Here is a 72,089-nt window from a genome sequence, read left to right as displayed (position 1 = left end):
CCCATTTCAATGAGATTCGCTGCTTGTAGATTCTGTTCATTCTGTGAATGTGCAAAATTCTCCATTTCAATCAGTTTCCCTATATCTACTAATTTCTACTGTTCAACTGCATTAATGTCTCTATCTCTCACAATATACACCTTTACAATGAATCCTCGTTCATCTGAAACTGAAAAATCTCTGTTTCTCTATTTTTCAGTATACATTGTTCTCTGTTTGGGCCAAATGCTCGATTTTCAGCAGTTCGTCAATTCAGCACATTTCCAGCTTCTCGGCATTCAACGCTACATCAGTTTCTCCATATCCTTCAATTTAAGAAAACTTGCTTCTCAGTATCTAGCAAAATATCAATTTCTAGCAATTGATCAAATTCTGGCATTTTCTCTATATCCTCATGTTTCCCATTTCCCATATTTGTAAAATCTCCCATTACAATGAGATTCGCTGCTTTTAGATTCTGTTCATTCTATGAATGTGCAAAATTTTCCATTTCCATCAGTTTCCCTATATCTACTAATTTCTGCTGTTCAACTGCATTAATGTCTCTATCTCTCACAATGTCCACATTTACAATGACTCCTCCTTCATCTGAAACTGAAAAATCTCAGTTTCTCTATTTTTCCGTATACCTTGTTCTCTGCATCTGCCAAATGCTCGATTTTCAGCAGTTTGTCAATTCAGCACATTTCCAGCTTCTCGGCGTTAAACGCAAATCAGTGTCTCCATTTTGCTCATTTTAAGAAAACTTGTTTCTCAGTATCTAGCAAAATATCAATTTCTAGCAATTGACCAAATTCGGGCATTTTCTCTATCTCCTCATGTTTCCCATTTCCCATATTTGCAAAATCTCCCATTTCAATGACATTCGCTGCTTGTAGCTTCTTTTCATTCTGTGAATGTACAAAATTGTCCATTTCCATCAGTTTCCCTATATCTACTAATTTCTACTGTTCAACTGCATTAATGTCTCTATCTCTCACAATATACACATTTACAATGACTCCTCGTTCATCTGAAACTGAAAAGTCTCTGTTTCTCTATTTATCAGTATACCTTGTTCTCTGTTTCTTCCAAATGCTCGATTTTCAGCAGTTTGTCAATTCAGCACATTTCCAGCTTTTCGGCATTGAACGCAACATCAGTTTCTCCATATCCGTCAATTTAAGAAAACTTGTTTCTCATTATCTAGCAAAATATCAATTTCTAGCAATTGATCAAATTCGGGCATTTTCTCTATCTCCTCATGTTTCCCATTTCCCATATTTGTAAAATCTCCCACATCAATCAGATTCGCTGCTTTTAGCTTCTGTCCATTCTGTGAATGTACAAAATTCTCCATTTCCATCAGTTTCCCTATATCTACTAATTTCTACTGTTCAACTGCATTAATGACTCTATCTCTCACAATATCCACATATACAACGACTCCTCGTTCATCTGAAACTGAGAAATCTCTGTTTCTCTGTTTTTCAGTATAGCTTGTTCTCAGCATCTGCCAAATGCTCGATTTTCCTCAGTTTGTCAATTCAGCACATTTCCAGATCCTCGGCATTCAACGCAACATCAGTTTCTCCATATCCTTCAATTTAAGAAAACTTCTTTCTCAGTATAGAGCAAAATATAAATATCTAGCAATTGATCAAATTCTGGCATTTTCTCTATCTCCTCATGTTTCCCTTTTCCCATATTTGTAAAATCTCCCATTTCAATGAAATTCGCTGCTGGTAGATTCTGTTCATTCTGTGAATGTGCAAAATTCTCTATTTCCATCAGTTTCACTATATCTACTAATTTCTACTTTCAACTGCATTAATGCCCCTATCTCTCACAATATCCACATTTACAATGAGTCCTCGTTCATTTGAAACTGAAAAATCTCTGTTTCTATATTTTTCAGTATACATTGTTCTCTGTATCTTCCAAATGCTCGATTTTCAGCAGTTTGGCAATTCAGCACATTTCCAGCTTCTCGGCGTTCAGCGCAACATCAGTTTCTCCATATCCTTCAAGTAAGGAAAACTTGTTTCTCCGTATCTAGCAAACTACCAAGTTCTAGCTATTGACCAAATTCTGCAATTTCTCCATCTCCTCATGTTTCCCATTTCTCATATTTATAAAATCTCCCATTTCAATCAGATTCGCTGCTTGTAGCTTCTGTTCATTCCGTGAATGTACAAAATTCTCCATTTCCATTGTATCCCCATATCTACTAATTTCTACAGTTCAACTGCATTAATGTCTCTATCTCTCACAATATCCACATTTACAATGAATCCTCGTTCATCTGAAACTAAAAAATCTCAGTTTCTCTATTTTTCAGTATACCTTGTTCTCTGTATCTTCCAAATGCTCGATTTACAGCAGTTTGTCAATTCAGCACATTTCCAGCTTCTCGGCATTCAGCGCAACATCAGATTCTCCATATCCGTCAATTTAGGAAAACTTGATTGTCAGAATATAGCAAAATATCAATTTCTAGCAATTGATCAAATTCTGGCATTATCTCCACCTCCTCAAGTTCCCCATTTCCCATATTTGTAAAATCTCCCATTTCAATGAGATTCGCTGCTTGTAGCTTCTGTTCATTCTGTGAATGTGCAAAATTCTCCATTTCCATCAGTTTCACTACATCTACTAATTTCTACTGTTCACCTGCATTAAAGGCTCTATCTCTCACAATATCCACATTTACAACGAATCCTCCTTCATCTGAAACTGAAAAATCTATCTTTCTCTATTCATCAGTATACCTTGTTCTCTGCCTCTTCCAAATGCTCGATTTTCAGAAGTTTGTCAATTCAGCATATTTCCAGCATCTCGGCATTTCTCAGTATCTAGCAAAATATCAATTTCTAGCAATTGATCAAATTCTGGCATTTTCCCTATTTCCTCATGTTTCCCATTTCCCATAATTGTAATATCTCCCATTTCAATGAGATTCGCTGCTTGTAGCTTCTGTTCATTCTCTGAATATACAAAATTCTCCATTTCCATTAGTTGCCCTATATCTACTAATTTCAACTGTTCAACTGCATTAATGGCTCTATTTCTCACAATATCCACATTTACAACGACTCCTCGTTCATCTGCAACTGAAAAATCTCTGTTCCTCTATATTTCAGTATTCCTTGTTGTCTGTATCTTCCAAATGCTCAATTTTCAGCAGTTTGTCAATTCAGCACATTTCCAGATTCTCGGCATTCAACGCAACATCGGTTTCTCCATATCCTTCAGTTTAAGAAAACTTGTTTCTCAGTATCGAGCAAAATACCAATTTCTAGCAATTGACCAAATTCTGGCATTTTCTCTATCTCCTCATGTTTCCAATTTCTCATTTTTATAAAAACTCCCATTTCAATCAGATTCGCTGCATGTAGCTTCTGTTCATTCTGTGAATGTACAAAATTCTCCTTTTCCATCAGTTTCCCTAGATCTACTAATTTCTACTGTACAAATGCGTTAATGTCTCTATCTCTCACAATATCCACATTTACAATGAATTCTCATTCATCTGAAACTGAAAAATCTCTGTTTCTCTATTTATCAGTGTACCTTCTTCTCTGTATCTTCCAAATGCTCGATTTTCAGCAGTATGGCAATTCAGCACATTTCCAGATTCTCGGCATTCAATGCAACATCAGTTTCTCCATATCCTTCAATTTAGGAAAACTTGTTTCTCAGCTTCTAGCAATATATCAATTTCTAGCAATTGATCAAATTCTGGCATTTTCTCTATCTCCTCATGTTTCCCATTTCCCATATTTGAAAAATCTCCCATTTCAATGATATTCACTGCTTGTAGCTTCTGTTCATTCTGTGAATGTGCAAAATTCTCCATTTCCATCAGTTTCACTATATCTACTAATTTCAACTGTTCAACTGCATTAATGGCTCTATCTCTGACAATATCCACATTTACAATGACTCCTCGTTCATCTGAAACTGAAAAATCTCTGTTTCTCTGTTTTTCAGCATACCTTGTTCTCAGCATCTGTCAAATGCTTGATTTTCCGCGGTTTGTCAATTCAGCACATTTCCAGATTCTCGGCATTCAACACACCATCAGTTTCTCCACATCCTACAATTTCAGAAAACTTGTTTCTCAGTATCTAGCAAAATATCAATTTCTAGCAATTGACCAAATTCTGGCATTTTCTCTTTCTCCTCATGTTGCCCATTTCCCATATTTGTAATATCTCCCATTTCAATGAGATTCGCTGTTTGTAGATTCTGTTTTTTCTGTGAATGTGCAAAATTCTCCATTTCCATCAGTTTCACTATATCTACTAATTTCTACTGTTCAACTGCATTAATGGCTCTATCTCTGACAATATCCACATTTACAATGACTCCTCGTTCATCTGAAACTGAAAAATCTCTGTTTCTCTGTTTTTCAGCATACCTTGTTCTCAGCATCTGTCAAATGCTTGATTTTCCGCGGTTTGTCAATTCAGCACATTTCCAGATTCTCGGCATTCAATGCAACATCAGTTTCTCCATATCCTTCAATTTAGGAAAACTTGTTTCTCAGCTTCTAGCAATATATCAATTTCTAGCAATTGATCAAATTCTGGCATTTTCTCTATCTCCTCATGTTTCCCATTTCCCATATTTGTAAAATCTCCCATTTCAATGAGATTCGCTGCTTGTAGCTTCTGTTCATTCTCTGAATGTACAAAATTCTCCATTTCCATCAGCTTCCCTAGATCTACTAATTTCTACAGTTCAACTGCATTAATGGCACTATCTCTCACCATACCCACATTTACAACGACTCCTCGTTCATCTGAAACTGAAAAATCTCAGTTTCTCTACTTTTCAGTATACCTTGTTCTCTGTATCTTACAAATGCTCGATTTTCAGCAGTATGGCAATTCAGCACATTTCCTGCTTCTCGGCATTCAACGCAACATCATTTTCTCCATATCCTTCAATTTAGGAAAATTTGTTTCTCAGCTTCTAGCAATATATCAATTTCTAGCAATTGACCAAATTCTGGCATTTTCTCTTTCTCCTCATGTTGCCCATTTCCCATATTTGTAATATCTCCCATTTCAATGAGATTCGCTGTTTGTAGATTCTGTTTTTTCTGTGAATGTGCAAAATTCTCCATTTCCATCAGTTTCACTATATCTACTAATTTCTACTGTTCAACTGCATTAATGGCTCTATATCTCCCAATTTCCACGTTTACAATGAGTCCTCATTCATCTGAAACTGAAAAATCTCTGTATCTCTATTTTTCAGTATACATTGTTCTCTGTATCTTCCAAATGCTCGGTTTTCAGCAGTTTGGCAATTCAGCACATTTCCAGCTTCTCGGCATTCAACGCAAGATCAGTTTCTCCATATCGTTCAAATTAGGAAAACTTGTTTCTCATTATCTAGCAAAAGATCAATTTCTGGCAATTGATCAAATTCTGGCATTTTCTTTATCTCCTCATGTTTCCCATTTCCCATATTTGTAAAATCTCCCGTTTCAAAGAGATTCGGTGCTTGTAGACTCTTTTCATTCTGTGAATGTGCAAAATCCTCCATTTCCATCAGTTTCCCTATATCTACTAATTTCGACTGTTCAACTGCATTAATGTCTCTATCTCTCACAATATCCACATTTACAATGAATCCTCGTTCATCTGAAACTGAAAAATCTCAGTTTCTCCATTTTTCAGTATGCCTTGTTCTCTGTATCTGCCAAATGCTCGATTTTCAGCAGTTTGTCATTTCAGCACATTTCCTGCTTCTCGGCATTCAACGCAACATCTGTTTCTCCATGTCCTTCAAATTAAGAACACTTGTTTCTCAATATCGAGCAAAATACCAATTTCTAGCAATTGACCAACTTCTGCAATTTCTCTATCTCCTCATGTTTCCCATTTCTCATATTTATAAAATCTCCCATTTCAGTCAGATTCGCTGCTTGTAGCTTCTGTTCATTCCGTGAATGTACAAAATTCTCCACTTCCATCGTTTCTCTATATCTAATAATTTCTACAGTTCAACGGCATTAATGTCTCTACCTCTCACAATATCCACATTTACAATGAATCCTCGTTCATCTGAAACTAAAAAATCTCAGCTTCTCTATTTTTCAGTATACCTTGTTCTCTGTATCTTCCAAATGCTCGATTTTCAGCAGTTTGTCAATTCAGCACATTTCCTGCTTCTCATCATTCAGCGCAACATCAGTTTCTCCATATCTTTCAATTTAGGAAGACTTTTTTCTCAGTATCAAGCAAACTATCAATTTCTAGCTATTGATCAAATTCTGGCATTTTCTCCATCTCCTCATGTTTCCCATTTCCCATATTTGTAAAATCTCCCATTTCAAAGACATTCGCTTCTTGTAGATTCAGTTCATTCTGTGAATGTGCAAACTTCTCCATTTCCATCAGTTTCCCTATATCTACTAATTTCTACTGATCAACTGCATTAATGTCTCTATCTCTCACAATATCCACATTTACAACGATTTGTCGTTCATCTGAAACTGAAAAATCTCCGTTTCACTATTTATCAGTATACCTTGTTCTCTGTATCTTCCAAATGCTCGATTTTCAGCAGCTTGTCATTTCAGCACATTTCCAGCTTCTCGGCATTCAACGCAACATCAGTTTCTCCATATCCTTCAATTTAAGAAAACCTGTTTCTCATTACCTAGCAAAATATCAATTTCAAGCAATTGATCAAATTCTGGCATTTTCTTTATCTACTCATGTTTCCCATTTCCCATATTTGTAAAATGTCCCATTTCAAAGAGATTCGCTGCTTGAAGACTATTTTCATTCTGTGAATGTGCAAAATCCTCCATTTCCATCAGCTACCCTATATCTACTAATTTCGACTCTTCAACTACATTAATGTCTCTATCCCTCACAACATCCACAGTTACACTGAATCCTCGTTCATCTGAAACTGAAAAATCTCAGTTTCTCTATTTTACAGTATCCCTTGTTCGCTGTATCTGCCAAATGCTCGATTTTTATCAGTTTGTTATTTCAGCACATTTTCTGCTTCTCGGCATTCAACGCAACATCAGTTTCTCCATATCCGTCAATTTAAGAAAACTTGCTTGTCAGAATCTAGCAAAATATCAATTTCTAGCAATTGATCAAATTCTGGCATTATCTCCACCTCCTCAAGTTCCCCATTTCCCATATTTGTAAAATCTCCCATTTCAATGAGATTCGCTGCTTGTAGCTTCTGTTCATTCTGTGAATGTGCAAAATTCTCCATTTCCATCAGTTTCACTACATCTACTAATTTCTACTGTTCACCTGCATTAAAGGCTCTATCTCTCACAATATCCACATTTACAACGAATCCTCCTTCATCTGAAACTGAAAAATCTATCTTTCTCTATTCATCAGTATACCTTGTTCTCTGCCTCTTCCAAATGCTCGATTTTCAGAAGTTTGTCAATTCAGCATATTTCCAGCATCTCGGCATTTCTCAGTATCTAGCAAAATATCAATTTCTAGCAATTGATCAAATTCTGGCATTTTCTCTATCTCCTCATGTTTCCCATTTCCCATTTTTGTAAAATCTCCCATTTCAATTAGATTCACTGCTTCTAGCTTCTGTTAATTCTGTGAATGTACGAAATTCTCCATTTCCATCAGTTTCACTATATCTACTAATTTCTACTGTTCAACTGCATTAATGTCTCTATCTCTCACAATATCCACATTTACAATGAATTCTCATTCATCTGAAACTGAAAAATCTCTGTTTCTCTATTTATCAGTGTACCTTCTTCTCTGTATCTTCCAAATGCTCGATTTTCAGCAGTATGGCAATTCAGCACATTTCCAGATTCTCGGCATTCAATGCAACATCAGTTTCTCCATATCCTTCAATTTAGGAAAACTTGTTTCTCAGCTTCTAGCAATATATCAATTTCTAGCAATTGATCAAATTCTGGCATTTTCTCTATCTCCTCATGTTTCCCATTTCCCATATTTGAAAAATCTCCCATTTCAATGATATTCACTGCTTGTAGCTTCTGTTCATTCTGTGAATGTGCAAAATTCTCCATTTCCATCAGTTTCACTATATCTACTAATTTCAACTGTTCAACTGCATTAATGGCTCTATCTCTGACAATATCCACATTTACAATGACTCCTCGTTCATCTGAAACTGAAAAATCTCTGTTTCTCTGTTTTTCAGCATACCTTGTTCTCAGCATCTGTCAAATGCTTGATTTTCCGCGGTTTGTCAATTCAGCACATTTCCAGATTCTCGGCATTCAACACACCATCAGTTTCTCCACATCCTACAATTTCAGAAAACTTGTTTCTCAGTATCTAGCAAAATATCAATTTCTAGCAATTGACCAAATTCTGGCATTTTCTCTTTCTCCTCATGTTGCCCATTTCCCATATTTGTAATATCTCCCATTTCAATGAGATTCGCTGTTTGTAGATTCTGTTTTTTCTGTGAATGTGCAAAATTCTCCATTTCCATCAGTTTCACTATATCTACTAATTTCTACTGTTCAACTGCATTAATGGCTCTATCTCTCACCATACCCACATTTACAACGACTCCTCGTTCATCTGAAACTGAAAAATCTCAGTTTCTCTACTTTTCAGTATACCTTGTTCTCTGTATCTTACAAATACTCGATTTTCAGCAGTATGGCAATTCAGCACATTTCCTGCTTCTCGGCATTCAACGCAACATCATTTTCTCCATATCCTTCAATTTAGGAAAATTTGTTTCTCAGCTTCTAGCAATATATCAATTTCTAGCAATTGACCAAATTCTGGCATTTTCTCTTTCTCCTCATGTTGCCCATTTCCCATATTTGTAATATCTCCCATTTCAATGAGATTCGCTGTTTGTAGATTCTGTTTTTTCTGTGAATGTGCAAAATTCTCCATTTCCATCAGTTTCACTATATCTACTAATTTCTACTGTTCAACTGCATTAATGGCTCTATCTCTCCCAATTTCCACGTTTACAATGAGTCCTCATTCATCTGAAACTGAAAAATCTCTGTATCTCTATTTTTCAGTATACATTGTTCTCTGTATCTTCCAAATGCTCGGTTTTCAGCAGTTTGGCAATTCAGCACATTTCCAGCTTCACGGCATTCAACGCAAGATCAGTTTCTCCATATCGTTCAAATTAGGAAAACTTGTTTCTCATTATCTAGCAAAAGATCAATTTCTGGCAATTGATCAAATTCTGGCATTTTCTTTATCTCCTCATGTTTCCCATTTCCCATATTTGTAAAATCTCCCGTTTCAAAGAGATTCGGTGCTTGTAGACTCTTTTCATTCTGTGAATGTGCAAAATCCTCCATTTCCATCAGTTTCCCTATATCTACTAATTTCGACTGTTCAACTGCATTAATGTCTCTATCTCTCACAATATCCACATTTACAATGAATCCTCGTTCATCTGAAACTGAAAAATCTCAGTTTCTCCATTTTTCAGTATGCCTTGTTCTCTGTATCTGCCAAATGCTCGATTTTCAGCAGTTTGTCATTTCAGCACATTTCCTGCTTCTCGGCATTCAACGCAACATCTGTTTCTCCATGTCCTTCAAATTAAGAACACTTGTTTCTCAATATCGAGCAAAATACCAATTTCTAGCAATTGACCAACTTCTGCAATTTCTCTATCTCCTCATGTTTCCCATTTCTCATATTTATAAAATCTCCCATTTCAGTCAGATTCGCTGCTTGTAGCTTCTGTTCATTCCGTGAATGTACAAAATTCTCCACTTCCATCGTTTCTCTATATCTAATAATTTCTACAGTTCAACGGCATTAATGTCTCTACCTCTCACAATATCCACATTTACAATGAATCCTCGTTCATCTGAAACTAAAAAATCTCAGCTTCTCTATTTTTCAGTATACCTTGTTCTCTGTATCTTCCAAATGCTCGATTTTCAGCAGTTTGTCAATTCAGCACATTTCCTGCTTCTCATCATTCAGCGCAACATCAGTTTCTCCATATCTTTCAATTTAGGAAGACTTTTTTCTCAGTATCAAGCAAACTATCAATTTCTAGCTATTGATCAAATTCTGGCATTTTCTCCATCTCCTCATGTTTCCCATTTCCCATATTTGTAAAATCTCCCATTTCAAAGACATTCGCTTCTTGTAGATTCAGTTCATTCTGTGAATGTGCAAACTTCTCCATTTCCATCAGTTTCCCTATATCTACTAATTTCTACTGATCAACTGCATTAATGTCTCTATCTCTCACAATATCCACATTTACAACGATTTGTCGTTCATCTGAAACTGAAAAATCTCCGTTTCACTATTTATCAGTATACCTTGTTCTCTGTATCTTCCAAATGCTCGATTTTCAGCAGCTTGTCATTTCAGCACATTTCCAGCTTCTCGGCATTCAACGCAACATCAGTTTCTCCATATCCTTCAATTTAAGAAAACCTGTTTCTCATTACCTAGCAAAATATCAATTTCAAGCAATTGATCAAATTCTGGCATTTTCTTTATCTACTCATGTTTCCCATTTCCCATATTTGTAAAATGTCCCATTTCAAAGAGATTCGCTGCTTGAAGACTATTTTCATTCTGTGAATGTGCAAAATCCTCCATTTCCATCAGCTACCCTATATCTACTAATTTCGACTCTTCAACTACATTAATGTCTCTATCCCTCACAACATCCACAGTTACACTGAATCCTCGTTCATCTGAAACTGAAAAATCTCAGTTTCTCTATTTTACAGTATCCCTTGTTCGCTGTATCTGCCAAATGCTCGATTTTTATCAGTTTGTTATTTCAGCACATTTTCTGCTTCTCGGCATTCAACGCAACATCAGTTTCTCCATATCCGTCAATTTAAGAAAACTTGCTTGTCAGAATCTAGCAAAATATCAATTTCTAGCAATTGATCAAATTCTGGCATTATCTCCACCTCCTCAAGTTCCCCATTTCCCATATTTGTAAAATCTCCCATTTCAATGAGATTCGCTGCTTGTAGCTTCTGTTCATTCTGTGAATGTGCAAAATTCTCCATTTCCATCAGTTTCACTACATCTACTAATTTCTACTGTTCACCTGCATTAAAGGCTCTATCTCTCACAATATCCACATTTACAACGAATCCTCCTTCATCTGAAACTGAAAAATCTATCTTTCTCTATTCATCAGTATACCTTGTTCTCTGCCTCTTCCAAATGCTCGATTTTCAGAAGTTTGTCAATTCAGCATATTTCCAGCATCTCGGCATTTCTCAGTATCTAGCAAAATATCAATTTCTAGCAATTGATCAAATTCTGGCATTTTCTCTATCTCCTCATGTTTCCCATTTCCCATTTTTGTAAAATCTCCCATTTCAATTAGATTCACTGCTTCTAGCTTCTGTTAATTCTGTGAATGTACGAAATTCTCCATTTCCATCAGTTTCACTATATCTACTAATTTCTACTGTTCAACTGCATTAATGTCTCTATCTCTCACAATATCCACATTTACAATGACTCCTCCTTCATCTGAAAGTGAGAAATCTCAGTTTCTCTATTTTTCAGTATACCTTGTTCTCTGTATCTTCAAAATGCTCGATTTTCAGCAGTTTGTCAATTCAGCACATTTCCAGATTATCGGCATTCAACGCAACATCAGTTTCTCCACATCCTTCAATTTAAGAAAACTTGTTTCTCAGTATCTAGCAAAATATCAATTTCTAGCAATTGACCAAATTCTGGCATTTTCTCTTTCTCCTCATGTTGCCCATTTCCCATATTTGTAATATCTCCCATTTCAATGAGATTTGCTGCTTGTAGCTCCTGTTCATTCTGTGAATGTACAAAATTCTCCAATTCCATCAGTTTCCCAATATCTACTAATTTCTACTGTTCAACTGCATTAATGTCTCTATCTCTCACAATATCCACATTTACAATGAATCCTCGTTCATCTGAAACTGAAAAATCTCAGTTTCACTATTTTTCAGTAGACCTTGTTCTGAGCATCTCCCAAATGCTCGATTTTCCGCAGTTTGTCAATTCAGCACATTTCCAGATTCTCGGCATTCAACGCAACATCAGTTTCTCCACATCCTACAATTTAAGAATACTTGTTTCTCAGTATCTAGCAAAATATCAATTTCTAGCAATTGACCAAATTCTGGCATTTTCTCTATCTCCTCATGTTTCCCATTTCCCATATTTGTAAAATCTCCCAGTTCAATGAGATTCGCTTCTTGTAGCTTCTGTTCATTCTCTGAATGTGCAAAATTCTCCATTTCCATCAGTTATCTTTATATCTAATAATTTCTACTGTTCAACTGCATTAATGGCTCTATCTCTCACAATATACACATTTACAATGACTCCTCGTTTATCTGAAACTGAAAAATCTCTGTTTCTCTATCTATCAGTATCCCTTGTTCTCTGTTTCTTCCAAATGCTCGCATTTCAGCAGTTTGTTAATTCAGCACATTTCCAGCTTCTCGACATTGAACGCAACATCGGTTTCTCCATATCCTTCAATTTAAGAAAACTTGTTTCTCAGTCACTAGCAAAATATCAATTTCTAGCAATTGACCAAATTCTGCATTTTCCCTATCTGCTCATGTTTCCCATTTCCCTTATTTGTAATATCTGCCAGTTCAATGAGATTTACTGGTTGTAGCTTCTGTTCACTCAGTGAATGTACAAAATTTTCCATTTACATCAGTCTCCCTGTATCTACTAATTTCTACTGTTCAACTGCATTAATGCCTCTATCTCTCACAATATCCACATTTACAACGATTCCTCGTTCATCTGAAACTGAAAAAACTCTGTTTCTCTATTTTTCAGCATACATTGTTGTCTGTATCTTCCAAATGCCCAATTTTCAGCAGTTTGTCAACTCAGCACATTTCCTGCTTCTCGGCATTCAACGCAACATCCGTTTCTCCATATCCATCAATTTAAGAAAACTTGCTTCTCAGAATCTAGCAAAATATCAATTTCTAGCAATTGATCAAAATCTGGCATTATCTCCATCTCCTCATGATTCCCATTTGCCATATTTGTAAAATCTCCCATTTCAATGATATTCGCTGCTTGTAGCTCCTGTTCATTCTGTGAATGTGCAAAATTCTCCATTTCCATCAGTTTCACTATATCTACTAATTTCTACTGTTCAACTGCATTAATGGCTCTATCTCTGACAATATCCACATTTACAACGACTCCTCGTTCATCTGAAACTGAAAAATCTCTGTATCTCTATTTTTCAGTATACATTGTCCTCTGTATTTTCCAAATGCTCGATTTTCAGCAGTTTGTCAATTCAGCACATTTCCAGATTCTCGGCATTCAACGCAACATCAGTTTCTCCATATCCTTCAATTTAAGAAAACTTGTTTCTCAGCATCTAGTATAATATCAATTTCTAGCAATTGACCAAATTCTGGTATTTTCTCTATCGCCTCATGTTTCCCATTTCCCGTATTTGTAAGATCTCCCATTTCAATGAGATTTGCTGCTTGTAGCTCCTGTTCATTCTGTGAATGTGCAAAATTCTCCATTTCCATCAGATTCACTATATCTACTAATTTCTACTGTTGAACTGCATTAATGTCTCTATCTCTCACAATATCCACATTTACAATGACTCCTCCTTCATCTGAAAGTGAAAAATCTCAGTTTCTCTATTTTTCAGTATACCTTGTTCTCTGTATCTTCAAAATGTCGATTTTCAGCAGTTTGTCAATTCAGCACATTTCCAGATCCTCGGCATTCAACGCAACATCAGTTTCTCCACATCCTTCAATTTAAGAAAACTTGTTTCTCAGTATCTAGCAAAATATCAATTTCTAGCAATTAACCAAATTCTGGCATTTTCTCTTTCTCCTCATGTTGCCCATTTCCCATATTTGTAATATCTCCCATTTCAATGAGATTCGCTGTTTGTAGATTCTCTTTTTTCTGTGAATGTGCAAAATTCTCCATTTCCAACAGTATCCCTATATCTACTAATTTCTACTGTTCAACTGCATTAATGTCTCTATCTCTCACAATATCCACATTTACAATGAGTCCTCGTTCATCTGAAACTGAAAAATCTCTGTACCTCTATTTTTCAGTAGACCTTGTTCTCTGTTTCTTCCAAATGCTCGATTTCCAGCAGTTTGTCAATTCAGCACATTTCCAGCTTCTCGGCATTCAACGCAACGTCAGTTTCTCCATATCCTTCAATTTAAGAAAACTTGTTTCTCAGTATCGAGCAAAATACCAATTTCTAGCAATTGATCAAATTCTGGCATTTTCTCTATCGCCTCATGTTTACCATTTCCCATATTAGCAACATCGCCCATTTCACTCATATTCACTGCATGTAGATTCTGTTCATTCTGTGAATGTGCAAAATTCTCCATTTCCATCAGTTTCCCTATGTCTACTAATTCCTACTGTTCAACTGCGTTAATGTCTCTATCTCTCACAATATACACATTTACAAAGGCTCCTTGTTCATCTGAATCTGAAAAATCTCTGTTCCTCTATATTTCAGTATTCCTTGTTGTCTGTATCTTCCAAATGCTCAATTTTCAGCAGTTTGTCAATTCAGCACATTTCCAGATTCTCGGCATTCAACGCAACATCGGTTTCTCCATATCCTTCAGTTTAAGAAAACTTGTTTCTCAGTATCGAGCAAAATACCAATTTCTAGCAATTGACCAAATTCTGGCATTTTCTCTATCTCCTCATGTTTCCAATTTCTCATTTTTATAAAAACTCCCATTTCAATCAGATTCGCTGCATACAGCTTCTGTTCATTCTGTGAATGTACAAAATTCTCCTTTTCCATCAGTTTCCCTAGATCTACTAATTTCTACTGTACAAATGCGTTAATGTCTCTATCTCTCACAATATCCACATTTACAATGAATTCTCATTCATCTGAAACTGAAAAATCTCTGTTTCTCTATTTATCAGTGTACATTCTTCTCTGTATCTTCCAAATGCTCGATTTTCAGCAGTATGGCAATTCAGCACATTTCCAGATTCTCGGCATTCAACGCAACATCAGTTTCTCCATATCCTTCAATTTAGGAAAACTTGTTTCTCAGCTTCTAGCAATATATCAATTTCTAGAAATTGATCAAATTCTGGCATTTTCTCTATCTCCTCATGTTTCCCTTTTCCCATATTTGAAAAATCTCCCATTTCAATGATATTCACTGCTTGTAGCTTCTGTTCATTCTGTGAATGTGCAAAATTCTCCATTTCCATCAGTTTCACTATATCTACTAATTTCAACTGTTCAACTGCATTAATGGCTCTATCTCTGACAATATCCACATTTACAATGACTCCTCGTTCATCTGAAATGGAAAAATCTCTGTTTCTCTGTTTTTCAGTATACCTTGTTCTCAGCATCTGCCCAATGCTTGATTTTCCGCAGTTTGTCAATTCAGCACATTTCCAGATTCTCGGCATTCAACGCACCATCAGTTTCTCCACATCCTACAATTTCAGAAAACTTGTTTCTCAGTATCTAGCAAAATATCAATTTCTAGCAATTGACCAAATTCTGGCATTTTCTCTATCTCCTCATGTTTCCCATTTCCCATATTTGTAAAATCTCCCATTTCAATGAGATTCGCTGCTTGTAGCTTCTGTTCATTCTCTGAATGTACAAAATTCTCCATTTCCATCAGTTTCCCTATATCTACTAATTTCTACTGTTCAACTGCATTAATGTCTCTATCTCTCACAATATCCCCATTTACAATGAATCCTCGTTCATCTGAAACTGAAAAATCTCAGTTTCTCTATTTATCAGTATACCTTGTTCTCTGTTTCTTCCAAATGCTCGCATTTCAGCAGTTTGTCAATTCAGCACATTTCCAGCTTCTCGGCATTGAACGCAACATCGGCTTCTCCATATCCTTCAATTTAAGAAAACTTGTTTCTCAGTCACTAGCAAAATATCAATTTCTAGCAATTGACCAAATTCTGCATTTTCCCTATCTGCTCATGTTTCCCATTTCCCTTATTTGTAATATCTGCCAGTTCAATGTGATTTACTGGTTGTCGCTTCTGTTCACTCAGTGAATGTACAAAATTCTCCATTTACATCAGTTTCCCTGTATCTACTAATTTCTACTGTTCAACTACATTAATGTCTCTATCTCTCACAATATCCACATTTACACGACTCCTCGTTCATCTGAAACTGAAAAAACTCTGTTTCTCTATCTTTCAGCATACCTTGTTGTCTGTATCTTCCAAATGCCCAATTTGCAGCAGTTTGTCAATTCAGCACATTTCCAGCTTCTCGGCATTCAACGCAACATCCGTTTCTCCATATCCTTCAATTTAAGAAAACCTGTTTCTCGGAATCTAGCAAACTATCAATTTCTAGCAATTCATCAAATTCTGGCCTTTTCTCTATCTCCCCATGTTTCCCATTTGCCATATTTGTAAAATCGGCCTTTTCAATGTGATTCGCTGCTTGTCGATTCTGTTCATACTGTGAATGTACAAAATTCTCCATTTCCATCAGTTTCCCTATATCAACTAATTTCTACTGTTCAACTGCAATAATGTATCTATCTCTCACAGTATCCACATTTACAATGAATCCTCGGTCATCTGAAAATGAAGAATCTCAGTTTCTCTATTTTTCAGTAGACCTTGTTCTCTGTATCTGCCAAATACTCGCTTTTCAGCAGTGTGTCAATTCAGCACATTTCCAGCTTCTCGGCATTCAATGCAACATCAGTTTCTCAATATCTTTCAATTTAACAAAACTTGTTTCTCATTATCTAGCAAAATATCAATTGCTAGCAATTGATCAAATTCTGGCATTTTCTCTATATCCTCATGTTTCCCATTTCCCACATTTGTAAAATCTCCCATTTCAATGAGATTCGCTGCTTGTCGATTCTGTTCGTTCTGTGAATGTACATAATTCTCCATTTCCAACAGTATCCCTATATCTACTAATTTCTACTGTTCAACTGCATTAATGTCTCTATCTCTCACAATATCCACATTTACAATGAGTCCTCGTTCATCTGAAACTGAAAAATCTCTGTACCTCTATTTTTCAGTAGACCTTGTTCTCTGTTTCTTCCAAATGCTCGATTTCCAGCAGTTTGTCAATTCAGCACATTTCCAGCTTCTCGGCATTCAACGCAACGTCAGTTTCTCCATATCCTTCAATTTAAGAAAACTTGTTTCTCAGTATCGAGCAAAATACCAATTTCTAGCAATTGATCAAATTCTGGCATTTTCTCTATCGCCTCATGTTTACCATTTCCCATATTAGCAACATCGCCCATTTCACTCATATTCACTGCATGTAGATTCTGTTCATTCTGTAAATGTGCAAAATTCTCCATTTCCATCAGTTTCCCTATATCTACTAATTCCTACTGTTCAACTGCGTTAATGTCTCTATCTCTCACAATATACACATTTACAAAGGCTCCTTGTTCATCTGAATCTGAAAAATCTCAGTTTCTCTATTTTTCAGTATCCCTTGTTCTCTGTTTCTGCCAAATGCTCGATTTTTATCAGTTTGTCATTTCAGCACATTTCCTGCTTCTCGGCATTCAACGCAACATCAGTTTCTCCATATCCGTCAATTTAAGAAAACTTGCTTGTCAGAATCTAGCAAAATATCAATTTCTAGCAATTGATCAAATTCTGGCATTTTCTCTATCTCCTCATGTTTCCCATTTCCCATTTTTGTAAAATCTCCCATTTCAATTAGATTCACTGCTTCTAGCTTCTGTTAATTCTGTGAGTGTACGAAATTCTCCATTTCCATCAGTTTCACTATATCTACTAATTTCTACTGTTCAACTGCATTAATGTCTCTATCTCTCACAATATCCACATTTACAATGACACCTCCTTCATCTGAAAGTGAAAAATCTCAGTTTCTCTATTTTTCAGTATACCTTGTTCTCTGTATCTTCAAAATGCTCGATTTTCAGCAGTTTGTCAATTCAGCACATTTCCAGATTATCGGCATTCAACGCAACATCAGTTTCTCCACATCCTTCAATTTAAGAAAACTTGTTTCTCAGTATCTAGCAAAATATCAATTTCTAGCAATTGACCAAATTCTGGCATTTTCTCTTTCTCCTCATGTTGCCCATTTCCCATATTTGTAATATCTCCCATTTCAATGAGATTTGCTGCTTGTAGCTCCTGTTCATTCTGTGAATGTACAAAATTCTCCAATTCCATCAGTTTCCCAATATCTACTAATTTCTACTGTTCAACTGCATTAATGTCTCTATCTCTCACAATATCCACATTTACAATGAATCCTCGTTCATCTGAAACTGAAAAATCTCATTTTCTCTGTTTTTCAGTAGACCTTGTTCTGAGCATCTCCCAAATGCTCGATTTTCCGCAGTTTGTCAATTCAGCACATTTCCAGCTTCTCGGCATTCAACGCAACGTCAGTTTCTCCATATCCTTCAATTTAAGAAAACTTGTTTCTCAGTATCGAGCAAAATACCAATTTCTAGCAATTGATCAAATTCTGGCATTTTCTCTATCGCCTCATGTTTACCATTTCCCATATTAGCAACATCGCCCATTTCACTCATATTCACTGCATGTAGATTCTGTTCATTCTGTGAATGTGCAAAATTCTCCATTTCCATCAGATTCACTATATCTACTAATTTCTACTGTTCAACTGCATTAATGTCTCTATCTCTCACAATATCCACATTTACAATGACTCCTCCTTCATCTGAAAGTGAAAAATCTCAGTTTCTCTATTTTTCAGTATACCTTGTTCTCTGTATCTTCAAAATGCTCGATTTTCAGCAGTTTGTCAATTCAGCACATTTCCAGATTATCGGCATTCAACGCAACATCAGTTTCTCCACATCCTTCAATTTAAGAAAACTTGTTTCTCAGTATCTAGCAAAATATCAATTTCTAGCAATTGACCAAATTCTGGCATTTTCTCTTTCTCCTCATGTTGCCCATTTCCCATATTTGTAATATCTCCCATTTCAATGAGATTTGCTGCTTGTAGCTCCTGTTCATTCTGTGAATGTACAAAATTCTCCAATTCCATCAGTTTCCCAATATCTACTAATTTCTACTGTTCAACTGCATTAATGTCTCTATCTCTCACAATATCCACATTTACAATGAATCCTCGTTCATCTGAAACTGAAAAATCTCAGTTTCTCTATTTTTCAGTAGACCTTGTTCTGAGCATCTCCCAAATGCTCGATTTTCCGCAGTTTGTCAATTCAGCACATTTCCAGATTCTCGGCATTCAACGCAACATCAGTTTCTCCACATCCTACAATTTAAGAATACTTGTTTCTCAGTATCTAGCAAAATATCAATTTCTAGCAATTGACCAAATTCTGGCATTTTCTCTATCTCCTCATGTTTCCCATTTCCCATATTTGTAAAATCTCCCAGTTCAATGAGATTCGCTGCTTGTAGCTTCTGTTCATTCTCTGAATGTGTAAAATTCTCCATTTCCATCAGTTATCTTTATATCTAATAATTTCTACTGTTCAACTGCATTAATGGCTCTATCTCTCACAATATACACATTTACAATGACTCCTCGTTTATCTGAAACTGAAAAATCTCTGTTTCTCTATCTATCAGTATCCCTTGTTCTCTGTTTCTTCCAAATGCTCGCATTTCAGCAGTTTGTTAATTCAGCACATTTCCAGCTTCTCGACATTGAACGCAACATCGGTTTCTCCATATCCTTCAATTTAAGAAAACTTGTTTCTCAGTCACTAGCAAAATATCAATTTCTAGCAATTGACCAAATTCTGCATTTTCCCTATCTGCTCATGTTTCCCATTTCCCTTATTTGTAATATCTGCCAGTTCAATGAGATTTACTGGTTGTAGCTTCTGTTCACTCAGTGAATGTACAAAATTTTCCATTTACATCAGTCTCCCTGTATCTACTAATTTCTACTGTTCAACTGCATTAATGCCTCTATCTCTCACAATATCCACATTTACAACGATTCCTCGTTCATCTGAAACTGAAAAAACTCTGTTTCTCTATTTTTCAGCATACATTGTTGTCTGTATCTTCCAAATGCCCAATTTTCAGCAGTTTGTCAACTCAGCACATTTCCTGCTTCTCGGCATTCAACGCAACATCCGTTTCTCCATATCCATCAATTAAAGAAAACTTGCTTCTCAGAATCTAGCAAAATATCAATTTCTAGCAATTGATCAAATTCTGGCATTATCTCCATCTCCTCATGATTCCCATTTGCCATATTTGTAAAATCTCCCATTTCAATGATATTCGCTGCTTGTAGCTCCTGTTCATTCTGTGAATGTGCAAAATTCTCCATTTCCATCAGTTTCACTACATCTACTAATTTCTACTGTTCAACTGCATTAATGGCTCTATCTCTGACAATATCCACATTTACAACGACTCCTCGTTCATCTGAAACTGAAAAATCTCTGTATCTCTATTTTTCAGTATACATTGTCCTCTGTATTTTCCAAATGCTCGATTTTCAGCAGTTTGTCAATTCAGCACATTTCCAGATTCTCGGCATTCAACGCAACATCAGTTTCTCCATATCCTTCAATTTAAGAAAACTTGTTTCTCAGCATCTAGTATAATATCAATTTCTAGCAATTGACCAAATTCTGGCATTTTCTCTATCTCCTCATGTTTCCCAGTTCCCATATTTGTAAAATCTCCCATTTCAATGAGATTCGCTGTTTGTAGATTCTCTTTTTTCTGTGAATGTGCAAAATTCTCCATTTCCATCAGTTTCACTATATCTACTAATTTCTACTGTTCAACTGCATTAATGGCTCTATCTCTCCCAATTTCCACGTTTACAATGAGTCCTCGTTCATCTGAAACTGAAAAATCTCTGTATCTCTATTTTTCAGTATACATTGTTCTCTGTATCTTCCAAATGCTCGATTTTCAGCAGTTTGTCAATTCAGCACATTTCCAGCTTCTCGGCATTCAACGCAACATCAGTTTCTCCATATCCTTCAATTTAAGAAAACTTGTTTCTCATCATCTAGTATAAGATCAATTTCTAGCAATTGAGCAAATTCTGGTATTTTCTCTATCGCCTCATGTTTCCCATTCCCCATATTTGTAAAATCTCCCATTTCAATGAGATTTGCTGCTTGAAGCTCCTGTTCATTCTGTGAATGTACAAAATTCTCCAATTCCATCAGTTTCCCAATATCTACTAATTTCTACTGTTCAACTGCATTAATGTCTCTATCTCTCACAATATCCACATTTACAATGAATCCTCGTTCATCTGAAACTGAAAAATCTCAGTTTCTCTATTTTTCAGTAGACCTTGTTCTGAGCATCTCCCAAATGCTCGATTTTCAGCAGTTTGTCAATTCAGCACATTTCCAGATTCTCGGCATTCAACGCAACATCAGTTTCTCCACATCCTACAATTTAAGAATACTTGTTTCTCAGTATCTAGCAAAATATCAATTTCTAGCAATTGACCAAATTCTGGCATTTTCTCTATCTCCTCATGTTTCCCATTTCCCATATTTGTAAAATCTCCCAGTTCAATGAGATTCGCTGCTTGTAGCTTCTGTTCATTCTCTGAATGTGCAAAATTCTCCATTTCCATCAGTTATCTTTATATCTAATAATTTCTACTGTTCAACTGCATTAATGGCTCTATCTCTCACAATATACACATTTACAATGACTCCTTGTTTATCTGAAACTGAGAAATCTCTGTTTCTCTATCTATCAGTATCCCTTGTTCTCTGTTTCTTCCAAATGCTCGCATTTCAGCAGTTTGTTAATTCAGCACATTTCCAGCTTCTCGACATTGAACGCAACATCGGTCTCTCCATATCCTTCAATTTAAGAAAACTTGTTTCTCAGTCACTAGCAAAATATCAATTTCTAGCAATTGACCAAATTCTGCATTTTCCCTATCTGCTCATGTTTCCCATTTCCCTTATTTGTAATATCTGCCAGTTCAATGAGATTTACTGGTTGTAGCTTCTGTTCACTCAGTGAATGTACAAAATTTTCCATTTACATCAGTCTCCCTGTATCTACTAATTTCTACTGTTCAACTGCATTAATGCCTCTATCTCTCACAATATCCACATTTACAACGATTCCTCGTTCATTTGAAACTGAAAAAACTCTGTTTCTCTATTTTTCAGCATACCTTGTTGTCCGTATCTTCCAAATGCCCAATTTTCAGCAGTTTGTCAACTCAGCACATTTCCAGATTCTCGGCATTCAACGCAACATCAGTTTCTCCACATCCTACAATTTAAGAAAACTTGTTTCTCAGTATCTAGCAAAATATCAATTTCTAGCAATTGACCAAATTCTGGCATATTCTCTATCTCCTCATGTTTCCCATTTCCCATATTTGTAAAATCTCCCATTTCAATGAGATTCGCTGCATGTAGCTTCTGTTCATTCTGTGAATGTTCAAAATTCTCCATTTCCATCAGTTTCCCTATATCTACTAATTTCTACTGTTCAACTGCATTAATGTCTCTATCTCTCACAATATCCACATTTGCAATGAATCCTCGTTCATCTGAAACTGAAAAATCTCTGTTTCTCTATTTTTCAGTATACTTTGTTCTCTGTACCTTCCAAATGCTCGACTTTCAGCAGTTTGTCAATTCAGCACATTTCCAGCTTCTCGGCATTCAACGCATCATCAGTTTCTCATGATCCTTCAATTTAAGAAAACTTGTTTCTCGGTATCTAGCAAAATATCAATTTCTAGCAATTGACCAAATTCTGGCATTTTCTCTATCTCCTCATGTTTCCCAGTTCCCATATTTGTAAAATCTCCCATTTCAATGAGATTCGCTGCTTTTAGCTTCTGTTCATTCTGTGAATGTACAAAATTCTCCATTTCCATCAGTTTCCCTATAGCTACTAATTTCTACTGTTCAACTGCATTAATGGCTCTATCTCTCACAACATCCACATTTACAACGACTCCTCGTTCATCTCAAACTGAAAAATCTCAGTTGCTCTATGCTTCGATATACCTTGTTGTCTGGATCTTCCAACTGCTCGATTTTCAGCTGTTTGTCAATTCAGCACATTTCCAGCTTCTCGGCATTCAACGCAACATCCGTTTCTCCATATCCTTCAATTTAAGAAAACTTGTTTCTCGGAAACAAGCAAACTATCAATTTCTGGCAATTCATCAAATTCTGGCCTTTTCTCTATCTCCTCATGTTTCCCATTTCCCATATTTGTAAAATCTCCCATTACCCTCATATTCGCTGCATGTAGGTTCTGTTCATTCTGTGAATGTGCAAAATTATCCATTTCCATCAGTTTCCCTATATCTACTAATTCCTACTGTTCAACTGCATTACTGTCTCGATCTCTCACAATATCCACATTTACTACGACTCCTCGTTCATCTGAATCTGAATAATCTCAGTTTCTCTATTTTTCAGTACACCTTGTTCTCTGTATCTGCCAAATGATTGATTTTCAGCAGTTTGTCATTTCAGCACATTTCCAGCTTCCCGGTATTCAACGCAACATCAGTTTCTCCAGATCCTTCTATTTATGAAAACTTGTTTCTCAGTATCTAGCAAAATATTAATTGCTAGCAATTGACCAAATTCTGGCATTTTCATTATCTCCTTATGTTTACCAATTCCCATATTGGTATAATCTCCTATTTCAATGAGATTCGCTGCTTGTTGCTCCTGTTCATTATGTGAATGTAAAAAATTCTCCAATTCCATCAGTTTCCCTATATCTACTAATTTCTAATGTTCAACTGCATTAATGTCTCTATCTCTCACAATATCCACATTTACAATGACTCCTCCTTCATCTGAAAGTGAAAAATCTCAGTTTCTCTATTTTTCAGTATACCTTGTTCTCTGTATCTTCAAAATGCTCGATTTTCAGCAGTTTGTCAATTCAGCACATTTCCAGATTATCGGCATTCAACGCAACATCAGTTTCTCCACATCCTTCAATTTAAGAAAACTTGTTTCTCAGTATCTAGCAAAATATCAATTTCTAGCAATTGACCAAATTCTGGCATTTTCTCTTTCTCCTCATGTTGCCCATTTCCCATATTTGTAATATCTCCCATTTCAATGAGATTTGCTGCTTGTAGCTCCTGTTCATTCTGTGAATGTACAAAATTCTCCAATTCCATCAGTTTCCCAATATCTACTAATTTCTACTGTTCAACTGCATTAATGTCTCTATCTCTCACAATATCCACATTTACAATGAATCCTCGTTCATCTGAAACTGAAAAATCTCAGTTTCTCTATTTTTCAGTAGACCTTGTTCTGAGCATCTCCCAAATGCTCGATTTTCCGCAGTTTGTCAATTCAGCACATTTCCAGATTCTCGGCATTCAACGCAACATCAGTTTCTCCACATCCTACAATTTAAGAATACTTGTTTCTCAGTATCTAGCAAAATATCAATTTCTAGCAATTGACCAAATTCTGGCATTTTCTCTATCTCCTCATGTTTCCCATTTCCCATATTTGTAAAATCTCCCAGTTCAATGAGATTCGCTGCTTGTAGCTTCTGTTCATTCTCTGAATGTGTAAAATTCTCCATTTCCATCAGTTATCTTTATATCTAATAATTTCTACTGTTCAACTGCATTAATGGCTCTATCTCTCACAATATACACATTTACAATGACTCCTCGTTTATCTGAAACTGAAAAATCTCTGTTTCTCTATCTATCAGTATCCCTTGTTCTCTGTTTCTTCCAAATGCTCGCATTTCAGCAGTTTGTTAATTCAGCACATTTCCAGCTTCTCGACATTGAACGCAACATCGGTTTCTCCATATCCTTCAATTTAAGAAAACTTGTTTCTCAGTCACTAGCAAAATATCAATTTCTAGCAATTGACCAAATTCTGCATTTTCCCTATCTGCTCATGTTTCCCATTTCCCTTATTTGTAATATCTGCCAGTTCAATGAGATTTACTGGTTGTAGCTTCTGTTCACTCAGTGAATGTACAAAATTTTCCATTTACATCAGTCTCCCTGTATCTACTAATTTCTACTGTTCAACTGCATTAATGCCTCTATCTCTCACAATATCCACATTTACAACGATTCCTCATTCATCTGAAACTGATAAAACTCTGTTTCTCTATTTTTCAGCATACATTGTTGTCTGTATCTTCCAAATGCCCAATTTTCAGCAGTTTGTCAACTCAGCACATTTCCTGCTTCTCGGCATTCAACGCAACATCCGTTTCTCCATATCCATCAATTAAAGAAAACTTGCTTCTCAGAATCTAGCAAAATATCAATTTCTAGCAATTGATCAAATTCTGGCATTATCTCCATCTCCTCATGATTCCCATTTGCCATATTTGTAAAATCTCCCATTTCAATGATATTCGCTGCTTGTAGCTCCTGTTCATTCTGTGAATGTGCAAAATTCTCCATTTCCATCAGTTTCACTACATCTACTAATTTCTACTGTTCAACTGCATTAATGTCTCTATCTCTGACAATATCCACATTTACAACGACTCCTCGTTCATCTGAAACTGAAAAATCTCTGTATCTCTATTTTTCAGTATACATTGTCCTCTGTATTTTCCAAATGCTCGATTTTCAGCAGTTTGTCAATTCAGCACATTTCCAGATTCTCGGCATTCAACGCAACATCAGTTTCTCCATATCCTTCAATTTAAGAAAACTTGTTTCTCAGCATCTAGTATAATATCAATTTCTAGCAATTGACCAAATTCTGGTATTTTCTCTATCGCCTCATGTTTCCCATTTCCCGTATTTGTAAGATCTCCCATTTCAATGAGATTTGCTGCTTGTAGCTCCTGTTCATTCTGTGAATGTGCAAAATTCTCCATTTCCATCAGATTCACTATATCTACTAATTTCTACTGTTCAACTGCATTAATGTCTCTATCTCTCACAATATCCACATTTACAATGACTCCTCCTTCATCTGAAAGTGAAAAATCTCAGTTTCTCTATTTTTCAGTATACCTTGTTCTCTGTATCTTCAAAATGCTCGATTTTCAGCAGTTTGTCAATTCAGCACATTTCCAGATCCTCGGCATTCAACGCAACATCAGTTTCTCCACATCCTTCAATTTAAGAAAACTTGTTTCTCAGTATCGAGCAAAATATCAATTTCTAGCAATTGACCAAATTCTGGCATTTTCTCTTTCTCCTCATGTTGCCTATTTCCCATATTTGTAATATCTCCCATTTCAATGAGATTCGCTGTTTGTAGATTCTCTTTTTTCTGTGAATGTGCAAAATTCTCCATTTCCATCAGTTTCACTATATCTACTAATTTCTACTGTTCAACTGCATTAATGGCTCTATCTCTCCCAATTTCCACGTTTACAATGAGTCCTCGTTCATCTGAAACTGAAAAATCTCTGTATCTCTATTTTTCAGTATACATTGTTCTCTGTATCTTCCAAATGCTCGATTTTCAGCAGTTTGTCAATTCAGCACATTTCCAGCTTCTCGGCATTCAACGCAACATCAGTTTCTCCATATCCTTCAATTTAAGAAAACTTGTTTCTCATCATCTAGTATAAGATCAATTTCTAGCAATTGAGCAAATTCTGGTATTTTCTCTATCGCCTCATGTTTCCCATTCCCCATATTTGTAAAATCTCCCATTTCAATGAGATTTGCTGCTTGAAGCTCCTGTTCATTCTGTGAATGTACAAAATTCTCCAATTCCATCAGTTTCCCAATATCTACTAATTTCTACTGTTCAACTGCATTAATGTCTCTATCTCTCACAATATCCACATTTACAATGAATCCTCGTTCATCTGAAACTGAAAAATCTCAGTTTCTCTATTTTTCAGTAGACCTTGTTCTGAGCATCTCCCAAATGCTCGATTTTCAGCAGTTTGTCAATTCAGCACATTTCCAGATTCTCGGCATTCAACGCAACATCAGTTTCTCCACATCCTACAATTTAAGAATACTTGTTTCTCAGTATCTAGCAAAATATCAATTTCTAGCAATTGACCAAATTCTGGCATTTTCTCTATCTCCTCATGTTTCCCATTTCCCATATTTGTAAAATCTCCCAGTTCAATGAGATTCGCTGCTTGTAGCTTCTGTTCATTCTCTGAATGTGCAAAATTCTCCATTTCCATCAGTTATCTTTATATCTAATAATTTCTACTGTTCAACTGCATTAATGGCTCTATCTCTCACAATATACACATTTACAATGACTCCTTGTTTATCTGAAACTGAGAAATCTCTGTTTCTCTATCTATCAGTATCCCTTGTTCTCTGTTTCTTCCAAATGCTCGCATTTCAGCAGTTTGTTAATTCAGCACATTTCCAGCTTCTCGACATTGAACGCAACATCGGTCTCTCCATATCCTTCAATTTAAGAAAACTTGTTTCTCAGTCACTAGCAAAATATCAATTTCTAGCAATTGACCAAATTCTGCATTTTCCCTATCTGCTCATGTTTCCCATTTCCCTTATTTGTAATATCTGCCAGTTCAATGAGATTTACTGGTTGTAGCTTCTGTTCACTCAGTGAATGTACAAAATTTTCCATTTACATCAGTCTCCCTGTATCTACTAATTTCTACTGTTCAACTGCATTAATGCCTCTATCTCTCACAATATCCACATTTACAACGATTCCTCGTTCATTTGAAACTGAAAAAACTCTGTTTCTCTATTTTTCAGCATACCTTGTTGTCTGTATCTTCCAAATGCCCAATTTTCAGCAGTTTGTCAACTCAGCACATTTCCAGATTCTCGGCATTCAACGCAACATCAGTTTCTCCACATCCTACAATTTAAGAAAACTTGTTTCTCAGTATCTAGCAAAATATCAATTTCTAGCAATTGACCAAATTCTGGCATATTCTCTATCTCCTCATGTTTCCCATTTCCCATATTTGTAAAATCTCCCATTTCAATGAGATTCGCTGCATGTAGCTTCTGTTCATTCTGTGAATGTTCAAAATTCTCCATTTCCATCAGTTTCCCTATATCTACTAATTTCTACTGTTCAACTGCATTAATGTCTCTATCTCTCACAATATCCACATTTGCAATGAATCCTCGTTCATCTGAAACTGAAAAATCTCTGTTTCTCTATTTTTCAGTATACTTTGTTCTCTGTACCTTCCAAATGCTCGACTTTCAGCAGTTTGTCAATTCAGCACATTTCCAGCTTCTCGGCATTCAACGCATCATCAGTTACTCATGATCCTTCAATTTAAGAAAACTTGTTTCTCGGTATCTAGCAAAATATCAATTTCTAGCAATTGACCAAATTCTGGCATTTTCTCTATCTCCTCATGTTTCCCAGTTCCCATATTTGTAAAATCTCCCATTTCAATGAGATTCGCTGCTTTTAGCTTCTGTTCATTCTGTGAATGTACAAAATTCTCCATTTCCATCAGTTTCCCTATAGCTACTAATTTCTACTGTTCAACTGCATTAATGGCTCTATCTCTCACAACATCCACATTTACAACGACTCCTCGTTCATCTCAAACTGAAAAATCTCAGTTGCTCTATGCTTCGATATACCTTGTTGTCTGGATCTTCCAACTGCTCGATTTTCAGCTGTTTGTCAATTCAGCACATTTCCAGCTTCTCGGCATTCAACGCAACATCCGTTTCTCCATATCCTTCAATTTAAGAAAACTTGTTTCTCGGAAACAAGCAAACTATCAATTTCTGGCAATTCATCAAATTCTGGCCTTTTCTCTATCTCCTCATGTTTCCCATTTCCCATATTTGTAAAATCTCCCATTACCCTCATATTCGCTGCATGTAGGTTCTGTTCATTCTGTGAATGTGCAAAATTATCCATTTCCATCAGTTTCCCTATATCTACTAATTCCTACTGTTCAACTGCATTACTGTCTCGATCTCTCACAATATCCACATTTACTACGACTCCTCGTTCATCTGAATCTGAATAATCTCAGTTTCTCTATTTTTCAGTACACCTTGTTCTCTGTATCTGCCAAATGATTGATTTTCAGCAGTTTGTCATTTCAGCACATTTCCAGCTTCCCGGTATTCAACGCAACATCAGTTTCTCCAGATCCTTCTATTTATGAAAACTTGTTTCTCAGTATCTAGCAAAATATTAATTGCTAGCAATTGACCAAATTCTGGCATTTTCATTATCTCCTTATGTTTACCAATTCCCATATTGGTATAATCTCCTATTTCAATGAGATTCGCTGCTTGTTGCTCCTGTTCATTATGTGAATGTAAAAAATTCTCCAATTCCATCAGTTTCCCTATATCTACTAATTTCTAATGTTCAACTGCATTAATTTCTCTATCTCTCACAATATCCACATTTACAATGAATCCTCCTTCATCTGAAACTGAAAAATCTCTGTTTCTCTATTTATCAGTATACCTTGTTCTCTGTATCTTCCAACTGCTCGATTTTCAGCAGTTTGTCAATTCAGCACATTTCCAGCTTCTCGGCATTCAACGCAACATCAGTTTCTCTATATACTTCAATTTAAGAAAACTTGTTTCTCAGTATCTAGCAAAATATCAATTTCTAGCAATTGATCAAATTCTGGCCTTTTCTCTATCTCCTCATATTTCCCATTCCCCATATTTGTAAAATCTCCCATTTCATTCAGATGCGCTGCTTGTAGCTTCTGTTCATTCTGTGAATGTACAAAATTCTCCATTTCCATCAGTTTCCCTATAGCTACTAATTTCTACTGTTCAACTGCATTAGTGTCTCTATCTCTCACAACATCTACATTTACAACGACTCCTCGTTCATCTGAAACTGAAAAATCTCAGTTGCTCTATGCTTCAATATACCTTGTTGTCTGGATCTTCCAACTGCTCGATTTTCAGCTGTTTGTCAATTCAGCACATTTCCAGCTTCTCGGCATTCAACGCAACATCCGTTTCTCCATATCCTTCAATTTAAGAAAACTTGTTTCTCGGAAACAAGCAAACTATCAATTTCTGGCAATTCATCAAATTCTGGCCTTTTCTCTATCTCCTCATGTTTCCCACTTCCCATATTTGTAAAATCTCCCATTCCAATGAGATTCGCTGATTGTCGATTCTGTTCATTCTGTGAAAGTACAAAATTCTCCATTTCCATCAGTTTCCCTCTATCTACTAATTTCTACTATTCAACTGCATTAATGTCTCTGTCTCTCACAATATCCACATTTACAACGACTCCTCGTTCATCTGAAACTGCAAAATCTCTGTTTCTCAATTTATCAGTATACCTTGTTCTCTGTACCTTCCAAATGCTCAACTTTCAGCAGTTTGTCAATTCAGCACATTTCCAGCTTCTCGCCATTCAACGCAACGTCAGTTTCTCAATATCCTTCAATTTAAGAAAAATTGTTTCTCGGAACCTACAAACTATCAATTTCTAGCAATTGATCAAATTCTGGCATTTTCTCTATCTCCTCGTGTTTCCCATTTCCCATATTTGTAAAATCTCCCATTACCCTCATATTCGCTGCATGTAGATTCTGTTCATTCTGTGAATGTGCAAAATTATCCATTTCCATCAGTTTCCCTATATCTACTAATTCCTACTGTTCAACTGCATTAATGTATTTATCTCTCACAATATCCACATTTACATTGAGTCCTCGTTCATCTGAAACTGAAAAATCTCAGTATCTCTATTTTTCAGTTGACCTTGTTCTCTGTTACTGCCAAATGCTCGCTTTTCAGCAGTTTGTGAATTCAGCACATTTCCAGCTTCTCGGCATTCAACGCAACATCTGTTTCTCCACTTCTTTCAATTTAAGAAAACTTGTGTCTCAGTATCTAGCAAAATATCAATTTATAACAATTGACCAAATTCTGGCATTTTCTCTATCTCCTCATATTTCCCATTTCCCATATTGGTAAAATCTCCCATTTCAATCAGATTCGCTGCTTGTACCTTCTGTTCATTCTCTGAATGTACAACATTCTCCATTTCCATCAGTTTCCCTATATCTACTAATTCCTACTGTTCAACTGCATTAATGTCTCTAACTCTCACAATATCCACATTTGCAATGAATCCTCGTTCATCTGAAACTGAAAAATCTCAGTTTCTCTATTTTTCAGTATACATTGTCCTCTGCATCTGCCAAATGCTCGATTTTCAGCACTTTGTCAATTCAGCACATTTCCAGCTTCTCGGCATTCAACGCAACATCAGTTTCTCAAGATCCTTCAATTTAAGAAAACTTGTTTCTTGGTATCTAGCAAACAATCAATTTCTAGCAATTGACCAAATTCTGGCATTATCTCTATCTCCTCATGTTTCCCAGTTCCCATATTTGTAATTTCTCCCATTTCAATGAGATTCACTGCTAGTACCTTCCGTTCATTCTGCGAATGTACAAAATTCTCCATTTCCATCAATTTCCCTATGGCTACTAATTTCTACTGTTCAACTGCATTAATGTCTCTATCTCTCACAATATCCACATTTACAACGACTCCTCGTTCATCTGAAACTGAAAAATCTCAGTTTCTCTATGTTTCAATATACCTTGTTCTCTGTATCTTCCAAATGCTCGATTTTCAGCAGTTTGACAATTCAGCACATTTCCAGCTTCTCGGCATTCAACGCAACATCAGTTTCTCTGTATCCATCCATTTCGGCAGACTTGTTTCTCAATATCTAGCAAAATATCAATTTCTAGCAACTGATCAAATTCTGGCATTTTCTCTATCTCCTCATTTTTCCCATTTCCCATATTTGTAAAATCTCCCATTTCAATGAGATTCGCTGCTTGTACCTTCTGTTCATTCTGTGAATGTACAAAATTCTCCATTTTCATCAGTTTCCCTATATCTACTAATTTCTACTGTTCAACTGCATTAATGGCTCTATCTCTCACAACATCCACATTTACAATGACTCCTCATTCATCTGAAACTGAATAATCTCATTATCTCTATTTTTCAGTAGACCTTGTTCTCTGTATCTGCCAAATGCTCGATTTTCAGCAGTTTGTCAATTCAGCACATTTCCAGCTTCTCGGCATTCAACGCAACATCAGTTTCTCCATATCCTTCAATTTTAGAAAACTTGGATCTCATTATCTAGCAAAATATCAATTTCTAGCAATTGATCACAATCTGACATTTTCTCTATTCTCTCATGTTTCCCATTTCCCATATTTGTAATATCTCCCAGTTCAATGAGATTCACTGCTTGTAGCTTCAGTTCGTATGTGAATATACAAAATTCTCCATTTCCATCAGTTTCCCTATATCTACTAATTTCCACTGTTCTACTCAATTAATGTCTCTATCTCCCACAATATCCACATTTACAACGACTCCTCGTTCATCTGAAACTGAAAAATCACCGTTTCTCTAGTTCTCAGTATACCTTGTTCTCTGTACCTTCCAAATGCTCGACTTTCAGCAGTTTGGCAATTCAGCACATTTCCAGCATCTCGGCATTCAACGCAACATCAGTTTCTCCATATCCTTCAATTTAGGAAAACTTGTTTCTCCGTATCTAACATAATATCAATTTCCAGCAATTGATCAAATTCTGGCCTTTTCTCTATCTCCTCATGTTTCCCATTTCCCATATTTGTAAAATCTCCCATTTCAATGAGATTCGCTGCTTGTCGATTCTGTTCATTCTGTGAATGTACAAAATTCTCCATTTCCATCAGTTTCCCTATATCTACTAATTTCTACTGTTCAACTGCATTAATGTCTCTATCTCCCACAATATCCACATTTACAACGACTCCTCGTTCATCTGAAACTGCGAAATCTCTGTTTCTCTATTTATCAGTATACCTTGTTCTCTGTACCTACCAAAAGATCAACTTTCAGCAGTTTGTCAATTCAGCAAATTTCCAGCTTCTCGGCATTCAACGCAACGTCAGTTTCTCAATATCCTTCAATTTAAGAAAAATTGTTTCTCGGAATCTAGCAAACTATCAATTTCTAGCAATTGATCAAATTCTGGCATTTTCTCTATCTCCTCATGTTTCCCATTTCCCATATTTGTAAAATCTCCCATTTCCCTCATATTCACGGCATGTAGATTCTATTCATTCTGTGAATGTGCAAAATTATCCATTTCCATCAGTTTCCCTATAGCTACTAATTTCTACTGTTCAACTGGATTAATGTCTCTATCTCTCACAATATACACATTTACAACGACTCCTCGTTCATCTGAATCTGAAAAATCTCAGTATCTCTATTTTTCAGTAAACCTTGTTCTCTGTATCTTCCAAATGCTCGATTTTCAGCAGTTTGTCATTTCAGCACATTTCCAGCTTCCCGGCATTCAACGCAACATCAGTTTCTCTATATCCTTCAATTTAAGAAAACTTGTTTCCCAGTATCTAGCAGAAAATCAATTTCTAGCAATTGATCAAATTCTGGCCTTTTCTCTATCTCCTCATGTTTCCCATATTTGTAATATCTCCCATTTCAATGAGATTCGCTGCTTGTCGATTCTGTTCATTCTGTGAATGTACAAAATTCTCCATTTCCATCAGTTTCCCTATATCTACTAATTTCTACTGTTCAACTGCATTAATGTCTCTATCTCTCACAATATCCACATTTACAACGACTCCTCGTTCATCTGAAACTGAAAAATCTCTGTTTCTCTATTTATCAGTCTCCCTTGTTCTCTGTACCTTCCAAACGCTCAACTTTCAGCAGTTTGTCAATTCAGCACATTTCCAGCTTCTCGGCATTCAACGCAACATCAGTTTCTCTATATCCTTCAATTTAAGAAAACTTGTTTCTCAGTATCTAGCAAAATATCAATTACTAGCAATTGATCAAATTCTGGCCTTTTCTCTTTCTCCTCATATTTCCCATTCCTCATATTTGTAAAATCTCCCATTTCATTCAGATGCGCTGCTTGTAGCTTCTGTTCATTATGTGAATGTACAAAATTCTACATTTCCATCAATTTCCCTATAGCTACCAATTTCTACTGTTCAACTGCATTAATGTCTCTATCTCTCACAATATCCACATTTACAAAGACTCCTCGTTCATCTGAAACTGAAAAATCTCAGTTGCTCTATGTTTCAATATAACTTGTTCTCTGTATCTTCCAAATGCTCGATTTTCAGCAGTTTGGCAATTCAGCGCATTTCCAGCTTCTCGGCATTCAACGCAACATCAGTTTCTCCGTATCCTTCAATTTCGGAACACTTGTTTCTCTGTATCTAGCAAAATATCAATTTCTAGCAATTGATCAAATTCTGACATTTTCTCCATCTCCTCATGTTTCGCATTTCCCATATTTGTAAAGTCTTCCATTTCAATCAGATTCGCTACTTGAAGCTTCTGTTCATTCTCTTAATGTACAAAATTCTCCATTTCCAACTGTTTCTCTATATCTACTAATTTCTACTGTTCAACTGCATTAATGTCTCTATCTCTCTCAATATCCACATTTACAACGACTCCTCACTCATCTGAAACTGAATAATCTCTGTTTCTCTATTTATCAGTATACCTTGTTCTCTGTATCTTCCAACTGCTCGATTTTCAGCAGTTTGGCAATTCAGCACATTTCCAGCTTCTCGGCATTCAACGCAACATCTGTTTCTCCACATCCTTCAATTTAAGAAACCTTGTTTCTCAGTTTAGAGCAAAATATCAATTTATAACAATTGACCAAATTCTGGCATTTTCTCTATCTCCTCATGTTTCCCATTTCCCATATTTGTACAATCTCCCATTTCCCTCATATTCGCTGCATGTAGATTCTGTTCATTCTGTGAATGTGCAAAATTCTCCATTTCCATCAGTTTCCCTATAGATACTAATTTCTACTGTTCAACTGCATTAATATCTCTATCTCTCACAATATGCACATTTACAACGACTCCTCGTTCATCTGAATCTGAAAAATCTGAGTTTCTCTATTTTTCAGTATACCTTGTCCTCTGCATCTGCCAAATGCTCGATTTTCCGCAGTTTGTCAATTCAGCACATTTCCAGCTTCTCGGCATTCAACGGAACATCAGTTTCTCATGATCCTTCAATTTAAGAAAACTTGTTTCTCGGTATCTAGCAAACAATCAATTTCTAGCAATTGACCAAATTCTGGCATTATCTCTATCTCCTCATGTTTCCCAGTTCCCATATTTGTAATTTCTCCCATTTCAATGAGATTCGCTGCTTGCAGCTTCTGTTCATTCTGTGAATGTACAAAATTCTCCATTTCCATCAATTTCCCTATAGCTACTAATTTCTACTGTTCAACTGCATTAATGTCTCTATCTCTCACAATATCCACATTTACAACGACTCCTCATTCATCTGAAACTGAATAATCTCAGTATCTCTATTTTTCAGTAGAACTTATTCTCTGTATCTGCCAAATGCTCGATTTTCAGCAGTTTGGCAATTCAGCACATTTCCAGCTTCTCGGCATTCAACGCAACATCAGTTTCTCCATATCCTTCAATTTTAGAAAACTTGGATCTCATTATCTAGCAAAATATCAATTTCTAGCAATTGATCACATTCTGACATTTTCTCTATTCTCTCATGTTTCCCATTTCCCATATTTGTAAAATCTTCCATTTCAATCAGATTCGCTATTTGAAGCTTCTGTTCATTCTCTGAATGTACAAAATTCTCCATTTCCAACTGTTTCTCTATATCTACTAATTTCTACTGTTCATCTGCATTAATGTCTCTATCTCTCACAATATCCACATTTACAACGACTCCTCATTCATCTGAAACTGAATAATCTCTGTTTCTCTATTTATCAGTATACCTTGTTCTCTGTAGCTTCCAAATGCTCGATTTTCTGCAGTTTGTCAATTCAGCACATTTCCAGCTTCTCGGCATTCAACGCAACATCTGTTTCTCCACATCCTTCAATTTAAGAAAACTTGTTTCTCAGTATCTAGCAAAATATCAATTTATAACAATTGACCAAATTCTGGCATTTTCTCTATCTCCTCATGTTTCCCATTTCCCATATTGGTAAAATCTCCCATTTCAAAGAGATTCGCTGCTTGTAGCTTCTGTTCATTCTCTGAATGTACAACATTCTCCATTTCCATCAGTTTCCCTATATCTACTAATTTCTACTGTTCAACTGCATTAATGTCTCTATCTCTCACAATATCCACATTTACAACGACTCCTCGTTCATCTGAAACTGAAAAATCTCAGTTTTTCTAGTTTTCAATATACCAAATTCTCTGTATCTTCCAAATGCTTGATTTTCAGCAGTTTGGCAATTCAGCACATTACCAGCTTCTCGGCATTCAACGCAACATCAGTTTCTCTATATCCTTCAATTTAAGAAAACTTGTTTCTCAGTATCTAGCAAAGTATAAATTTCTAGCAATTGACCAAATTCTGGCATTTTCTCTATCTCCACATGTTTCCCATTTCCCATATTTGTAATATCTCCCATTTCAATGAGATTCGCTGCTTGTAGCTTCAGTTCGTTCGCTGAATATACAAAATTCTCCATTTCCATCAGTTTCCCTATATCTACTAATTTCGACTGTTCTACTCCATTAATGTCTCTATCTCTCACAATATCCACAATTACAACGACTCCTCGTTCATCTGAAACTGAAAAATCACCGTTTCTCTAATTCTCAGTATACCTTGTTCTCTGTACCTTCCAAATGCTCGACTTTCAGCACTTTGTCAATTCAGCACATTTCCAGCTTTTCGGCATTCAACGCAACATCAGTTTCTCAATATCCTTCAATTTAAGAAAACTTGTTTCTTGGTATCTAGCAAACAATCAATTTCTAGCAATTGACCAAATTCTGGCATTTTCCCTATCAACTCATGTTTCCCAGTTCCCATATTTGTAAAATCTCCTATTTCAATAAGATTCGCTGCGTGTAGCTTCTGTTCATTCTCTGAATGTACAAAATTCTCCATTTCCATCAGTTTCCTTCTATCTACTAATTTCTACTGTTCAACTGCATTAATGTCTCTATCTCTCACAAGATACAGATTTACAATGAATCCTCGTTCATCTGAAACTGAAAAATCTCAATTTCTCTATTTTTCAATATACCTTATTGTCTGTATCTTCCAAATGCTCGAATTTCAGCAGTTTGGCAATTCAGCACATTTCCAGCTTCTGAGCATTCAACGCAACATCAGTTTCTCCATATCCTTCAATTTAGGAAAACTTTTTTCTCAGTATCTAACATAATATCAATTTCTAGCAATTGATCAAATTCTGGCCTTTTCTCTATCTCCTCATGTTTCCCATTTCCCATATTTGTAAAATCTCCCATTTCAATGAGATTCGCTGCTTGTCGATTCTGTTCATTCTGTGAATGTACAAAATTCTCCATTTCCATCAGTTTCCCTATATCTACTAATTTCTACTGTTCAACTGCATTAATGTCTCTATCTCTCACAATATCCACATTTACAACGACTCCTCGTTCATCTGAAACTGAAAAATCTCTGTTTCTCTATTTATCAGTATACCTTGTTCTCGGTGCCTTCCAAATGCTCAACTTTCAGCAGTTTGTCAATTCAGCACATTTCAAGCTTCTCGGCATTCAACGCAACGTCAGTTTCTCAATATCCTTCAATTTAAGAAAACTTGTTTCTCGGAATCTAGCAAACTATCAATTTCTAGCAATTGATCAAATTCTGGCATTTTCTGTATCTCCTCATGTTTCCCATTTCCCATATTTGTAAAATCTCCCATTTCCCTCATATTCGCTGCATGTAGATTCTGTTCATTCTGTGAATGTGCAAAATTCTCCATTTCCATAGGTTTCCCTATATCTACTAATTCCTACTGTTCAACTGCATTAATATCTCTATCTCTCACAATATCCACATTTACAACGACTCCTCGTTCATCTGAATCTGAAAAATCTCAGTTTCTCTATTTTTCAGTACACCTTGTTCTCTGCATCTGCCAAATGCTCGATTTTCAGCAGTTTGTCAATTCAGCACATTTCCAGCTTCCCGGCATTCAACGCAACATCAGTTTCTCCACATCCTTCAATTTATGAAAACTTGTTTCTCAGTATCTAGCAAAATATCAATTGCTAGCAATTGACCAAATTCTGGCATTTTCTCTATCTCCTCATGTTTCCCATTTCCCATAATTGTAAAATCTCCCATTTCAATGAGATTCGCTGCTTGTAGCTTCTGTTCATTCTGTGAATATACAAAATTCTCCATTTCCATCAGTTTCCCTCTATCTACTAATTTCTACAGTTCAACTGCATTAATGTCTCGATATCTCACATTATCCACATTTACAACGGACTCATCCTTCATCTGAAACTGAAAAATCTCAGTTTCTCTATTTTTCAGTTGGACTTGTTCTCTGTATCTGCCAAATGCTCGATTTTCAGCAGTGTGTCATTTCAGCACATTTCCAGCTTCTCAGCATTCAACGCAACATCAGTTTCTCCATATCCTTCAATTTAGGAAAACTTGTTTCTCAGTATCTAGCAAAATATCAATTTCTGGCAATTCATCAAATTCTGGCCTTTTCTCTATCTCCTCATATTTCCCATTTCCCATATTTGTAAAATCTCCCATTCCAATGAAATTCGCTGATTGTCGATTCTGTTCATTCTGTGAAAGTACAAAATTCTCCATTTCCATCAGTTTCCCTCTATCTACTAATTTCTACTATTCAACTGCATTAATGTCTCTGTCTCTCACAATATCCACATTTACAACGACTCCTCGTTCATCTGAAACTGCAAAATCTCTGTTTCTCAATTTATCAGTATACCTTGTTCTCTGTACCTTCCAAATGCTCAACTTTCAGCAGTTTGTCAATTCAGCACATTTCCAGCTTCTCGCCATTCAACGCAACGTCAGTTTCTCAATATCCTTCAATTTAAGAAAAATTGTTTCTCGGAATCTACAAACTATCAATTTCTAGCAATTGATCAAATTCTGGCATTTTCTCTATCTCCTCGTGTTTCCCATTTCCCATATTTGTAAAATCTCCCATTACCCTCATATTCGCTGCATGTAGATTCTGTTCATTCTGTGAATGTGCAAAATTATCCATTTCCATCAGTTTCCCTATATCTACTAATTCCTACTGTTCAACTGCATTAATGTTTTTATCTCTCACAATATCCACATTTACATTGAGTCCTCGTTCATCTGAAACTGAAAAATCTCAGTATCTCTATTTTTCAGTTGACCTTGTTCTCTGTAACTGCCAAATGCTCGCTTTTCAGCAGTTTGTGAATTCAGCACATTTCCAGCTTCTCGGCATTCAACGCAACATCTGTTTCTCCACTTCTTTCAATTTAAGAAAACTTGTGTCTCAGTATCTAGCAAAATATCAATTTATAACAATTGACCAAATTCTGGCATTTTCTCTATCTCCTCATATTTCCCATTTCCCATATTGGTAAAATCTCCGATTTCAATCAGATTCGCTGCTTGTACCTTCTGTTCATTCTCTGAATGTACAACATTCTCCATTTCCATCAGTTTCCCTATATCTACTAATTCCTACTGTTCAACTGCATTAATGTCTCTAACTCTCACAATATCCACATTTACAACGACTCCTCGTTCATCTGAAACTGAAAAATCTCAGTTTTTCTAGTTTTCAATATACCTTCTTCTCTTTATCTTCCAAATGCTCGATTTTAAGCAGTTTGGCAATTCAGCACATTTCCAGCTTCTCGGCATTCAACGCAACATCAGTTTCTCCATATCCTTCAATTTAAGAGAACTTGTTTCTCAGTATCTAGCAAAATATCAATTTCTAGCAATTGACCAAATTCTGGCATTTTCTCTATCTCCTCATGTTTCCCATTTCCCATATTTGTAATATCTCCCAGTTCAATGAGATTCACTGCTTGTAGCTTCAGTTCGTATGTGAATATACAAAATTCTCCATTTCCATCAGTTTCCCTATATCTACTAATTTCCACTGTTCTACTCAATTAATGTCTCTATCTCCCACAATATCCACATTTACAACGACTCCTCGTTCATCTGAAACTGAAAAATCACCGTTTCTCTAATTCTCAGTATACCTTGTTCTCTGTACCTTCCAAATGCTCGACTTTCAGCAGTTTGGCAATTCAGCACATTTCCAGCATCTCGGCATTCAACGCAACATCAGTTTCTCCATATCCTTCAATTTAGGAAAACTTGTTTCTCCGTATCTAACATAATATCAATTTCCAGCAATTGATCAAATTCTGGCCTTTTCTCTATCTCCTCATGTTTCCCATTTCCCATATTTGTAAAATCTCCCATTTCAATGAGATTCGCTGCTTGTCGATTCTGTTCATTCTGTGAATGTACAAAATTCTCCATTTCCATCAGTTTCCCTATATCTACTAATTTCTACTGTTCAACTGCATTAATGCCTCTATCTCCCACAATATCCACATTTACAACGACTCCTCGTTCATCTGAAACTGCGAAATCTCTGTTTCTCTATTTATCAGTATACCTTGTTCTCTGTACCTACCAAAAGATCAACTTTCAGCAGTTTGTCAATTCAGCAAATTTCCAGCTTCTCGGCATTCAACGCAACGTCAGTTTCTCAATATCCTTCAATTTAAGAAAAATTGTTTCTCGGAATCTAGCAAACTATCAATTTCTAGCAATTGATCAAATTCTGGCATTTTCTCTATCTCCTCATGTTTCCCATTTCCCATATTTGTAAAATCTCCCATTTCCCTCATATTCACGGCATGTAGATTCTATTCATTCTGTGAATGTGCAAAATTATCCATTTCCATCAGTTTCCCTATAGCTACTAATTTCTACTGTTCAACTGGATTAATGTCTCTATCTCTCACAATATACACATTTACAACGACTCCTCGTTCATCTGAATCTGAAAAATCTCAGTATCTCTATTTTTCAGTAAACCTTGTTCTCTGTATCTTCCAAATGCTCGATTTTCAGCAGTTTGTCATTTCAGCACATTTCCAGCTTCCCGGCATTCAACGCAACATCAGTTTCTCTATATCCTTCAATTTAAGAAAACTTGTTTCCCAGTATCTAGCAGAAAATCAATTTCTAGCAATTGATCAAATTCTGGCCTTTTCTCTATCTCCTCATGTTTCCCATATTTGTAATATCTCCCATTTCAATGAGATTCGCTGCTTGTCGATTCTGTTCATTCTGTGAATGTACAAAATTCTCCATTTCCATCAGTTTCCCTATATCTACTAATTTCTACTGTTCAACTGCATTAATGTCTCTATCTCTCACAATATCCACATTTACAACGACTCCTCGTTCATCTGAAACTGAAAAATCTCTGTTTCTCTATTTATCAGTCTCCCTTGTTCTCTGTACCTTCCAAACGCTCAACTTTCAGCAGTTTGTCAATTCAGCACATTTCCAGCTTCTCGGCATTCAACGCAACATCAGTTTCTCTATATCCTTCAATTTAAGAAAACTTGTTTCTCAGTATCTAGCAAAATATCAATTACTAGCAATTGATCAAATTCTGGCCTTTTCTCTTTCTCCTCATATTTCCCATTCCTCATATTTGTAAAATCTCCCATTTCATTCAGATGCGCTGCTTGTAGCTTCTGTTCATTATGTGAATGTACAAAATTCTACATTTCCATCAATTTCCCTATAGCTACCAATTTCTACTGTTCAACTGCATTAATGTCTCTATCTCTCACAATATCCACATTTACAAAGACTCCTCGTTCATCTGAAACTGAAAAATCTCAGTTGCTCTATGTTTCAATATAACTTGTTCTCTGTATCTTCCAAATGCTCGATTTTCAGCAGTTTGGCAATTCAGCGCATTTCCAGCTTCTCGGCATTCAACGCAACATCAGTTTCTCCGTATCCTTCAATTTCGGAACACTTGTTTCTCTGTATCTAGCAAAATATCAATTTCTAGCAATTGATCAAATTCTGACATTTTCTCCATCTCCTCATGTTTCGCATTTCCCATATTTGTAAAGTCTTCCATTTCAATCAGATTCGCTACTTGAAGCTTCTGTTCATTCTCTTAATGTACAAAATTCTCCATTTCCAACTGTTTCTCTATATCTACTAATTTCTACTGTTCAACTGCATTAATGTCTCTATCTCTCTCAATATCCACATTTACAACGACTCCTCACTCATCTGAAACTGAATAATCTCTGTTTCTCTATTTATCAGTATACCTTGTTCTCTGTATCTTCCAACTGCTCGATTTTCAGCAGTTTGGCAATTCAGCACATTTCCAGCTTCTCGGCATTCAACGCAACATCTGTTTCTCCACATCCTTCAATTTAAGAAACCTTGTTTCTCAGTTTAGAGCAAAATATCAATTTATAACAATTGACCAAATTCTGGCATTTTCTCTATCTCCTCATGTTTCCCATTTCCCATATTTGTACAATCTCCCATTTCCCTCATATTCGCTGCATGTAGATTCTGTTCATTCTGTGAATGTGCAAAATTCTCCATTTCCATCAGTTTCCCTATAGATACTAATTTCTACTGTTCAACTGCATTAATATCTCTATCTCTCACAATATGCACATTTACAACGACTCCTCGTTCATCTGAATCTGAAAAATCTGAGTTTCTCTATTTTTCAGTATACCTTGTCCTCTGCATCTGCCAAATGCTCGATTTTCCGCAGTTTGTCAATTCAGCACATTTCCAGCTTCTCGGCATTCAACGGAACATCAGTTTCTCATGATCCTTCAATTTAAGAAAACTTGTTTCTCGGTATCTAGCAAACAATCAATTTCTAGCAATTGACCAAATTCTGGCATTATCTCTATCTCCTCATGTTTCCCAGTTCCCATATTTGTAATTTCTCCCATTTCAATGAGATTCGCTGCTTGCAGCTTCTGTTCATTCTGTGAATGTACAAAATTCTCCATTTCCATCAATTTCCCTATAGCTACTAATTTCTACTGTTCAACTGCATTAATGTCTCTATCTCTCACAATATCCACATTTACAACGACTCCTCATTCATCTGAAACTGAATAATCTCAGTATCTCTATTTTTCAGTAGAACTTATTCTCTGTATCTGCCAAATGCTCGATTTTCAGCAGTTTGGCAATTCAGCACATTTCCAGCTTCTCGGCATTCAACGCAACATCAGTTTCTCCATATCCTTCAATTTTAGAAAACTTGGATCTCATTATCTAGCAAAATATCAATTTCTAGCAATTGATCACATTCTGACATTTTCTCTATTCTCTCATGTTTCCCATTTCCCATATTTGTAAAATCTTCCATTTCAATCAGATTCGCTATTTGAAGCTTCTGTTCATTCTCTGAATGTACAAAATTCTCCATTTCCAACTGTTTCTCTATATCTACTAATTTCTACTGTTCATCTGCATTAATGTCTCTATCTCTCACAATATCCACATTTACAACGACTCCTCATTCATCTGAAACTGAATAATCTCTGTTTCTCTATTTATCAGTATACCTTGTTCTCTGTAGCTTCCAAATGCTCGATTTTCTGCAGTTTGTCAATTCAGCACATTTCCAGCTTCTCGGCATTCAACGCAACATCTGTTTCTCCACATCCTTCAATTTAAGAAAACTTGTTTCTCAGTATCTAGCAAAATATCAATTTATAACAATTGACCAAATTCTGGCATTTTCTCTATCTCCTCATGTTTCCCATTTCCCATATTGGTAAAATCTCCCATTTCAAAGAGATTCGCTGCTTGTAGCTTCTGTTCATTCTCTGAATGTACAACATTCTCCATTTCCATCAGTTTCCCTATATCTACTAATTTCTACTGTTCAACTGCATTAATGTCTCTATCTCTCACAATATCCACATTTACAACGACTCCTCGTTCATCTGAAACTGAAAAATCTCAGTTTTTCTAGTTTTCAATATACCAAATTCTCTGTATCTTCCAAATGCTTGATTTTCAGCAGTTTGGCAATTCAGCACATTACCAGCTTCTCGGCATTCAACGCAACATCAGTTTCTCTATATCCTTCAATTTAAGAAAACTTGTTTCTCAGTATCTAGCAAAGTATAAATTTCTAGCAATTGACCAAATTCTGGCATTTTCTCTATCTCCACATGTTTCCCATTTCCCATATTTGTAATATCTCCCATTTCAATGAGATTCGCTGCTTGTAGCTTCAGTTCGTTCGCTGAATATACAAAATTCTCCATTTCCATCAGTTTCCCTATATCTACTAATTTCGACTGTTCTACTCCATTAATGTCTCTATCTCTCACAATATCCACAATTACAACGACTCCTCGTTCATCTGAAACTGAAAAATCACCGTTTCTCTAATTCTCAGTATACCTTGTTCTCTGTACCTTCCAAATGCTCGACTTTCAGCACTTTGTCAATTCAGCACATTTCCAGCTTTTCGGCATTCAACGCAACATCAGTTTCTCAATATCCTTCAATTTAAGAAAACTTGTTTCTTGGTATCTAGCAAACAATCAATTTCTAGCAATTGACCAAATTCTGGCATTTTCCCTATCAACTCATGTTTCCCAGTTCCCATATTTGTAAAATCTCCTATTTCAATAAGATTCGCTGCGTGTAGCTTCTGTTCATTCTCTGAATGTACAAAATTCTCCATTTCCATCAGTTTCCTTCTATCTACTAATTTCTACTGTTCAACTGCATTAATGTCTCTATCTCTCACAAGATACAGATTTACAATGAATCCTCGTTCATCTGAAACTGAAAAATCTCAATTTCTCTATTTTTCAATATACCTTATTGTCTGTATCTTCCAAATGCTCGAATTTCAGCAGTTTGGCAATTCAGCACATTTCCAGCTTCTGAGCATTCAACGCAACATCAGTTTCTCCATATCCTTCAATTTAGGAAAACTTTTTTCTCAGTATCTAACATAATATCAATTTCTAGCAATTGATCAAATTCTGGCCTTTTCTCTATCTCCTCATGTTTCCCATTTCCCATATTTGTAAAATCTCCCATTTCAATGAGATTCGCTGCTTGTCGATTCTGTTCATTCTGTGAATGTACAAAATTCTCCATTTCCATCAGTTTCCCTATATCTACTAATTTCTACTGTTCAACTGCATTAATGTCTCTATCTCTCACAATATCCACATTTACAACGACTCCTCGTTCATCTGAAACTGAAAAATCTCTGTTTCTCTATTTATCAGTATACCTTGTTCTCGGTGCCTTCCAAATGCTCAACTTTCAGCAGTTTGTCAATTCAGCACATTTCAAGCTTCTCGGCATTCAACGCAACGTCAGTTTCTCAATATCCTTCAATTTAAGAAAACTTGTTTCTCGGAATCTAGCAAACTATCAATTTCTAGCAATTGATCAAATTCTGGCATTTTCTGTATCTCCTCATGTTTCCCATTTCCCATATTTGTAAAATCTCCCATTTCCCTCATATTCGCTGCATGTAGATTCTGTTCATTCTGTGAATGTGCAAAATTCTCCATTTCCATAGGTTTCCCTATATCTACTAATTCCTACTGTTCAACTGCATTAATATCTCTATCTCTCACAATATCCACATTTACAACGACTCCTCGTTCATCTGAATCTGAAAAATCTCAGTTTCTCTATTTTTCAGTACACCTTGTTCTCTGCATCTGCCAAATGCTCGATTTTCAGCAGTTTGTCAATTCAGCACATTTCCAGCTTCCCGGCATTCAACGCAACATCAGTTTCTCCACATCCTTCAATTTATGAAAACTTGTTTCTCAGTATCTAGCAAAATATCAATTGCTAGCAATTGACCAAATTCTGGCATTTTCTCTATCTCCTCATGTTTCCCATTTCCCATAATTGTAAAATCTCCCATTTCAATGAGATTCGCTGCTTGTAGCTTCTGTTCATTCTGTGAATATACAAAATTCTCCATTTCCATCAGTTTCCCTCTATCTACTAATTTCTACAGTTCAACTGCATTAATGTCTCGATATCTCACATTATCCACATTTACAACGACTCATCCTTCATCTGAAACTGAAAAATCTCAGTTTCTCTATTTTTCAGTTGGACTTGTTCTCTGTATCTGCCAAATGCTCGATTTTCAGCAGTGTGTCATTTCAGCACATTTCCAGCTTCTCAGCATTCAACGCAACATCAGTTTCTCCATATCCTTCAATTTAGGAAAACTTGTTTCTCAGTATCTAGCAAAATATCAATTTCTGGCAATTCATCAAATTCTGGCCTTTTCTCTATCTCCTCATATTTCCCATTTCCCATATTTGTAAAATCTCCCATTCCAATGAAATTCGCTGATTGTCGATTCTGTTCATTCTGTGAAAGTACAAAATTCTCCATTTCCATCAGTTTCCCTCTATCTACTAATTTCTACTATTCAACTGCATTAATGTCTCTGTCTCTCACAATATCCACATTTACAACGACTCCTCGTTCATCTGAAACTGCAAAATCTCTGTTTCTCAATTTATCAGTATACCTTGTTCTCTGTACCTTCCAAATGCTCAACTTTCAGCAGTTTGTCAATTCAGCACATTTCCAGCTTCTCGCCATTCAACGCAACGTCAGTTTCTCAATATCCTTCAATTTAAGAAAAATTGTTTCTCGGAATCTACAAACTATCAATTTCTAGCAATTGATCAAATTCTGGCATTTTCTCTATCTCCTCGTGTTTCCCATTTCCCATATTTGTAAAATCTCCCATTACCCTCATATTCGCTGCATGTAGATTCTGTTCATTCTGTGAATGTGCAAAATTATCCATTTCCATCAGTTTCCCTATATCTACTAATTCCTACTGTTCAACTGCATTAATGTTTTTATCTCTCACAATATCCACATTTACATTGAGTCCTCGTTCATCTGAAACTGAAAAATCTCAGTATCTCTATTTTTCAGTTGACCTTGTTCTCTGTAACTGCCAAATGCTCGCTTTTCAGCAGTTTGTGAATTCAGCACATTTCCAGCTTCTCGGCATTCAACGCAACATCTGTTTCTCCACTTCTTTCAATTTAAGAAAACTTGTGTCTCAGTATCTAGCAAAATATCAATTTATAACAATTGACCAAATTCTGGCATTTTCTCTATCTCCTCATATTTCCCATTTCCCATATTGGTAAAATCTCCGATTTCAATCAGATTCGCTGCTTGTACCTTCTGTTCATTCTCTGAATGTACAACATTCTCCATTTCCATCAGTTTCCCTATATCTACTAATTCCTACTGTTCAACTGCATTAATGTCTCTAACTCTCACAATATCCACATTTACAACGACTCCTCGTTCATCTGAAACTGAAAAATCTCAGTTTTTCTAGTTTTCAATATACCTTCTTCTCTTTATCTTCCAAATGCTCGATTTTAAGCAGTTTGGCAATTCAGCACATTTCCAGCTTCTCGGCATTCAACGCAACATCAGTTTCTCCATATCCTTCAATTTAAGAGAACTTGTTTCTCAGTATCTAGCAAAATATCAATTTCTAGCAATTGACCAAATTCTGGCATTTTCTCTATCTCCTCATGTTTCCCATTTCCCATATTTGTAATATCTCCCAGTTCAATGAGATTCACTGCTTGTAGCTTCAGTTCGTATGTGAATATACAAAATTCTCCATTTCCATCAGTTTCCCTATATCTACTAATTTCCACTGTTCTACTCAATTAATGTCTCTATCTCCCACAATATCCACATTTACAACGACTCCTCGTTCATCTGAAACTGAAAAATCACCGTTTCTCTAATTCTCAGTATACCTTGTTCTCTGTACCTTCCAAATGCTCGACTTTCAGCAGTTTGGCAATTCAGCACATTTCCAGCATCTCGGCATTCAACGCAACATCAGTTTCTCCATATCCTTCAATTTAGGAAAACTTGTTTCTCCGTATCTAACATAATATCAATTTCCAGCAATTGATCAAATTCTGGCCTTTTCTCTATCTCCTCATGTTTCCCATTTCCCATATTTGTAAAATCTCCCATTTCAATGAGATTCGCTGCTTGTCGATTCTGTTCATTCTGTGAATGTACAAAATTCTCCATTTCCATCAGTTTCCCTATATCTACTAATTTCTACTGTTCAACTGCATTAATGCCTCTATCTCCCACAATATCCACATTTACAACGACTCCTCGTTCATCTGAAACTGCGAAATCTCTGTTTCTCTATTTATCAGTATACCTTGTTCTCTGTACCTACCAAAAGATCAACTTTCAGCAGTTTGTCAATTCAGCAAATTTCCAGCTTCTCGGCATTCAACGCAACGTCAGTTTCTCAATATCCTTCAATTTAAGAAAAATTGTTTCTCGGAATCTAGCAAACTATCAATTTCTAGCAATTGATCAAATTCTGGCATTTTCTCTATCTCCTCATGTTTCCCATTTCCCATATTTGTAAAATCTCCCATTTCCCTCATATTCACGGCATGTAGATTCTATTCATTCTGTGAATGTGCAAAATTATCCATTTCCATCAGTTTCCCTATAGCTACTAATTTCTACTGTTCAACTGGATTAATGTCTCTATCTCTCACAATATACACATTTACAACGACTCCTCGTTCATCTGAATCTGAAAAATCTCAGTATCTCTATTTTTCAGTAAACCTTGTTCTCTGTATCTTCCAAATGCTCGATTTTCAGCAGTTTGTCATTTCAGCACATTTCCAGCTTCCCGGCATTCAACGCAACATCAGTTTCTCTATATCCTTCAATTTAAGAAAACTTGTTTCCCAGTATCTAGCAGAAAATCAATTTCTAGCAATTGATCAAATTCTGGCCTTTTCTCTATCTCCTCATGTTTCCCATATTTGTAATATCTCCCATTTCAATGAGATTCGCTGCTTGTCGATTCTGTTCATTCTGTGAATGTACAAAATTCTCCATTTCCATCAGTTTCCCTATATCTACTAATTTCTACTGTTCAACTGCATTAATGTCTCTATCTCTCACAATATCCACATTTACAACGACTCCTCGTTCATCTGAAACTGAAAAATCTCTGTTTCTCTATTTATCAGTCTCCCTTGTTCTCTGTACCTTCCAAACGCTCAACTTTCAGCAGTTTGTCAATTCAGCACATTTCCAGCTTCTCGGCATTCAACGCAACATCAGTTTCTCTATATCCTTCAATTTAAGAAAACTTGTTTCTCAGTATCTAGCAAAATATCAATTACTAGCAATTGATCAAATTCTGGCCTTTTCTCTTTCTCCTCATATTTCCCATTCCTCATATTTGTAAAATCTCCCATTTCATTCAGATGCGCTGCTTGTAGCTTCTGTTCATTATGTGAATGTACAAAATTCTACATTTCCATCAATTTCCCTATAGCTACCAATTTCTACTGTTCAACTGCATTAATGTCTCTATCTCTCACAATATCCACATTTACAAAGACTCCTCGTTCATCTGAAACTGAAAAATCTCAGTTGCTCTATGTTTCAATATAACTTGTTCTCTGTATCTTCCAAATGCTCGATTTTCAGCAGTTTGGCAATTCAGCGCATTTCCAGCTTCTCGGCATTCAACGCAACATCAGTTTCTCCGTATCCTTCAATTTCGGAACACTTGTTTCTCTGTATCTAGCAAAATATCAATTTCTAGCAATTGATCAAATTCTGACATTTTCTCCATCTCCTCATGTTTCGCATTTCCCATATTTGTAAAGTCTTCCATTTCAATCAGATTCGCTACTTGAAGCTTCTGTTCATTCTCTTAATGTACAAAATTCTCCATTTCCAACTGTTTCTCTATATCTACTAATTTCTACTGTTCAACTGCATTAATGTCTCTATCTCTCTCAATATCCACATTTACAACGACTCCTCACTCATCTGAAACTGAATAATCTCTGTTTCTCTATTTATCAGTATACCTTGTTCTCTGTATCTTCCAACTGCTCGATTTTCAGCAGTTTGGCAATTCAGCACATTTCCAGCTTCTCGGCATTCAACGCAACATCTGTTTCTCCACATCCTTCAATTTAAGAAACCTTGTTTCTCAGTTTAGAGCAAAATATCAATTTATAACAATTGACCAAATTCTGGCATTTTCTCTATCTCCTCATGTTTCCCATTTCCCATATTTGTACAATCTCCCATTTCCCTCATATTCGCTGCATGTAGATTCTGTTCATTCTGTGAATGTGCAAAATTCTCCATTTCCATCAGTTTCCCTATAGATACTAATTTCTACTGTTCAACTGCATTAATATCTCTATCTCTCACAATATGCACATTTACAACGACTCCTCGTTCATCTGAATCTGAAAAATCTGAGTTTCTCTATTTTTCAGTATACCTTGTCCTCTGCATCTGCCAAATGCTCGATTTTCCGCAGTTTGTCAATTCAGCACATTTCCAGCTTCTCGGCATTCAACGGAACATCAGTTTCTCATGATCCTTCAATTTAAGAAAACTTGTTTCTCGGTATCTAGCAAACAATCAATTTCTAGCAATTGACCAAATTCTGGCATTATCTCTATCTCCTCATGTTTCCCAGTTCCCATATTTGTAATTTCTCCCATTTCAATGAGATTCGCTGCTTGCAGCTTCTGTTCATTCTGTGAATGTACAAAATTCTCCATTTCCATCAATTTCCCTATAGCTACTAATTTCTACTGTTCAACTGCATTAATGTCTCTATCTCTCACAATATCCACATTTACAACGACTCCTCATTCATCTGAAACTGAATAATCTCAGTATCTCTATTTTTCAGTAGAACTTATTCTCTGTATCTGCCAAATGCTCGATTTTCAGCAGTTTGGCAATTCAGCACATTTCCAGCTTCTCGGCATTCAACGCAACATCAGTTTCTCCATATCCTTCAATTTTAGAAAACTTGGATCTCATTATCTAGCAAAATATCAATTTCTAGCAATTGATCACATTCTGACATTTTCTCTATTCTCTCATGTTTCCCATTTCCCATATTTGTAAAATCTTCCATTTCAATCAGATTCGCTATTTGAAGCTTCTGTTCATTCTCTGAATGTACAAAATTCTCCATTTCCAACTGTTTCTCTATATCTACTAATTTCTACTGTTCATCTGCATTAATGTCTCTATCTCTCACAATATCCACATTTACAACGACTCCTCATTCATCTGAAACTGAATAATCTCTGTTTCTCTATTTATCAGTATACCTTGTTCTCTGTAGCTTCCAAATGCTCGATTTTCTGCAGTTTGTCAATTCAGCACATTTCCAGCTTCTCGGCATTCAACGCAACATCTGTTTCTCCACATCCTTCAATTTAAGAAAACTTGTTTCTCAGTATCTAGCAAAATATCAATTTATAACAATTGACCAAATTCTGGCATTTTCTCTATCTCCTCATGTTTCCCATTTCCCATATTGGTAAAATCTCCCATTTCAAAGAGATTCGCTGCTTGTAGCTTCTGTTCATTCTCTGAATGTACAACATTCTCCATTTCCATCAGTTTCCCTATATCTACTAATTTCTACTGTTCAACTGCATTAATGTCTCTATCTCTCACAATATCCACATTTACAACGACTCCTCGTTCATCTGAAACTGAAAAATCTCAGTTTTTCTAGTTTTCAATATACCAAATTCTCTGTATCTTCCAAATGCTTGATTTTCAGCAGTTTGGCAATTCAGCACATTACCAGCTTCTCGGCATTCAACGCAACATCAGTTTCTCTATATCCTTCAATTTAAGAAAACTTGTTTCTCAGTATCTAGCAAAGTATAAATTTCTAGCAATTGACCAAATTCTGGCATTTTCTCTATCTCCACATGTTTCCCATTTCCCATATTTGTAATATCTCCCATTTCAATGAGATTCGCTGCTTGTAGCTTCAGTTCGTTCGCTGAATATACAAAATTCTCCATTTCCATCAGTTTCCCTATATCTACTAATTTCGACTGTTCTACTCCATTAATGTCTCTATCTCTCACAATATCCACAATTACAACGACTCCTCGTTCATCTGAAACTGAAAAATCACCGTTTCTCTAATTCTCAGTATACCTTGTTCTCTGTACCTTCCAAATGCTCGACTTTCAGCACTTTGTCAATTCAGCACATTTCCAGCTTTTCGGCATTCAACGCAACATCAGTTTCTCAATATCCTTCAATTTAAGAAAACTTGTTTCTTGGTATCTAGCAAACAATCAATTTCTAGCAATTGACCAAATTCTGGCATTTTCCCTATCAACTCATGTTTCCCAGTTCCCATATTTGTAAAATCTCCTATTTCAATAAGATTCGCTGCGTGTAGCTTCTGTTCATTCTCTGAATGTACAAAATTCTCCATTTCCATCAGTTTCCTTCTATCTACTAATTTCTACTGTTCAACTGCATTAATGTCTCTATCTCTCACAATATCCACATTTACAATGAATCCTCGTTCATCTGAAACTGAAAAATCTCAGTTTCTCTATTTTTCAGTACACCTTGTTCTCTGTATCTTCCAAATGCGTGATTTTCAGCAATTTGTCAATTCAGCACATTCCCAGCTTCTCGGCATTCAACGCAACATCAGTTTCTCTATATCCTTCAATTTAAGAAAACTTGTTTCTCAGTATCTAGCAAAATATCAATTTCCAGCAATTGATCAAATTCTGGCCTTTTCTCTTTCTCCTCATATTTCCCATTCCCCATATTTGTAAAACCTCCCATTTCATTCAGATGCGCTGCTTTTAGCTTCTGTTCATTCTGTGAATGTTCAAAATTCTCCATTTCCATCAGTTTCCCTATATCTACTAATTTCTACTGTTCAACTGCATTAATGTTTTTATCTCTCACAATATCCACATTTACAATGAATCCTCGTTCATCTGAAACTGAAATATCTCAGTTTCTCTATTTTTCAGTATACCTTGTCCTCTGCATCTGCCAAATGCTCGATTTTCAGCAGTTTGGCAATTCAGCACATTTCCAGCTTCTCGGCATTCAACGCAACATCAGTTTCTCCGTATCCTTCAATTTCGGAAGACTTGTTTCTCAGTATCTAGCATAATATCAATTTCTAGCAATTGATCAAATTCTGGCATTTTCTCTATCTCCTCATGTTTCCCATTTCCCATATTTGTAAAATCTCCCATTTCAATGAGATTCGCTGCTTGTCGATTCTGTTCATTCTGTGAATGTTCAAAATTCTCCATTTCCATCAGTTTCCCTATATCTACTAATTTCGACTGTTCAACTGCATTAATGTCTCTATCTCTCACAATATCCACATTGGCAATGAATCCTCGTTCATCTGAAACTGAATAATCTCATTATCTCTATTTTTCAGTAGACCTTGTTCTCTGTATCTTCCAAGTGCTCGATTTTCAGCAGTTTGTCAATTCAGCACATTTCCAGCTTCTCGGCATTCAACGCAACATCAGTTTCTCCATATCCTTCAATTTTAGAAAACTTGGATCTCATTATCTAGCAAAATATCAATTTCTAGCAATTGATCACATTCTGACATTTTCTCTATCTCCTCATGTTTCCCATTTCCCATATTTGTAAAATCTTCCAATTCAATCAGATTCGCTATTTGAAGCTTCTGTTCATTCTCTGAATGTACAAAATTCTCCATTTCCAACAGTTTCTCTATATCTACTAATTTCTACTGTTCAACTGCATTAATGTCTCTATCTCTCACAATATCCACATTTACAACGACTCCTCCTTCATCTGAAACTGAATAATCTCTGTTTCTCTATTTATCAGTATACCTTGTTCTCTGTGTCTTCCAAATGCTCGATTTTCAGCAGTTTGTCAATTCAGCACATTTCCAGCTTCTCGGCATTCAATGCAACATCAGTTTCTCCATATCCTACAATTTAAGAAAACTTGTTTCTCATTATCTAGCAAAATATCAATTTCTAGCAATTGATCAAATTCTGGCATTTTCTCTATATCCTCATATTTCCCATTCCCCATATTTGTAAAATCTCCCATTTCATTCAGATGCGCTGCTTGTAGCTTCTGTTCATTCTGTGAATGTTCAAAATTCTCCATTTCTATCAGTTTTCCCTATAGCTACTAATTTCTACTGTTCAACTGCATTAATGTCTCTATCTCTCACACTATCCACATTTACAATCAATCCTCGTTCATCTGAAACTGAAAAATCTCTGTTTCTCTATTTATCAGTATACCTTGTCCTCTGCATCTTCCAAATGCTCGATTTTCAGCAGTTTGGCAATTCAGCACATTTCCAGCTTCTCGGCATTCAACGCAACATCAGTTTCTCCATATCCTTCAATTTCGGAAGACTTGTTTCTCTGTATCTAGCAAAATATCAATTTATAACAATTGACTAAATTCTGGCATTTTCTCTATCTCCTCATATTTCCCATTTCCCATATTTGTAATATCTCCCATTTCAATGAGATTCGCTGCTTGTAGCTTCTGTTCATTCTCTGAATGTACAAAATTCTCCATTTCCATCAGTTCCCCTATATCTACTAATTTCTACTGTTCAACTGCATTAATGTCTCCTTTTCTCACAATATCCACATTTACAATGAATCCTCGTTCATCTGAAACTGAAAAATTTCAGTTTCTCTATTTTTCAGTATTCCTTGTTCTCTGCATCTTCCAAATGCTCGATTTTCAGCAATTTGTCAATTCAGCACATTTCCAGCTTCTCAGCATTCAACACAACATCAGTTTCTCCATATCTTTCACTTTAAGAATACTTGTTTCTCAGTATCTAGCAAAATATCAATTTCTAGCAATTGATCAAATTCTGGCATTTTCTCTATCTCCTCATGTTTCCCATTTCCCATATTGGTAAAGTCTCCCATTTCAAAGAGATTCGCTGCTTGTAGCTTCTGTTCATTCCGTGAATGTTCAAAATTCTCCATTTCCATCAGTTTCCCTATATCTACTAATTTCTACTGTTCAACTGCATTAATGTCTCTATCTCTCACAATATCCACATTTACAACGACTCCTCCTTCATCTGAAATTGAAAAATCTCAGTATCTCTATTTTTCAGTAGACCTTGTTCTCTGTATCTTCCAAATGCTCGATTTTCAGCAGTTTGTCAATTCAGCACATTTCCAGCTTCACGGCATTCAACGCAACATCAGTTTCTCTCATGTTTCCCATTTCCCATATTTGTAAAATCTCCCATTTCAATCAGATTCGCTACTTGAAGCTTCCGTTCATTCTCTGAATGTACAAAATTATCCATTTCCAACAGTTTCTCTATGTCTACTAATTTCTACTGTTCAACTGCATTAATGTCTCTATCTCTGACATTATCCACATTTACAATGATTCCTCCTTCATCTGAAACTGACAAATCTCTGTTTCTCTATTTTTCACTATACTTTGTTCTCTGTATCTTCCAAATGCAATCAAGCAAGCAAAATATCAATTTCTAGCAATTGACCAAATTCTGGCATTTTCCCTATCTCCTCATGTTTCCCAATTCCCATATTTGTAATATCTCCCATTTCAATGAGATTCGCTGTTTGTAGATTCTGTTCATTTTGTTAATGTACAAAATTCTCCATTTCCATCAGTTTCCCTATATCTACTAATTTCTACTGTTCAACTGCATTAATGTCTCTACCTCTCACAATATACACATTTACAACGTCTCCTCCTTCATCTGAAACTGAAAAATCTCTGTTTATCTATTTATCAGTATACCTTGTTCTCTGTGTCTTCCAAATGATCGATTTTCAGCACTTTGTCAATTCAGCACATTTCCAGCTTCTCGGCATTCAACGCAACATCAGTTTCTCTATATCCTTCAATTTAAGAAAACTTGTCTCTCAGTATCTAGCAAAATATCAACATCTAGCAATTTACCAAATTCTGGCATTTTCTCTATCTCCTCATGTGCGTGAGCATCTGATGGACTCTACAGTCTGTGCGAGAATATGATGGACACTGCAGCCTGTGTGTGAGGATCTGATGGACACTGCATTCTATGTGTCTGGATCTGATGGACAATGCAGCCTGTGTGTGAGGATTTGATGGACACTGCAGTCTGTGTGTGAGGAACAGATGGACACTGCAGTCTGTGTGCGGATATGATGCACACTGCAGTCTGTGTGTGAGTAACTGATAGACATTGGAATCAGTGTGTGAGGGTCTGAGGGACACTGCAGGCTGTGTGTAAGGATCGGATGGAGATTTGAGCCATTGTGTGAGGATCTGATGGACTCCGCAGCCTGTGTGTGTGGATCTGATGGACACTGCAGCCTATGATGTGTGAATCTGATGGACACGGTAGCCTGTGTGTGAGGATCTGATGGACACTGTAGACTGTGTGTGAGGATCCGATGGACACTGCAGTCTTTTTGTGAGGATCTGATGGACACTGCAGCCAGTGTGAGAGAATCTGATGGACACTGCAGCCTGTTTGTGAGGATCTGATGGACACTGCAGTCTGTTTGTGAGGATCTGATGGACTCTGCAGCCTGTCAGAGAATCTCAGATGGACACTGCAGTCTGTGTGTGAGGATCTGATGGACACTGCAGTCTGTTTGTGAGGATCTGATGGACACTGCAGCCTGTGTGAGAGAATCTGATGGACACTGAAGTCTGTTTGTGAGCATCTGATGTACACTGCAGCCTGTGTGAGAGAATCTGTTGGACACTGCAGCCTGTGTTTCATGATCTGATGGACACTGCAGCCTGTGTGTGAGGATCTGATGGACACTGCAGTCTGTGTGTGAGGATTGGATGGACACTGGAGTATGTGTGAGAGAATCTGTTGGACATTGCAGCCTGTGTGTGAGGATCTGATGGACACTGCAGCCTGTGTGAGAGAATCTGATGGACATTGCAGTCTGTGTGAGAGAATCTGATGGACACTGCAGTCTATGTGTCTGGATCTGATGGACAATGCAGCCTGTATGTGAGGATTTGATGGACACTGCAGACTGTGTGTGAGGATTTGATGAACACTGCAGTCTGTGTGTGAGGATATGATGGACACTGCAGTCTATATGTGTGGATCTGATGGACACAGCAGACTGTGTGTGAGGATCTGATGTACACTGCAGCCTGTGTGTGAGGATCTGATGGACACTGCAGACTGTCTCTGAGGATCTGATGGACACTGCGGTCTGTGAGTGAGGATCTGATGGACACTGCAGTCTATCTGTCTGGATCGGATGGACACTGCAGCCTGTGTGTGAGGATTGGATGGATACAGCAGTCTGTGTGTGAGGATCTGAAGGACACTGCAGTCTGTGCGTGAGGATCGGGTGGACACTGCAGCCTGTGTGTGACGATCTGATGGACACTGCAGCCTGCGTGTGACGATCTGATGGACACTGCAGCCTGTGTGAGAGAATCTGATGGACACTGCAGTCGATATGTGCGGATCTGATGGACACAGCAGCCTGTGTGTGAGGATCTGATAGACACTGCATCCTGTGTGTGAGGATCTGTTGGACACTGCAGCCTATGTGTGAGGATCAGATAAACACTGCAGCCTGTGTGTGAGGATCTGATGTACACTGCAGTCTGTGTGTGAGGATCTGATGGACACTGCAGCCTGTGCGTGAGGATCTGAGGGACACTGCTGCCCATGTGTGAGGATCTGATGGACAATGATGTCTGTGTGTGAGGATCTGCTGGACAGTGCAGCCTGTGTGTATGTGGATCGGATGGACACTTGAAACTGTGAGTGAGGATCTGATGGACACTTGAAACTGTGTGTGAGGATCTGATGGAGACAGCAGCCTGTGTGTGAGGATCAGATGGACACTGCAGTCTGTGTGTGAGGATCTGATGGACACTGCAGCCTGTGTGTGAGGATCTGATGGACACTGCAGCCCATGTGTGAGGATCTGATGGACAATGAAGTCTGTGTGTGAGGATCTGATGGACAGTGCAGCCTGTGTGTATGTGGATCGGATGGACACTTGAAACTGTGAGTGAGGATCTGATGGACACTTGAAACTGTGTGTGAGGATCTGATGGAGACAGCAGCCTGTGTGTGAGGATCAGATGGACACTGCAGACTGTGTGTGTGGATCTGATGGACACTGGAGTCTGTGTGAGGACCTGTTGGAAACTACAGCCTGTGTGAGGATCTGATTGACACAGCGAAGTGTGTGTGAGCATCTGATGGACACTGCAGCCTGTGTGTGAGGATCTGATGGACAATACTGCTGTGTTAGTGAATCTGATGTACATTTCAGCCTGTGTGTGAGGATCTGATGGACACTGCAGTTTGTGAGTGATGAGCTGATGGATACTGCAGCCTGTGTGAGAGAATCTGATGGACACTGCAGAATATGTGTCTGGATCTGATGGACACTGCAGCCTGTGTGTGAGGATTTGATGGACACTGCAGTCTCTGTGTGAGGATCTGATGGACACTGCAGTCTGTGTGTGAGGATCTGTTGGACACTGCACTCGATATGTGTGGATCTGATGGACAGAGAAGACTGTGTGTGAGGATCTGATGGACACTCCAGCCTTCGTGTGAGGATCTGATGGACACTGCAGTCTGTGCGTGAGTATCAGATGGACACTGCAGTCTGTCTGTGAGGATCTAAAGAACACTGCAGCCAGTGTTTGAGGAACTCATGGACACTGAAGCCTGTGTGAGGATCTGATGGACACTGCAGTCTGTGTGTGAGGGTCTCATGGACACTGCACTCTGTGAGTGAGGATCTGATGGACACTGCACTCTGTGAGTGAGGATCTGATGGACACTGCAGCCAGTGTGAGGATCTGATGGACACTGCAGCCTGTGTGAGGATCTGATTGACCCTGCAGTCTGTGAGTGAGGATCCGGTGGACACTGCAGTCTGTGAGTGAGGATCCGGTGGACACTGCAGTCTGTGTGGGAGGATCTGATGGAGACTGCAGTCTGTGTGTGAGGATCTGATGGACACTGCAGCCTGTGTGAGAGAATCTGATGGACACTGCAGTCTGTTTGTGAGGATCTGATGGTCACTGCAGCCTGAGTGAGAGAATCTGATGGACACTGCAGCCTGTGTATGAGGATCTGATGGACACGGCAGCCTGTGTGTGAGGATCTGATAGTCACTGCAGCCTGTGTGAAAGTATGTGAAGGACACTGCAGCCTGTGTGAGAGAATCTGATGGAAACTGCAGTCTGTGTGAGAGTATCTGAAGGACACTGCAGCCTGTGTGTGAGGATCTGTTGGACACTGCAGTCTGTGTTTGAGTAACTGATAGATATTGGAATCAGTGTGTGAGGGTCTGAGGGAAACTCCAGCCTGTGTATGAGGATCTGATGGACACTGCAGCCTGTGTGTGAGGATCTGATGGACACTGCAGTCTGTGTGAGAGTATCTGAAGGACACTGCAGTCTGTGTGTGAGGATCTGTTGGACACTGCAGTCTGTGTTTGAGTAACTGATAGACATTGGAATCAGTGTGTGAGGGTCTGAGGGAAACTCCAGCCTGTGTATGAGGATCTGATGGACACTGCAGCCTGTGTGTGAGGATCTGATGGACACTGCAGTCTGTGTGAGAGTATCTGAAGGACACTGCAGCCTGTGTGTGAGGATCTGATGGACACTGCAGCCGGGGTGTGAGGATCTGATGGATACTGCAGCCTGTGTGTGAGGATCTGATGGACACTGCTGTCTGTGAGTGAGGACCTGATGGACACTGTGGTCTGCGTGGGAGGAACTGCTCGACAATTCAGCCTGTGTGTGAGAAACTAATGGACACTGCACACTGTGTGTGAGTAACTGATGGACACTGCAGCCTATGTATGAGGATCTGATGGACACTGCAGTCTGTGTTTGAGGATCTGATGGACACTACAGTCTGTGTGCGGATCTGATGGAAACTGCAGTCTGTGTGTGAGGATCTAATGGACACTGCAGCCTGTGTGAGGATCTGATGGACACTGCAGCCCATGTGTGAGGATCTGATGGACAATGAATTCTATATGTGAGGATCGGCTGGACAGTGCAGCCTGTGTGTGTGGATCTGATGGACACTGCAGTCTGTGTGCGGATCTGATGGACACTGCAGTCTGTGTGTGAGGATCTAATGGACACTGAAGCCTGTGTGTGAGGATCTGATGGACACTGCAGCCCATGTATGAGGATCTGATGGACAATGAATTCTGCATGTGAGGATCTGCTGGAAAGTGCAGCCAGTGTGTGAGGATCTGATGGACACTGGAGTCTGTGTGAGGACCTGATGGAAACTGCAGCCGATGTGAGGATCTGATTGACACTGCGAAGTGTGTGTGAGCCTCTCATGGGCACTGCAGCCTTCGTGTGAGGATCTGATGGACATTGCAGTCTCTGTGTGAGGATCTGATGGACACTGCAGTGTGTGTGAGGTTCTGATGGACACTACAGCCATTGTGTGAGGATTTGATGGACACTGCAGTCTCTGTGTGAGGATCTGATGGACACTGCAGCCTGTGTGTGAGGATCTGATGGACACTGTAGCCTTTGTGTGAATATCTGAAGGACACTGCAGCCTGTGTGTGAGGATCTGATGGACAATGCGGTCTGTGAGTGAGGATCTGATGGACACGGCAGCCATTGTGTGAGGATTTGATGGACACTGCAGTCTCTGTGTGAGGATCTGATGGACACTGCAGCCTGTGTGTGTGGATCTGATGGACACTGTAGCCTTTGTGTGAATATCTGAAGGACACTGCAGCCTGTGTGTGAGGATCTGATGGACAATGCGGTCTGTGAGTGAGGATCTGATGTACACTGCAGTCTGTGTGTGGAACTGATGGACACTGCAGCCTGTGTGTAAGGATCTGAAGGACACTGCACCCTGTGTGTGAGTATCTGATGGACACTGCAGTCTTTGCGAGGATCTAATGGACACTGCAGCCTGTGTGTGAGGATCTGATGGACACTGCAACCTGCGTGTGATTAGCTGATGGACACTGCAGTTTTTGCGAAGATCTGATGGACACTGCAGCCTGTGTGTGAGCATCTGATGGACACTGCAGTCTGTGTGCGGATCTGATGGACACTGCAGCCTGTGTGTGAGGATCTGATGGAGACTGCAGCCCATATGTGAGGAACTACTGGACACTCCAGTCTTTGTGTGCGGATCTGATGGACACTGCAGTCTGTGTGTGAGGATCTGCTGGACAGTGCAGCTTGTGTGTATGTGGATCTAATGGATACTTGAAATTGTGAGTGAGGATCTGATGGACACTTGAAACTGTGTGTGAGGATCTGATGGAGACAGCAGCCTGTGTGTGAGGTTTAGATATACACTGCAGCCTGTGTGTGAGGATCTCATGGACACTGGAGTCTGTGTGAGGACCTGTTGGAAACTGCAGCCTTTGTGAGGATCTGACTGACACTGCGAAGTGCGTGAGAGAATCTGATGCAAACTGCAGTCTGCGCGTGATTATCTGATGGACACTGCAGCCTGTGTGTGAGGATCTAATGGACACTGCAGCCTGTGTGTGAGGATCTCATGGACATTGCACACTGTGTGTGAGGATCTGATAGACACTGCAGTCTGTGTGAGAGGATCTGATGGGCACTGCAGTCTGTGAGTGAGGACCTGATGGACACTGCAGCCGGTGTGAGGATCTGATGGACACTGCAGCCTGTGTGAGGATCTGATGGACACTGCAGTCTGTGTGTGAGGATCTGATGGACAGTGCAGTCTGTGTGTGTGCATCTGATGGACAATGCAGTCTGTGAGTGAGCATCAGATGGACACTGCAGCCTGTGTGAGGATCTGATGGAAACTGCAGCGCGTGTTTGTTAGGGTGTGAGGAACAGTGCAGTCTGTGTGTGAGGATCGGATGGACAATACAGCCTGTGTCTGTGACGTTCTGATAAGCAGTGCACTCTGTGGTGTGAGGATCAGATGGACACTCTAGACCCTGTATTCAAGTTTGATGGACACTGCAGCCTGTATGTGAGTATCTGATGTACACTGTGGCCTGTGTGAGAGAATCTGATGGACACTGCAGCCTGTGTTTCAGGATCTGATGGACACTACAGCCTGTGTGTGAGGATCTGATGGACACTGCAGTCTGTGTTAGAGAATCTGATGGACATTGCAGCCTGTGTGTGAGCATCTGATGGACACTGCAGGCTGTGCATGAGGATCTGATGGACACTGCAGCTTGTGTCTGAGAATCTGATGGATAGTGCAGCCTGTCTGTGAGGATCTGATGGACACTGCAGCCAGTGTGTGAGGATCTGATGTACATTTCAGTCTGTGTGTGAGGATCTGATGGACACTGCAGCCTGTGTGAGAGAATCTGATGGACACTGCAGTCTATGTGTCTGGATCTGATGGAAATTGCAGCCTGTGTGTGAGGATTTGATGGACACTGCAGTTTGTGGGTGAGGATCTGATGGATACTACAGTCTGTGTGTGAGGATCTGATGGACACTGCAGTATATATGTGTGGATCCGATGGACACAGCAGACTGTGTGTGAGGATCTGATGGACACTGCAGCCTGTGTGTGAAGATCTGATGGAGACTGCATTCTGTGTGTGAGGATCTGATGGACACTGCAGTCTGTGTGTGTCGATCTGATGGACAATGCAGTCTGTGTGTGAGGATCCGATGGACACTGCAGTCTATGTGTCCGGATCTGATGGCCACTGCAGCCTCTGTGTGAGGATTTGATGGACACTGCAGTCTGTGTGTGAGGATCTGATGGACACTGCTGTCTGTGTGTGAGGATCTGATGGACACTGCAGTCTATAAGTGTGGATCTGATGGACACAGCAGCCTGTGTGTGAGGATTTGATGGACACTGCAGCCTGTGTGTGAGGATCAGATGGAAACTGCAGCCTGTGTGTGAGCATCTGATGGACACTGCAGCCTGTGTGTGAGGATCTGATGGACACTGCGGTCTGTGACTGAGGATCTGATGGACACTGCGGTCTGTGTGGGAGGAACAGATGGTCAATTCAGCCTGTGTGTGGGAAACTGATGGACACTGCAAACTGTGTGTGAGGATGTGATGGACACTGAAATCTGTGTGAGGATCTGATGGACACTGCAGTCTGCGTGTGAGGATCTGATGGACACTGCAGTCTGTGTGTGAGGATATGATGGACAACGCAGCCTGTGTGAGGATCTAATGAACACTGCAAACTGTGTGTGAGGATGTGATGGACACTGCAGTCTGTGGGTGGATCTGATGGACACTGCAGTCTGTGTGTGAGGATCTGATGGACAGTGCAGCCAGTGTGTGAGGATCTGATGGACACTGCAGCCAGAGTGTGAGAATCTGATGGACAGTGCACCCTTTTTGTGAGGATCTGATGGACACTGCAGCCTGTGTGTGAGGATCTGATGGACACTGCAGCCAGTGTGTGAGGATCTGATGGACACTGCAGTATATATGTGTGGATCCGATGGACACAGCAGACTGTGACTGAGGATCTGATGGACACTGCGGTCTGTGTGGGAGGAACAGTTGGTCAATTCAGCCTGTGTGTGAGAAACTGATGGACACTGCAGCCTCTGTGTGAGGATCTGATGAACACTGCAAACTGTGTGTGAGGATGTGATGGACACTGCAGTCTGTGGGTGGATCTGATGGACACTGCAGTCTGTGTGTGAGGATCTGATGGACACTGCAATCTGTGTCTGAGAATCTGATGGACACTGCAGTTTGTGTGAGGATCTGATGGACACGATAGCCTGTGTGTCAGGATCTGATGGACACTGCATTCTGTGTGTGAGGATCTGATGGACACTGCAGACTGTGTGTGAGGATCTGATGGACACTGCAGTCTGTGTGTTTCGATCTGATGGACAATGCAGTCTGTGTGTTAGGATCCGATGGACACTGCAGTCTATGTGTCCGGATCTGATGGCCACTGCAGCCTCTGTGTGAGGATTTGATGGACACTGCAGTCTGTGTGTGAGGATCTGATGGACACTGCTGTCTGTGTGTGAGGATCTGATGGACACTGCAGTCTATAAGTATGGATCTGATGGACACAGCAGCCTGTGTGTGAGGATTTGATGGACACTGCAGCCTGTGTGTGAGGATCAGATGGAAACTGCAGCCTGTGTGTGAGCATCTGATGGACACTGCAGCCTGTGTGTGAGGATCTGATGGACACTGCGGTCTGTGACTGAGGATCTGATGGACACTGCGGTCTGTGTGGGAGGAACAGATGGTCAATTCAGCCTGTGTGTGGGAAACTGATGGACACTGCAGCCTCTGTGTGAGGATCTGATGAACACTGCAAACTGTGTGTGAGGATGTGATGGACACTGAAGTCTGTGTGAGGATCTGATGGACACTGCAGTCTGTGTGTGAGGATCTGATGGACACTGCAATCTGTGTCTGAGAATCTGATGGACACTGCAGTTTTTGTGAGGATCTGATGGACACTGCAGCCTGTGTGTGAGGATCTGATGGACACTGCATTCTGTGTGTGAGGATCTGATGGACACTGCCGCCTGTGTGTGAGGATCTGATGGACACTGCAGTCTGCGTGTGAGGATCTGATGGACACCGCAGTCTGTGTGTGAGGATATGATGGACAACGCAGCCTGTGTGAGGATCTGATGGACACTGCAGTCTGTGTGTGAGGATCTGATGGACACTGCAGCCAGTGTGTGAGGATCTGATGGACACTGCAGTATATATGTGTGGATCCGATGGACACAGCAGACTGTGTGTGAGGATCTGATGGACACTGCAGCCAGTGTGTGAGGATCTAATGGACACTGCAGACTGTCTGTGAGGATCTGATGGACACTGCGGTCTGTGAGTGAGGACCTGATGGACACTGCAGGCTATGTGTCTGGCTCTGATGGACACTGCAGCCTGGGTGTGAGGAATTGATGGATACAGCAGTCTGTGTGTGAGGATCTGATCGACACTGCAGACTGTCTGTGAGGATCTGATGGACACTGCATTCTGTGTGTGAGGATCTGATGGACACTGCAGCCTGTGTGTGAGGATCTGATGGACACTGCAGTCTGTGTGTGAGGATCTGATGGAGACTGCAGTCTGTGTGTGAGGATATGATGGACAATGCAGCCTGTGTGAGGATCTGATGGACACTGCAATCTGCGTGTGAGGATCTGATGGACACTGCAGCCAGTGTGTGAGGATCTGATGGACACAGCAGGCAGAGTGTGAGAATCTGATGGACAGTGTACCCTTTTTGTGAGGATCTGATGGACACTGCAGCCTGTGTGTGAGGATCTGATGGACACTGCAGCCAGTGTGTGAGGATCTGATGGACACTGCAGTATATATGTGTGGATCCGATGGACAGAGCAGACTGTGTGTGAGGATCTGTTGGACACTGCAGCCTGTGTGTGAGGATCTGATGGACACTGCATTCTGTGTGTGAGGATCTGATGGACACTGCAGCCTGTGTGTGAGGATCTGATGGACACTGCAGTCTGTGTGTGAGGATCTGATGGAGACTGCAGTCTGTGTGTGAGGATATGATGGACAACGCAGCCTGCGTGAGGATCTGATGTACACTGCAGTCTGCGTGTGAGGATCTGATGGACACTGCAGCCAGTGTGTGAGGATCTGATGGACACTGCAGCCAGAGTGTGAGGATCTGATGGACACTGCAGACTGTCTGTGAGGATCTGATGGACACTGCGGTCTGTGAGTGCGGACCTGATGGACACTGCAGTCTATGAGTCTGGATCTGATGGACACTGCAGCCTGGGTGTGAGGATTTGATGGATACAGCAGTCTGTGTGAGAGGATCTGATGGACACAGCAGTCTGTGTGTGAGGATCTGATGGACACTGCAGTCTATATGTGCGGATCTGATGGACACAGCAGACTGTGTGTGAGGATCTGATTGACACTGCAACCTGTGTGTGAGGATCTGATGGACACTGCAGACTGTCTGTGAGGATCTGATGGCCACTGCCGTCTGTGAGTGAGGATCTGATGGACAATGCAGCCTATGTGTCTGGATCTGATGGACACTGCAGACTGTGTATGAGGATTTGATGGATACAGCAGTCTGTGCGTGAGGATCTGATGGACACTGCAGTCTGTGTGTGACGATCTGATGGACACTGCAGCCTGTGTGAGAGAATCTGATGGACACTGCAGTCTATATATGTGGATCTGTTGGACACAGCCGCCTGTGTGTGAGGATCAGATGGAAACTGCAGCCAGTGTGTGAGCATCTGATGGACACTGCAGCCTGTGTGTGAGGATCTGATGGACACTGCGGTCTGTGACTGAGGATCTGATGGACACTGCAGTCTGTGGGTGGATCTGATGGACACTGCAGTCTGTGTGTGAGGATCTGATGGACACTGCAATCTGTGTCTGAGAATCTGATGGACACTGCAGTTTGTGTGAGGATCTGATGGACACGATAGCCTGTGTGTCAGGATCTGATGGACACTGCATTCTGTGTGTGAGGATCTGATGGACACTGCAGCCTGTGTGCGAGGATCTGATGGACACTGCAGTCTGTGTGTGTCGATCTGAAGGACAATGCAGTCTGTGTGTGAGGATCTGATGTAAACTGCAGCCTCTGTGTGAGTAACTGATGGACACTGCAGCCTGTGTATGAGGATCTGATGGACACTGCAGCGTGTGTGTGTGGAACTGATGGACATTGCGGTCTGTGAGTGAGGATCTGTTGGACACTGCGGTCTGTGTGGGAGGAACTGATGGCCAATTCAACCTGTGTGTGAGGATCTGATGGACACTGCAGACTCTCTGTGAGGATCTGATGGACACTGCGGTCTGTGTTTGAGGATCTAATGAACACTGCAGTCTGTGTGTGAGGATCTGATGGACACTGCAGTCTGTGAGTGAGGATCTGATGGACACTGCAGCCTCTGTGTGAGTAACTGATGGACACTGCAGCCTGTGTGTGAGGATCTGATCGATACTGCAGCGTGTGTGTGTGGAACTGATGGAAATTGCGGTCTGTGAGTGAGGATCTGATGGACATTGCGGTCTGTGTGGTAGGAACTGATGGACAATTCAGCCTGTGTGTGAGAAACTGATGGACACTGCAGCCTGTGTGTGAGGAACTGATGGACACTGCAGCCTCTGTGTGAGGATCAGATGGACACTGCAGCCTTTGTGAGGATCTGATGTACATTGCCGTCTGTGTGTGGATCTGATGGACACTGCAGCCTGTGTGTGAGGATCTGATAGACACTGCAGGTTGTGTGTGAGGATCTGATGGACACTACAGCCTGTGTGTGAGGATCCGATGGACACTGCACCCTGTGTGTGAGTATCTGATAGACACTGCAGTCTTTGCGAGGATCTGATGGACACTGCAGCCTGTGTGTGTGCATCTGATGGACACTGCAGTCTGTGTGAGGATCTGATGGACACTGCAGCCTGTGTGTGAGGATCTGATGGAGACTGCAGCCCATATGTGAGGATCTAATGGACACTCCAGTCTTTGTGTGCGGATCTGATGGACACTGAAGTCTGTGTGTGAGGATCTGCTGGACAGTGCACCCTGTGTGTATGTGGATCTAATGGATACTTGAAACTGTGAGTGAGGATCTGATGGACACTTGAAACTGTGTGCGAGGATCTGATGGAGACAGCAGCCTGTGTGTGAGGTTTAGATATACACTGCAGCCTGTGTGTGAGGATCTCATGGACACTGGAGTCTGTGTGAGGACCTGTTGGAAACTGCAGCCTGTGTGAGGATCTGACTGACACTGCGAAGTGCGTGAGAGAATCTGATGCAAACTGCAGTCTGTGCGTGATTATCTGATGGACACTGCAGCCTGTGTGTGAGGATCTAATGGACACTGCAGCCTGTGTGTGAGGATCTCATGGACATTGCACACTGTGTGTGAGGATCTGATAGACAATGCAGTCTGTGTGTGAGGATCTGATGGGCACTGCAGTCTGTGAGTGAGGACCTGATGGACACTGCAGCCGGTGTGAGGATCTGATGGACACTGCAGCCTGTGTGAGGATCTGATGGACACTGCAGTCTGTGTGTGAGGATCTGATGGACACTGGAGTCTGTGTGTGTGCATCTGATGGACAATGCAGTCTGTGAGTGTGCAGCAGATGGACACTGCAGCCTGTGTGAGGATCTGATGGAAACTGCAGCGCGTGTTTGTTAGGGTGTGAGGAACAGTGCAGTCTGTGTCTGAGGATCGGAAGGACAATACAGCTTCTGTCTGTGACGATCTGATAAACAGTGCACTCTGTGGTGTGAGGATCAGATGGACACCCCAGACCCTGTATTCAAGTTTGATGGACACTGCAGCCTGTATGTGAGTATCTGATGGACACTGCAGTCTGATTGTGAGAAGCTGATGGAGACTGCAGCCTGTGTGAGAGAATCTGATGGACACTGCAGTCTGTTTGTGAGGATCTGATGTACACTGCGGCCTGTGTGAGAGAATCTGATGGACAATGCAGCCTATGTGTGAGGATCTGATGGACACCGCAGACTGTGCATGAGGATCTGATGGACGCTGCAGCTTGTGTCTGAGAATCTTATGGACAGTGCAGCCTGTCTGTGAGGATCTGATGGACACTGCAGCCAGTGTGTGAGGATCTGATGTACATTTCAGCCTGTGTGTGAGGATCTGATGGACACTGCACTCTATGTGTCTGGATCTGATGGACAATGCAGCCTGTGTGTGAGGATTTGATGGACACTGCAGTTTGTGGGTGAGGATCTGATGGATATTGCAGTCTGTGTGTGAGGATCTGATGGACACTGCAGTTGATATGTGTGGATCCGATGGACACAGCAGACTGTGTGTGAGGATCTGATGGACACTGCAGCCTGTGTGTGAGGATCTGATGGACACTGCATTCTGTGTGTGAGGATCTGATGGACACTGCAGCCTGTGTGTGAGGATCTGATGGACACTGCAGTCTGTGTGTGAGGGTCTGATGGAGACTGCAGTCTGTGTCTGAGGATATGATGGACAACGCAGCCTGTGTGAGGATCTGATGGACACTGCAGTCTGCGTGTGAGGTTCTGATGGACACTGCAGCCAGTGTGTGAGGATCTGATGGACACTGCAGCCAGAGTGTGAGAATCTGATGGACAGTGCACCCTTTTTGTGAGGATCTGATGTACACTGCAGCCTGTGTGTGAGGATCTGATGGACACTGCAGCCAGTGTGTGAGGATCTGATGGACACTGCAGTATATATGTGTGGATCCGATGGACACAGCAGACTGTGTGTGAGGATCTGATGGACACTGCAGCCTGTGTGTGAGGATCTGATGGACACTGCAGTCTGTGTGAGGATTTGATGGACACTGCAGTGTGTGTGTGAGGATCTGATGGACACTGCGGTCTGTGAGTGAGGACCTGATGGACACTGCAGTCTATGAGTCTGGATCTGATGGACACTGCAGCCTGGGTGCGAGGATTTGATGGATACAGCAGTCTGTGTGTGAGGATCTGATGGACGCAGCAGTCTGTGTGTGAGGATCTGATGGACACTGAAGTCTATATGTGTGGATCTGATGGACACAGCAGACTGTGTGTGAGGATCTGATTGACACTGCAGACTGTCTGTGAGGATCTGATGGACACTGCGGTCTGTGAGTGAGGATCTGATGGACAATGCAGTCTATGTGTCTGGATCTGATGGACACTGCAGACTGTGTATGAGGATTTGATGGATACAGCAGTCTGTGCGTGAGGATCTGATGGACACTGCAGTCTGTGTGTGACGATCTGTTGGACACTGCAGCCTGTGTGAGAGAATCTGATGGACACTGCAGTCTATATGTGTGGATCTGATGGACACAGCAGCCTGTGTGTGAGGATCTGATGGACACTGCAGCCTCTATGTGAGGATCAGATGGACACTGCAGCCTGTGTGTGAGCATCTGATGGACACTGCAGCCTGTGTGTGAGGATCTGATGGACACTGCGGTCTGTGACTGAGGATCTGATGGACACTGCGGTCTGTGTGAGAGGAACAGATGGTCAATTCAGCCTGTGTGTGAGAAACTGATGGACACTGCAGCCTCTGTGTGAGGATCTGATTAACACTGCAAACTGTGTGTGAGGATGTGATGGACACTGCAGTCTGTGGGAGGATCTGATGGACACTGCAGTCTGTGTGTGAGGATCTGATGGACACTGCAATCTGTGTCTGAGAATCTAATGGACACTGCAGTTTGTGTGAGGATCTGATGGACACTGCAGCCTGTGTGTGAGGATCTGATGGACACTGCATTCTGTGTGTGAGGATCTGATGGACACTGCAGCCTGTGTGTGAGGATCTGATGGACACTGCAGTCTGTGTGTGAGGATCTGATGGAGACTGCAGTCTGTGTGTGAGGATCTGATGGACACTGCAGCCAGAGTGTGAGAATCTGATGGACAGTGCACCCTTTCTGTGAGGATCTGATGGACACTGCAGCCTGTGTGTGAGGATCTGATGGACACTGCAGCCAGTGTGTGAGGATCTGATGGACACTGCAGTATATATGTGTGGATCCGACGGACACAGCAGACTGTGTGTGAGGATCCGATGGACACTGCAGCCTGTGTGTGAGGATCTGATGGACACTGCAGACTGTCTGTGAGGATCTGTTGGACACTGCGGTCTGTGTGTGAGGGCCTGATGGACACTGCAGTCTAGGTGTCTGGCTCTGATGGACACTGCAGCCTGGGTGTGAGGATTTGATGGATACAGCAGTCTGTGTGTGAGGATCTGATGGACACAGCAGTCTGTGCGTGAGGATCTGATGGACACTGCAGTCTATATGTGCGGATCTGATGGACACAGCAGACTGTGTGTGAGGATCTGATAGACACCGCAGCCTGTGTGTGAGGATCTGATGGACACTGCAGACTGTCTGTGAGGATCTGATGGACACTGCGGTCTGTGAGTGAGGATCTGATGGACAATGCAGTCTATGTGTCTGGATCTGATGGACACTGCAGACTGTGTATGAGTATTTGATGGATACAGCAGTCTGTGCGTGAGGATCTGATGGACACTGCAGTCTGTGTGTGACGATCTGTTGGACAATGCAGCCTGTGTGAGAGAATCTGATGGACACTGCAGTCTATATATGTGGATCTGATGGACACAGCAGCCTGTGTGTGAGAATCTGATGGACACTGCAGCCTGTGTGTGAGGATCAGATGGACACTGCAGCCTGTGTGTGAGCATCTGATGGACACTGCAGCCTGTGTGTGAGGATCTGATGGACACTGCGGTCTGTGACTGAGGATCTGATGGACACTGCGGTCTGTGTGGGAGGAACAGATGGTCAATTCAGCCTGTGTGTGAGAAACGGATGGACACTGCAGCCTCTGTGTGAGGATCAGATGGACACTGCAGCCTGTGTGTGAGGACCTGATGGACACTGCAGTCTATGTGTCCGGATCTGTTGGCCACTGCAGCCTCTGTGTGAGGATTTGATGGACACTGCAGTCTGTGTGTGAGGATCTGATGGACACTGCTGTCTCTGTGTGAGCGTCTGATGGACACTGCAGTCTATAAGTGTGGATCTGATGGACACAGCAGCCTGTGTGTGAGGATTTGATGGACACTGCAGCCTGTGTGTGAGGATCAGATGGACACTGCAGCCTGTGTGTGAGCATCTGCTGGACACTGCAGCCTGTGTGTGAGGATCTGATGGACACTGCGGTCTGTGACTGAGGATCTGATGGACACTGCGGTCTGTGTGGGAGGAACAGATGGTCAATTCAGCCTGTGTGTGAGAAACTGATGGACACTGCAGCCTCTATGTGAGGATCTGATTAACACTGCAAACTGTGTGTGAGGATGTGATGGACACTGCAGTCTGTGGGAGGATCTGATGGACACTGCAGTCTGTGTGTGAGGATCTGATGGACACTGCAATCTGTGTCTGAGAATCTAATGGACACTGCAGTTTGTGTGAGGATCTGATGGACACTGCAGCCTGTGTGTGAGGATCTGATGGACACTGCATTCTGTGTGTGAGGATCTGATGGACACTGCAGCCTGTGTGTGAGGATCTGATGGACACTGCAGTCTGTGTGTGAGGATCTGATGGAGACTGCAGTCTGTGTGTGAGGATCTGATGGACACTGCAGCCAGAGTGTGAGAATCTGATGGACAGTGCACCCTTTCTGTGAGGATCTGATGGACACTGCAGCCTGTGTGTGAGGATCTGATGGACACTGCAGCCAGTGTGTGAGGATCTGATGGACACTGCAGTATATATGTGTGGATCCGACGGACACAGCAGACTGTGTGTGAGGATCCGATGGACACTGCAGCCTGTGTGTGAGGATCTGATGGACACTGCAGACTGTCTGTGAGGATCTGTTGGACACTGCGGTCTGTGTGTGAGG

The sequence above is a fragment of the Cetorhinus maximus genome, chromosome 9, assembly GCF_964194155.1.
Source record: "Cetorhinus maximus chromosome 9, sCetMax3.hap1.1, whole genome shotgun sequence".
NCBI classification, from domain to species: Eukaryota; Metazoa; Chordata; class Chondrichthyes; order Lamniformes; family Cetorhinidae; genus Cetorhinus; species Cetorhinus maximus.
Note: the sequence above shows the minus strand (reverse complement) of the source record.